Consider the following 68,060-nt stretch of genomic DNA (forward strand, 5'->3'; position numbering starts at 1 on the left):
CTGTCTTAACACCAGACATTTATAGAGATCATCCCCTATTCCTTAAATTTTCTCCCTCCACATCTCTATCTATTTGAAATCCTTATCTTCTTCAAGTCTCAACTCAAGTACCACATCCTCTATGAAAATCTATGGTACACCACCCCCAACTAAAGTTAATATTATTATCTTCAAATTTTCTTTGCTTTGATCTCTCCTGGTCTTTATTACATTCTCCTTCACATGATACTGGTCTGTATATTTGTCATATCTCCCTTGTTAGCTTCTTGTGGGAAAAGACTGGGTTGTAAATTCCAGCTCAAGTGCCACTATCCTACCCTGTTCCTCAAGTTGCTCCCCAAATAACTTTGGATTCATTATATATTCATATGCACATACATATATAAGAAATATATATAAAAATATATTTAAAATCTGCTTATCTGGGCCTATGCTATTTCCTCCTAATAGAATGTATGTTCCTTGATAGAAGGTACTGTTCCTTCTTTGGTTTTGTATCCTCACCACCTAGTACAGTTCCTGGAACAAAGTAGGCATTTACTAAATGTCAATTGAATGAATGAGCCATTTTTCTGTTATCTATTGGCTTTATACTTTAAAAAGTTAGGGAAAATGGTAAATATAGACCCAGAAATTTCAACCTTCATCCAATTATAAAACAGTGGTGATCCTGTAATTTTTAAAGAATGATATGCTTGGTGTTCTGAATTCTTGCAGGTGACAAGAGAAAATAAATGGAAGGAGTGAATCACACCACCTACGTTACAAGATTTGTTCTCCTAGGACTTTCTGCCCATCCAAAGCTTGAGAAAAGTTTCTTTGTGCTAATCTTAGTTATGTACTTGGTAATCCTTCTGGGCAATGGTATCCTTATCATAGTAACTATCTATGACACCCACCTGCACACACCCATGTACTTCTTGCTTGGCAACCTCTCCTTCCTGGACGTTTGCTACACATCCTCTTCTGTCCCTGTAATTCTCGACAGTTTCCTCACCCCACAGAAAACCATTTCCTTCTCTGGCTGTACAATGCAAATGTTTCTGTCCTTCGCTATGGGAGCAACTGAGTGCGTCCTCCTGAGCATGATGGCATTTGACTGCTATGTGGCCATCTGCAACCCCCTGAGATATCCCATCATCATGAGCAAGGCTGCCTATGTGCCAATGGCAATGGGATCTTGGATAGCAGGAGCTGTCAATTCAGTTGTGCAGACGTCTCTCGCTATGCAATTTCCTTTTTGTGGGGACAATGTCATCAATCATTTCACTTGTGAAATTCTAGCTGTCCTCAAACTGGCCTGTGCAGATATCATAATCAATGTGATTAACATGGTGGTGGCAAATATGATTTTTCTAGTTATGCCAGTTCTGTTCATTTTTGTTTCCTATGTTTTCATTATTTCCACCATTTTGAGGATCCCTTCGGCAAAGCAAAATGCAAAACTTTCTCGCCAAGTCTTACAATGAGAAGGAAAACACTACTTCTTGATTTAGTCAATTCCACTTTTGCACAGCTCTAATTAAGACTTAAAAGGGATGCACCCCACCACCACAACCACTCTGCCTTTCATTACAACCTGGCCCCAACCTATCCTTCCAGCCTGACTAAACATGACTCTTTTCCTGCACTCTGTAGTTCAGCTAAGCTGACTTTCTCGCTTTTCCTCACATACAATACTCCATCTTCCACCTTTTGCTCTGGCAGTCCTACCCACTTGAAATGAATTCTTTCATTATTTCTATCTCAGAGTCCCTTTCTTCTTTAAAGATGCCACCCAAGTACCAACTTCTACATGAATCCTTTCCTGATTCTTCCCAACTACTAGTGCCTTCCTTCCCAAACTATCTTGTTTTTAAACTGCTTTGGATACACTTGTTTTTACACACTTTATATTTGGGAACAAGCAATAGAAGGATACTCTTAAGACCTTCCTGAAAAACTTTAGTATCAATTGTGAGACTGGCACAGAGTCTAGTATGGCATGCCTATGTCAAGGAAGGTACTGTGCTCTATAAGCAAAACAGAATCACAGTAGCACAGTAGTAGTAGAGTTTAAATCTGGCCTCAGATACTTACTATTTGTGTGACCCCAGGCAAGTTGCTTAACCCTGTTTGCCTCAGTGTCCTCACTTATAAAATAAGGTGAAGAAGGAAACCACTTCAGTATCTTTGCCAGGAAAACTCCAAATGGGTTCACAAATAGTCAGATACAACAGAAATGATGAACAATAACAAACTTGGATAGGTAACAGCCTCTCTGACCCTCAGTTTCTTCATCTGTAAAATGAAGGGGTTGGACTAGACCACCTCCAAGGTTTCTTTCAGTGGTAGAGCTATAATCCTAGGACTGTCAGTCTGAGTGGAACATAAGCATATATAGGGGGAGTAGTATGCAATGAGGTAGAACATGTAGAGAGGTAAGAAAACTGGGGGAGAGGGTGCAGAAGGGACTTTTAGAAGGGTGTGTGGATTGAGATGGGGAGGGTGGAGGGGCTGGGGGACACTTGGAGGGGTGAGTGAAGTGGGATGTGGGAGGGTGGGGGCAGAAGATAAGGTAAAAGGGATAGAGTAAAAAGAAAGACTGAGAAAGAGAATAGTGAGTAGAAATAAGATGCAGCAAAATTCAGAAATAATTATGACTTTGAATGTGAATGGGATGTTTATAGCAGTTCTCTTTGTGGTGGCAAAGAACTGGAGATTGCAAGGATCCCCATCAATTGAAGAATGACTGAATAAGTTGTGGTGTCTGGTATGATGGAATTCCACTGTGCTATGAGAAATGATGAGTTCATTGATTTTAGAAAGGCATGGAAGGACTTGCATAAAATGAAATGATGAACAGTGAAGTGAACAGGAACTAGAGAACATTATATACAGTAACAGCGATATCGTCTTAAGAAGGACTTTGAGGAAATGTTATTTTAACTATTGTATATACCCAAATTAACTACAAAGGGCATATGAAGAAAGATGCTATCTGCATCCAGAGAAAGAATGTATAAATAGAAGTATGTATAGAATAACATGTGTGTATGTGTTTGTGTCTAATGGTAGCCATCTCTGGGATTGGGGGGGAAAATAAAGGAAAAAAATACATGATAACTTTGTTGTATATTTGGAGGTAATAGCAAATTATACAGGGTAGATTTTCAGTTTCATGTACAATCATCTTTTTTATTGTACTGTGTTATGAATATGTTTGTTTGAATTGAAAATACTATAAGATTTTTTTTTTAAAAAAGAGACAGTTTGGAGAAATGATTCTCTACGGATCATGATAACTTAATTGAAGGGACAATGTGAAAATCATGTGATCATATATATTACTATTAGGCATTGTTGTTGTTGTTGTTGTTATTGTCAATATTCATAACAATTATTATTAGAGCTACCAGAAATGAATTGAGCTGCCTCAATGGCTAGTGCATTCCCCATCATCAGAGGCTTAAAGTAGAGGTTAATTGACCACTTATTCAAGAATGTTGTAGAAGGGATTAATTTTTTTTGAATTGAGACTCAATGATGTTCTTTAAAAAAAAAAAAGGCTTGAATCCAGATTCTTACCTCAATTTCTAAGCTACTCAGGACCAGAGACAGCTACTGCAATCTTCAAGATAAAATAAAAGCATTTGTAGTTGTCTGGAAGAGCTGCTTCCATTCACATTGGCTTAGCCTAAAGAGAAAAAATAAGAGAATGTGTTTATTGAGGGTTCCAATTGTTGGATTAAAAATGCAATCAAGCTGATTAGCAAGCACTTATGTACTCACAGGCCTAGGGTCCACCAGAAACTAGGATAATTCCTGAATGGACAAACAGGGATGGTAGATTTAGTAACCACTATGAGTGAACATGACCTAGGGTTGCATAATGTTGCTATTACATACAACATTTCTAGGACAAATAATAGCCATGGAATAGGTTGATATCCAATTTTGAAGCTGCTTGGATCAAATGAAGATCTCATTAAGGGTATTTTTTCCTTCCCTCTTTGAGCCAATGAGAGTGAGGTTCAAGCATTGCCCGCTAACTTCACTTCTCCTCTACTGTAAAAGTGTATCCTTTGCACCACTTTTCCTTGAGAAAATTTTCTCATTTCTATCATCTCTCCTTTCCTCTTTCTCTGAGTAGATCTCTCTTTCTCCTCTTTCATTTTTGGAGACCATTTTAACATAATTTACTCATACCCACACCTCTGTCTATGTAAAATCTTTTAACTGCCCTAATAATGATAGAGTTCTTAGGAGTTAGATGATTCATCTTCCCATATAGGAATGTAAACACTTTAACATTATTGAATCCCTTAAGATTTTTTATGCTTTTTATGCTTCTCTTAATTCTTGTGTTTTGTGTCAGATTTTCTGTTCAGCTCTGGTTTTCTCATCAGGAATGCTTGAAAGTCCTTTGCTTCATTAATTATTCATTTATTCCCCTGAAGAATTATATTCAGTTTTGCTGGGTAGGTGATTCTTGCTTGCAATTCTAGTTTCTTTGCCTTCTTGAATACCATATTACAAGACTTACACTCCTTTAAAGTGGAAGCTACTAAATTTTGTGTGATCCTGACTGTGGCTCTACAGTATTTGAATTTTTTCTTTCTGACTGCTTGCAATATTTTCTCTTTGGTCTGGGAGCTCTGAAATTTGGTTATAATATTCATGGGAGTTTTCATTTTGAGATCTCTTTTAGGAAGTGATTGGTGGGTTCATTCAATTTCCATTTTACTCTCTGGACCTAAGATATTAGGGCACTTTCCCCTTACAATTTATTGAAATATGATGTTTTTCAGCCAGGGATTTCTTGTAGTCCAATAATTCTTAAATTATCTCTTTCCTATCTATTTTCACAGTCAGTTGTTTTTACAATGAGGTGTTTCACATTTTATTCTTTTTTTATTTTTAACTATGCTTTGTTATGTCATGATGTCTCACAGAAGTCATCAGTTTCCACTTACCCAATTTTAATTTTTTTTTGGTGAGGTAATTGGGGTTAAGTGACTTGCCCAGGGTCACACAGCTAGTGAGTGTTATGTGTCTGAGGCTGGATTTGAACTCAGGTCCTCCTGACTCCAAGGTCAGTGCTCTATCCACTGTACCTAGCTGTTTCCCAATTCTGATTTTTAAAGAATTATTTTCTTCAATGAGATTTTGTATCTCTTTTTCCACTCGGTCAATTTTCTAAAAAGGAGTTTTTTTCCTCAGTAATTTTTGTGCATCTTTTACCAATTTGTTAATTTTCTTTTTATAATTTTTTTTGCATCACTTTAATTTATTTTTCTGATTTTTTCCTCTACCATTCATCTTTTCCTTTAAGTCTTCGAGGAATTCTTTTTGTCTTGGGTCCAAATAGCATTTTTCTTTTAAGTTTTGTTTGTTGTGGTTTTTGCATTATTGTCTTCTTCTGAGTTTGTGTCTTGGTCTTGCTTGCCACCAAAGTAGCTTTTTTTCAGTTCAGTTCTTTTTTTGTTGTTTTTTGTTGTTGTTGTTGTTTGCTCACTTTTCCAGCCTATTTCTTGACTTTCTATGGTATGTTAGAGTTCTGCTCACCTAGGAAAGGGGAGGCACTGTCTCAAACTTCAGCCTTTTTTGTGCTGCTGTTTTCACAGCTATTTTGAGGGGTCTGCAGGTTTTCAGAACTTCCAAGGTGATATGATCTGGGGAATGGTATTGCCCTGATCTCCTGGTCTACACCCTGGTCTTTACCCAGGAAGAGTCTTTGCTTCCCTAAAGCTGCAAGCATTAGCAATCCTATTGGCCCTGCACTGTGACCAGGGGCCCTGCTCCCTTGTGACCAACCACAAGCATTCTTCTCCTCCCTGGAAACGCAGCCTAGAACTATGTATGAGCAATAGAGTTGCTAATCAGTGCCAGCTGTACCAAGTGCCAGCAATGGGCTCACTGTAATATCTTTCTGGCCAGTTTTCTGACCCCCTTACTGCCTCTGGGCTGAGAACTACCAAAGTTGTTGCTGCTGCAGCCACACTGTGTGTGTCACATCTGCACCTGCTTACACTCAGGTGTCACAGACTTTTCTTTCATACCTCCTGAGTTTCCTTAGGTCAGAGAAATGTCTTACCCTGACCATTTGTTGGCTATGGCACTCCAAAATTTGATTTGAGGTATTATTTTAAAGTTGTTTGGAGGTGAATGTTGAGAGAGGTCATCTGGGTTGCTGCCTCTAATCCACCATCTTGGCTCTGCCCCTAAAAGATTAATTCTTTATCTTTTACCTTCAAAGCATTGCTATTACTAGCAGGATGGTTAGATTTTATTAATGTACATGGAAGAGTGCTAATATCCTTCTGTTTTGTGCTTTTTGTATTATGGTCCCAGAGCAGACATCAATCGGTCAACAAGCATTTATTGAGTGCTTAAATATGCCAAGAACAATGTTAAGTCTTAGGGACAAAAAAGAAAGGCAAAAACATACTCTCTCCTATCAAGGAGCTCACATTCTAATGGGGGAAGACAACATGCAATTTGCTGTAGATACATAAGATATACACAGTGTAAGCAGAAGATAATCTCATAGTGAAAGCTCTACCAGTGAGCTAGGAAAAAGAAACAAAATTTGAAGGGAGAACACTTATAACTAGGAGGACCAGGAAGGGCTTCACAAGTGGCATACAACCTAAGCCTTGAAGGATGTAAGGGATTCTAAGAAGCAGAGATGAGAAGGAAGAAAAGAAGATTAACCTATTTAGAGACATGGAGGCAAGAGATGGGACTCCAAGAAGCATCAGGTTAAGGAATGAGAAGCTCTTGAGCAGCAGATTACCACAAGGAGACTCTACCATGAAGGAGCACAGAACTGTTTGTTATGTGATAGCAATGGGGAAGCAGTCGAGACTCTGAAGATAAGGGTCATCATCAGTGCACAAATGCTTTATCCTATCTCTGCAGTCACCCGCATCTGGTTGGAGAGTCTTATTGTTCAGAACAAAGAAATTATTGTTTTTGTTGCTGATTTGCTTTTTAGAGTTCAGAATTTGGTCTGTGCTAATCTAGAAAACTTCATGAGATTTTGTTGTGTTAGTCATTTAGCCTGATGGGCTTTGAATCTTCCTCTTGGGGAGAGTTCTCAAATCTCTAAATATCAATCAATCCCTAAGTCATGCATTCTTTCTCAGTGAGCCAAAGTCTATCTCAACATTGCAGTCCCATTGAATCAAAAAATTAATGAATTCATAGAAACTGCCACTTTCTGTGCTCTAATATGTCTCAGATGCAATGAGTAATATTCTGAAATGAAACTGAGAATATTTAAATAAACTATTACCTTTGCATGGGTGCTATGCCTGTGAAAAGCGAAACCTTGTAATAACAATAACTAGCATTTATGTAAGACTCTAAGGTTTGCACAGCACTTTACAAATATTATCTCATTTTATCCTTGTAACAATCTTGGGAGTTGGGTGCTATTATTTCCCTCTTTTACAGATGAGGAAACTGAAGCTGAAATATTAATTTGTTCAGAGTCTCAAAACTAGGAAATGTCTGTTGTGGGATTTGAACTTATATCTTACTTTGTCCAGGTCTAGCCCTCTAGTCACTGCATTGTATAGCTATCTAATTAGTTCAGATTGTGTAATGATTTGATCTAGTTTACCTCCTAGAACTTGAGCTAGTGAAGTGGCTTGAACTATGACTGATTCCAAGGTCAGGACTCTATGTACTGCCTCAAGTTCTTTGAGAATAGGGCTTGTGTTATATTTATCTTTACATTTCTAGAGGATAGTATATTGCCTAACATTAGTAGGTACTTAAGTGTTTGTTGAATTGAATCTGTTGAGTTCTTTGAAAACACATTTTGTTGTCTTGGTCACTTAACTTGATAGGCTTTGAATCTAGTGATGAAAAGACTAGTGTGCATAGAAGGAATCAGTGCAGCTGGGAGCATCACTTTCAGGTATTCCTTTTTTTCTGGAGAATTGGGTTTTATCCCAGTGAAAAACTCCTTCATGGGCAGAAGTACAGGAGTCAGACATATTTTGAGATTTAAAGGTAACAGTTGAAGAGTCTGAAGGGCACATACTCCCAAGATATTAAAAAATTAGGAAGTTTTCAATCCACTGTGTAAACATTCTATATTGTACTTTGGTTAAAACATGGAAAAGAATCAATCAGTGAGCATTTAGTAAGCACTTCCATGTACCAATTAATGTACTAGGTTCTAGGGATAAAATTACTAAAGATCCCTAATCAAAATGAATTAGCTATCTATTATAAAGAATCTTTCTAAAGATCCTAAGCATTCTGTTTAATGAATAACACAGGGCAAGGGAGATAGCATGGTGGGGCTGGAATGGACATGGATGGAGGGATAGATATCAACACTGATTATAATTATAGTGTGTATTGGAAGTGTGAAGTAGAGAACAATGGCTTATGCTTCATAGTCTATTAAAGATCATCACCTTTTTCACTGCTGCCTTCACCTCCTTGTTTCTCAGACTGTAGATAATGGGATTCAACATGGATGTCACTGCACCATAGAATAAAGCAATCAGTTTGTCTGAATCTGGATCCTTTGCCTTGGGTTTCAAGTACATGAAGAGTATAGTTCCAAAAAATATGATGACCACAGCCAGGTGTGCTGAACAGGTGGAGAAGGCTTTCTTCCTTCCTTCAGCTGAGTTGAGTCTCAGAATGGTGGCAAGGATAAACACATATGAGATGAGAATGAACAGCCCTGGAGTCAATGTGACCAGTGCAGCTGCTACCATTATGACAAAAGCATTGAAGGAAATGTCCACACAGGCCAGTTTCAGGACAGCCAGGATTTCACAAAAAAAATGATCAATATTATTTCCACAGAAGGAAAGCCTCAAAGCAAGGATTGTTTGCAGTAATGAATTTACACTCCCAACTATCCAGCTCAGGGCTGCCAACTGCACACAGACTCTCATATTCATGATGATTGTATATCTCAGGGGATTGCAGATGGCCACATACCGGTCAAAAGCCATCATGGCCAGCAGCACACACTCTGTTGTTCCCAGGGCAAGAGTTAGGTACATTTGTAATGCACATCCTGGGAAAGATATGGTTTTTCTGACTGATAGGAAATTGACCAACATGAAGGGAACAAAGGAGGATGTACCAAAGATGTCCATGAAGGAGAGGTTACTAAGGAAGAAATACATGGGGGTATGAAGGTTGGAATCCAGAATACTCAATGTGATGAGAGAGGAGTTCCCTAGTAAGATGACCAAATATATCCCCAAGCATAACACAAAGAGAACAATCTCAACATTGGGATGCTTAGAAAGCCCTAGCAGAAAGAATTCCAGCACAATAGTCTGATTTGCGCCATTCATTCTCTTATCCCTCTCATATTTTTAGCATTATGAACTCAGAGAAAGACCCAGGACATTCACATACACAATATTCTTTATGGTATGGGTGAAGTGTCCAAAATAGGGTTAGATCTGATTGCATTTTGTATCCTCATCTTGAGCTACACAGATTTGTGTCAGTACTTAAATTAAGAGTTCTAGTGTATAATTCATGACTGCAAAGTCATTCTTATGCTAGACCTAATTTCTCCCTAGTCAAAAATACTATCACTTCTATGGATCTGGGCAAATAAAGAAACACAAATACCCAAATAGGAAATGCAAAAAGATCAGCTAACATGAGTTTCTTCATTGTATCTTATAGTTCACTTGCTTAGGTATGGGACAGGGCAGTTGCTATACGTTATATATACACTGTACATTATGTGAGAAAAGGGGAGAAAGATATTTTTTAAGCCCTTGTAATGTGATTTTAGAAATTCCTGACTTAAACCTGGCACTCATGAAAGTTTACATCTCTTTCTGCTGCAGATGCTTTTATATCCATGAAATAATCCAGGAGCAGAATACTTCAATTTTTCAGTCTCTTCATAAATGCCATTTGATAATTCCAGTCATGTGAGTGTTGAGAATCGTTGACACAACATTATTTCTGTAATGAGAAAAGAGGAGCAATGATTGGGTTAGTTGTTTGGTATTTACTATCTTCATCACCTCCAACATTATTGTATTGAAAAGAAGTATAATTGGCTAAGGTAACCACCATAAGACACACCTAGGACAAATATCAAGAAATATGCCATTAAATTAACTTTTAAAGGACAAAATAATTTAAAAATAGGTAAGAACTTAAACCTTGGAATGCCATGTCTGTTCAGGGAGATCAAGACCATGGGACAATGAGTAGCCATGGCTTGAAAGGACATTACTGAGTGATGAAGCAGGGTAGGTTTGGGGAAGAATTCACTTGGGTTACTCTCAGGGAGATGAGGAGAAGGAAAGAGACAAGAAAACAATATGTGGTAGTTTTCTATTTTAAGGAATTTTTGTAGTTAGCTAGCTCACTAGATGTGAAGTTCAGTTGTGTCTACCTACTGAAGTAGCATGAGCTCTGGCAGTCTTCTCTAAATTTTAGGAAACTAGAGCAAAGCATTGACTACCCAAGCCTAGTTACTGGGCCTGAAAAACTCTTGATTCACAGATTTCAGTGTTTGTATCCTACATGAATACCATTCCCAATCTATGCTCTACTTGTTAGGGCACATATTTTGTGTTAGATTCAACCATTTTATAGGGAACTTTGCATTTTGAAATCACATTTATTTCTTTTCCCAATCTCCCAACTCTCTACCCATATTCTGATATTTATATAAAACTTTAAAATTTTCAGACAACTTGAAATACAGTGTCTAATTTGAACATCACAGACATACTGTAAAATAGGTACTACAGGTACTATTATTACTATTAAAAACCCCAATAATGAAACTGAGACTCAGAGAAGTTAAATTACTTGCCTATGGATATACAGCTACTAAGTGTGGAAACCAGTATTTGGAGGCAGGTCTTTCTGACTACAAGTCCAATGCTATTCATGAAACCATGCTTCTTCCCCTTTAGTGGTACTCCATTGCTTCCTGATTAAAGTCAGATATTCATGATTGTCAACAACATGGACCTAACCCTATCTTTCTGCTTTCATCCTTCACTACTCATTCTCATATTCCCAAAGCTTTAGCCCAACCAAAATACCATCATCCCGGGTTTCAGGGAACATGCCCTATGCCTTTCTGCCTTTCTGCTTTTCTGCACCCTTTCCCCTCCTCCTCCAGTTATTCCTCTACTTCTCTCTGGCATCAACCAACACTGTATCATCTTTGCCTTCTAAATAATTTGAGTATCAGTCTACTAAGTGATATAGCCTCAATTCAGATGCTCCTCACTTTGTGAAGTCTTCCTTGATCCACTTAGCCTCCTATAGGACTTGATTTTTATTTTCCCTTTTTGATAATACATTCTATTTTCCATTATTATTATGTGTATGCATTTGTATTTTCACGTACTAGAATATAAGTGCCTCAATATTGCATTCTTCCTTCTATCCTTAATGCCTTGGTCAATGACCATTGGGTGAATGAATGAGAAGTGGTGTAGTGCTGTGGAAAAAGGCAAGGTCTTATAGCAAGAAGACCCAGGTTCAAGTCATTTTCTCCACCAACTCACTAGTTACATGATTGTGAGCAAATCATTTTTATTTTCTGAGACTGCTCCTTCATCTATTAAATGGGAATTATGCTTTTTTATTAGCTACCTCATATTTTATGAGGAGAGAACTTTGTAAGCCTTATAGCACTATGCAGATGTGATTTATTATCATAACTGTAGTCATCAGTGAAACTTTTCAGTAATAAACACAAATATGACTTGACATAAAGTCTTAGCCCCACCGCTCACTAGCTATGTGTTTTTGATAAAACTATCTGGGTCTCACTTTCATCCTTTATAAAAAGAGGAGGTTGGATCAAATCAGATTTAGGAGTTTTTATGAAATGTCCAATTTTATTTTTTGAATTAATTACTTTTCTCCCCCTTACTCCTTTACATCAAAAAAGGGAAAAGATTAAGAAAAACAAAACCTTTGTAACTCAAATGAACAGTCAAGCAAACAAATTCCTACACTGGTCATGCCTCCAAATCTGTGTCTCTTTCTGCATATTTAGTTCGTCACCTCTGTATCTGCAGATGTCTGCAGATAGCATTCTCTACCAATGGTCCATAGAAATCATGTTGGTTTATTGAGGGTGTAGAATCTACATGTGTCTATGGTCCCTTCCAGCTTTAGCAATGAATGAGCTTATGAAATGCAGAGTTGACTTTCTTAGTTTTAGCAAGCATTTGGAAAGAACTTTTTTTATGTTTAACTTTACTATTACTCACTGTGTAAAATCTTAAGTAGAAAAAAAAAAACTGTAGTCCAGAGAGAGACCAGTGAATATCTTTTGAAATAGCAGAGGGAATTGGAAAATACTTGAACATAAGATTATTTTCATCCCCTGAACGATATTAGATATGGAAAAGAAGCAACTAGTGTCTAATCAGTTGACAGTTCTGAGGCTGATGTTTCTACTTTTTGGTTTGAACATTCAGGTTCTTTTTTGCCACTTCTTTTGTGGGAATCTTTGTGTCTCCAAAGCACTTACCCTGTTTATTTCTTCTCATTTGCTGAGAAGGGATGTCTTTGAATCAAATTCTGATGACTTCTAGTAAAAAATTTAGTCACACTCTTCTTCTAAAATAACTCATTAAACAGCACTTTACTAAGTATATATTCCTTACAAGATCTCTGTGAGGTAAATAGATAACTGGTATTGTCTTTTTATAGATGAGAAAACTGAGGTCCACAGAAGTAAAGTGATTTCTAAAATACTTTCCTCAAAACACTGTACAAATATAATCCCTACTTCACAGATGAGTAAACTCAGTCACCAAGAGATGAAATGATTTTTCCAAGGTCACACAGGTAGTAGATAAAGAGTCAGAATTAGAACTGAGGTCCTCTGACTCCAAGAACAGTACACTTTGCAACACAGCACAAAGCCTATTAATTCAAGGAAGCAAGCTTTTTTTCTTACTGCCACCTCCAAGATCAAATATAAAGGCCTGTGTTGGACTTTCAAAACTCTTCATAGTCTGTTACTGTTCCGCAGTCCCCAAAATACACCTTTTCTGTCTTCTTACATCTTAACCCCCTCTCTTCCATACTCTGCAATCCAGTGACACTGGTCTCATTGCTGATCCTTGATTAAGACATTCTGACTCCCGAACAAGGACATTTTCCCTGCTTGTCTCTCAAGACTAGAATGCTCTCCCACTTCATCTCTATCTTTTGGTTTCCTTGGCTTCTTTCAAGCCTCAGCTAAAATCTTAACCTTCTACAGAAAGCTTTACATGATCCTCCCTTAATTCTAGTGCCTTCCCTCTGTTGATTATTTCTAATATAGCCCATATGTATCTTGTTTGTACGTAATTGTTTGCTTGTTATCTCCTCCATTAGACTATAAGCAACTTGAGAACAGAGACTGTCTTTTGCCTTCTTTATATCCCTTGTGTTTAGCACAATGCCTGGCACATAGTGGGCAAGTTTATTGACTTTTCTAATTAGTGAAAAGTATGCTTCCTTTAAATCTTATTTCCCTTAGGCTCACTGGTGCATATTTTCAAGATGGAAGGCTAAAGTTCAGGGTACAGCCTGTGACCATGGAATAGAAAGTTTTTTTCTCTGTGCTGAGTTGGCTGAGACTGGTGGGACTCAAACCCACAGTGTGGATCTCAGCATATATCGTCCTTTAATGGACTGAGTCCAATTCATAAGTCATCCACGTAGCTCACATTTATGTAGTTCCTCACAGGTTTTAAAGAACTTACTCTTAGGGAAGACAAATGACCTATCTATGGATGTGTAATAAGTGCCAGAGGAAGGTCCTTAGTGAGAATCTGAAGAGTCTGTACTCAAAAAGGATTCTTTGTTGTGATTCATTCATTAACTTATTCATTCAGCAAACTTTTATTCAGGGCCTACCAAAATGCAAGACATAAGCACTAAGAAGTGTGGGAAACACAAAAATGAATAATGAATACATAAAAATATTTTTTCAAATTCTCATTTCAAACGAAATGAAAAAGAAAAATAAATAAGCCATGACCCTTGACCTCATGGAGCTCATGGTCTAATAAAAGTCATGTGGCAATTTGTTATTATGGAAAGAACACAGGCCCAGGAGTAAGAAAAGCTACAAGCATCTTCAATAGTAGTGACACCAACCAGCTGAGTGATCATGAGCAAGCTACTTCACTTTTCTTAGACTCAGTTTCCTCATATGTAATATGAAGGTATTAGACAGAAAATCTCTAAGGTAGCTTCCGGGTGTGAAATTATAGCATCAAATAAGAAGACGTAAAGCAGGAGAAATATAACTTCCATCTCAGAAGTGTCTCTACTAATTAACTCAAAGGATGGTTGAAAATTCTCCTTTCTGAATGCATAACTAAACAAGATTTCTAAGCTAGAGATCCAAAGTACTGATAACTTTCTCTCATGAACTTATTGTACTTATTCCCTGTGCTACTATTTGGTCACCTACTTTAAGAGAGAAAAGAACAAATGGGCTGATGATGATTGAGATACTTTGTCAGGTGTTCTGACTTCATCTTTCTTACCTTGAGAGATTCCCAAGTCATCAGAGACCAAGAACTACATTTTTAGGAAGAACCAATGTCTTCTATTTGTGGTCACAGCTGCTTTGCTTGATGAACTGGAATATGAGAAGACATTTACTGAGGATGATCCTGTCAGATAGCATAGCTATGCCTATTAAAACAAAGTCCATGAACTCACAGGTATAAAGTCCACAAGAAATAAGGCTGAGCCTAGAAATAACCAACCTCCAGAGAAGTAAATTTAGTAAAAATCAAAAATAAAGCCTATGGCATTACAGTATTTCCATCAGAGATGACATTACTTGAAGAATAATTGCTATGGGATAATATTTTTCCCTACCTGCTCAGATAAATCTAGAGGAATTATTTAAATATCTGAAAAGTCTCTGTGAATAGGAACTTTCCATAAAAATAAAATTGAAACATTAATATGAAAGAAATGATCTTAGAAAATAGTTCTGATTATTCTTAACCTACCTTCCTCGCCTTCAAATAAACCACTATCTTCTACCCTCTAAAATTACTTATTATTTATAACTTTTCAAGCATTTAGGGACTTTTTCAATCCCTGAACAATTTAGTGTTCTAAAGTTGTGGAAAGTAGCTTTTTGAAACCTCAGGGACAATGTCTCAGGTACCCAATTATATTTAAGATTTTTATTTGGGTCTTTTTTTCTTCATATCTATGTTCCTTTTGTAAAAATTTGGATAGGAAATTACTATTCTCAGATATTGGGTTAGTAGTGTATAAGGTATTTTGTCACATTAATTCAAGAACATTAAGGGGAAAAGTTATCTCCTTTTTTTTTTAGATTTTTTGATCCCTTTTTTTAAACACTGAAATATTTCCCAGTATAACTCCCATTTTCCATCAAATCTCACTGTAGTACTATACTTTATAACAAAGGCACTTAATCAAAAGTAACTGACAATATTATGAAACATTTATAATCTGTAGTCCCATTTCATCCTCTTATGAATACGTCATTGAAATTTCCTTTCCATTTATTTGAATATTTTGAATTTTCCAAAATTGAAATTTTCCCTTTGAAACTTTCCAAATTTGTTGTTTATCATTAAAATTGTTCAGTTTAACCATTGTGCATTTCAGAGTTCAAAGCAACACTTTTTTCCCCCATGGAGGTAATTTATGGATTTTCTGAACTGATGCTTTGTTATCTGTATTCAGAAGTTCTGGGAAGCTTTCTTATATCATTTTCTACAATATAGTAGTTAGGGTTTTCAATGTAAAAGAAATCACATGGTAACTATTATGTATTTAAAAGGAATAACAAGTTCTACATAATAGATTTGCAGTTTCATGAACAGTCATCTTTTTCTTTCTATTATACTACATTATGAAATGCTTTTTTATTTCTTAAGTTCAGAATAAGATAATTTTTTTAAAAAAGAAACTACAGGGAATCAGCTAAGAAACTAATTGAGACAAGTAGTAACATCAGGAAAACAGTAGGATGAAAATAAATCCACAAAATAATCACCATTTTGACATACTACTAAGAATAAATAAACAGAAGGAAATGGGAGAAAGATAAATTTCATTTAAAGTACTTCCAGTTATTTTAACAAGACACAGTAAGTAATTGTTTGAATGAAAAGTCACGTACTGTATCAAGCCAGACACTGTATTAAATTATGGGAGTAAAAATACTGAAAGGAGGATAGTCTCTGATCTCAAGACACATAATCTAAAACAGAAAGATAATCTATCTGTCTGTCTATCTATCTATCTATCTATCTATTTATGTATCTATGTATCTGGGAATGGTTGCCAGAGAGGAGTGTTTTGGTTTGGGAAGCCACAGGGATGATAAGTGGAGTAATAGGTGATTAATTAACATGCCTTTTCTGGGAATGATGGTATTTCTCGTACTATGACAAATAGTAATGAAGAGAGAATTATACTTGCTTTGCCACTATTCTCATTGAAAAAAGCTAGTATTCCTTCCTTGAGAATACTTCTAGGTCTTGATTTTAGATAAATGCTTTTGATCATACTAAAAAAAAAGTCTACTGATACACTTTTAAAGGATTTTTAACATAATTTATCACTTTATTTTAATACTGTCTTTTTCTTTTCCTATAGATATAATCATGTGATTATATATATATATATATATTATATACATATATAATTTAAATTATGTGGTTAGTTATGCTTGATACTTCTCTAAAGTTGAATCATTCTTATCCCAATAGAAATCTAACACAATCCTAATTACATCTACATACATACACACATATTCATATTTATATACTAAAATGTTGCTTATATAAATGTTGCATATGTATATATACACATATATAATGTAGTCTCTAAAGTTTTATTTAAATTTTGAATCGATAGTCATTAGCGAAATTAGTGTATAATTCTCTTACTCTAATTTTTTTTCTTCCTGATTTCTGTATCATGAACCTATTTTTATGTCTTACAAAAAGAATTTGATGGAATGTCTTCTTTCTCAGTTTTTGAATATTAATTACACTTTAAATATTTAAGATAAATCACATGTAAATCTACTTGGACAAGTTATTTTTTAAAAATTTACTAGTTCATTTAGAGCTTATTTAATTTCTTTTTTTTGAGTTTGGGTTTTTTATGCTCTCTTTGATCTCTAGTTCCTTTTTTTGTGGTTTATTTAAGTGTTTTGTAGAAAATTATTTATTCCCTTTAAATTTCCAATTTATATGGTTTGTAATTGTTTCTGATAATCAACTTTATTAACTTTCAGCTTACTGTGAATTTCACCTTAATCTTATTTGAGTTTTGCAATTTGATTTTTCTTTCCTGTAAAAACAAATCAGTTCATGGGTTGTTTCATAGGTAGGCAATGTGTAGGTTGGATTCATTAGCACACATGGCACAGAGTTTAAGCTTGCTATGATTTACCTATTTCATTAGTCTCTTGAGTTTATCTGTTTTATAGACTTTTGTTTTAAAATTTTTTATTACTCTTCTAATTTTCAAGATTTTTTAAATTCTGTGTTTTTAGGGTGTTATATTTATTTTCTAGTTTTATGATTATATTTAATTCATTATTTCTCTCTTTTAATTTGCTAGTTATTTTGTCAGGTAGATAAATTTTCCTCACAAGACGGCTTTATTTATATCCTGTGAATTTTATTATGTTGGTTTACTGTTATCATTCTCTTTAGCATAGTAATTATTTCTATGATTCATTATTTGACCCATTTATCTTTAAAAATGCCATTATTTTCTATTTTTAAGGTCAATATATTTTGCTTGTTTCCTATATTTATTTATTTGGGTTTCCATTTCAGTTTTTATTTTTAAAATGTATTATTTATTTTTAACATTCTTTTCTTTTTAAATTTTGAATTCCAAATTCTATCCCTTCTTCATTCACCTTACTGTGCTCAATGAAAAGACAAGCAATATGGTATCAATTGTATATGTGAAATCATGTAAAACATTTCCATATTAGCCATATTTTTAAAAAGCAAGAAAAGTAAAGTGAGAAAATTATACTTCAATTTGTACTCAGTGTTCATCAGGTCTCTCTCTCTATTCATTTATCAATTGGGGAAGGGCTCTTACTTTTGTAAACCTGTATCAGTTCTAAACTAGTGTATATTTGAGAAATGAGGCCTTTATCATAGAAACTTGGGAGAAAACAGAGGAAATTGATATAGAATGGGTATGTTAAGTGAGAGTCCAGAGATAACTGAGAGGCAAAAAATACAGTGAGAGAGTCTTGGTGTGACACAATAGGGTAAAGCCTTGGTATGAAGGGAGATAACCTTTTCACAGAACACAGATAGTAATAATTGGATACTCCAGTCACACTAGTTCAAGTTGATCAGTCATTTTAAGAGGTGAAGATCAAAATGAACATTGTACCAAGACTTGTTTTGTGCTGTTCTTTAAAGGATGGGGGAAAGGGAAAAATACCAAATTATTCAAAGGCAAATGCTAGTTTTGGAGTAAGAGAATCTGTGCTCAAATCTTGGCTCTGCCACATACTACTTTTGAGACCTCAGGCAAGTCACAACCCTTCTAGGCCTTGGTCTCTCATCCATAAGGTGAGAAGGGGGAGCTATATGAAATCTAGCTATTTATATCCTATCATCTCAATTAGGTAGTATACAACAATTAATCCAGTAACAACCTTCTGTCTCTTTTCAGAGTCAAATGATCAGACCATTCTCAGGGCTTGTCTGATATTGGACTTCATTGATACCCTACTCTCATTAAGAAGTAAAATATCATCTGAAGAATTATCCATTCCTGCTTCCTAACTTCTTCTTTCCTCTTGAGTACCTGTGTGTTGCTTTCTATCCTCATGTTTTATCAGGTGCCTCCATGGCAAAACCCTCAACAAGAGGTGTGGTTTTCTCCAAGTGGTACAAATCTTGTTATATGAGAACTGGTGTTTAGGAGAGAGGGAAGGAGAGAGAGAGAGAGATGGTATTGGAAGGTGGACATTACTGTCGTATTTCTAATTTCTTGTCATTAGTCTGAAATTCTCTTTTTATCCGTGTATATAATTCTTTCTCTTGATTTAAACATTTTTGTCAAAATTCTTATACCTTCCCTATAATATTCACATATTTCTGTGTTTGTCTGAAATACTGAAATATTTATTGCTTTATTCAATTCATGTAACAATCAGTGTCCTTTATTCTGTTTGAGGTTTTTGTTGTATGTTTTAAGTTATAATTTTCCATAGAATTATGTCCATATTGATTAACTCACATCACAAAGTGCCTAGACCAAAAACCCACCCACATCATTGTTTAATATTTGTAAATGATTAATGGTAGTGACAAATCAAGAGCTTTGTCACCTAAGGCAAGTCATTTAACCTCTTTGGGACTCAGTTTCATCCACTGTAAGATGAGGGGTTTGAACCAATTGACCTATATGGTCCCATCCAGCTCTGTAACTTTATTGAGAACAGCATTGTTCACCGGCATAAATATCTTATAGAAAGAGTGTGAAGAAATCCTGTGTGGTTGCAAACTTTGGGGAGTGAAATTATTGAAAAAAATTCTGTGATTTCTGACTTGTACCATACCAGAAGACTTTCAATTAGTAAAGATTATTCAGTAGACAGAGCAGGTCTCAAATCTTAGCTGATGGAATGATTTTCTTTAAGTTATTCAAGGTGTAAGACTATACCAGGAGTGGTGTGTCTTCCTATTCAGTGGCACAGTGTGGAGAAAACACAATGAATATGACCTTGTGGCCACAGGACCTATATTCAATGCCTAGCTCTGTGACTTACCACCCATGTGATTTTAGCCAGGTAACTTCAACTCTCTTAACCTCATTTTTTGACATCTCTGAAATAAGGGTGTTGAATTAGCTGACTTCCAAGCTCCACTTCAGCTCTAAATACTGTGATTCTAGGTAGCAGCACACAAGAGCTTCAGTATAACCTAGACTTTCCACGTGAAATGATGAAGACTCTCGCAAGATCACATAAATTCAGAATGTTAACCTGATATGTTTTATGGAAGCTTCTGTAGCTTATACAAGCAATTAAAGGCGGTTATTTCCATATGAGGTAGTATGGAATAATGGATAGAGATTTGGCTTCAGAGAGGGCTAGACCTGATGTATGAGCTGTGTGACCTTGGGTAAATCACTTAACCTCTTGGTTTTCAAGGCAACTCTCTTAAGACTGTAAGTTTCAGAGAAGACATTGACTTGTAAAGATAGAGGGAGTTATCTTATATGGAAATTTCCTATATCAGTGAAATAGCAGGTCCAATTCATACCCTTAGACCTATTTATGCAAGGATTCTTACTTTTACTTGACCAATCATTGAGTCAACAGAGTTCCCAAAAGGAAATTCACATTGAGAAGTAACTTTTCTTCAGGACTTTCTTGATAGCCTCTTTCACCTCTTTGTTCCTCAAACTGTAGATAATGGGGTTCAGCATAGGGGTAACCACAGCATACAAAACAGTGAGTAATTCATCTGAAATCTGAGTTTCTTTACTCTTGGGTTTCATGTACATGAAAATAATGGTCCCATAAAATATAATCACCACAGTTAGGTGGGCTGAGCAGGTGGAAATGGCTTTCTGTCTCCCTTCTGCTGAATTCATCCTCAGAATGGTGGAGAGGATGAAAATATAAGATATGAAAATCAACATCACTGGAATGGGCAGGAGAATTATGCTGCCCACCAGCATGATAATTTCATTGAGGGAGGTATCAACACATATGAGCTTCAAGATGGCCAAGATTTCACATGTGAAATGGCTGACCACCTTGTGTCCACAGAAAGGCATCTGCATTGCAATTACTGTCTCCATAATGGATTTCAGTAAAGATAAGATCCAGGAGAAAGCAGCCATCCCTAGGCACACTCTCTTGTTCATAATGATGGAATACCTCAAAGGGTGGCATATTGCAACATAGCGGTCATATGCCATCATGGCTAGGAGAATACATTCTGTCGATCCCATGGAAAGAGAGAGGCACATTTGCACAGCACAGCCAATGAAAGAAATTGTTTTTTCTTTAGACAGGAAGTTCACCAGCATTAAAGGGATAAAGGTTGATGTGTAACAGATGTCCAAGAAAGATAGGTTACTGAGAAAGAAGTACATGGGGGTGTGGAGGTGAGAATCCAGTATGCTGATGGCAATGATAATTCCGTTACCCACCAGGGTGATCAGGTACATCACCAGGCACAGCACAAACAGGAGGCTCTCCAATCTGGGGAAGCTGGAAAATCCTTTCAGAAAGAATTCGATGATAATGGTGTCATTGATTGTTTCCATTTCATTGTCCCCCCCTTGCCTGCAGAGATTTGGAGAAAGACACAACTTATTATGTTTTTTTTTTTAATGGCAGGAAATACTGGTGGAACTATTGAAATTTCCCCAGAATCTCTGGCCTAAGAATGTTGTCTGTTTTCTCAGGCCTGAGAAAATATTTTCACAAACCCTTAATTTTGCAAACCTGGGAAACCCACAAGGGAACATTAGAGAGGGAACTATAGGAGGGGGAGGGGAAGGGCTGCTCACTGGTCCGCAGTTCTTGCATTATTCCAGGTCTTTAAAGGGACAGGATCAGGGAGAGAGAGCACAGAACTGTAAAGTTAACCTAGATGTCTTTTTTGGAATGCAGATTTCTTTCAGAATTCTTTACATAAAGTGGAATTTGTATAATTTGAATTTATGTAAAGCAAGAACTCTCTGATATACACATACATACATGTTTACATACATACATTCTATCTGTGTAGCTACATATTATCTATCTAACAAATTCACAGTCTCTAGCTTAAGAATTTCTGATGTTGACCAAAGCATGATTAGGATAGGGTTGAAGGTGTGAATTGAGAGAAGCCAAATGAGCAGAAAGAAACTACTTTAGTGGAAGGCCATGTATTTAGGAAGACATCAACCAGTCTATTGATGTCTCCAAGTATGAGGGAAAGAGTAGGGTGGAGAGGAAGATTGTGATCCAAGCACTGAACTCTTTGTGTTTTTGTTTTTTGGCAATTGGAGTTAAGTGACTTGCCCAGGATCACACAACTAGTAAGTGTCAAGTGTTTGGTCTGAGGCCGGATTTGAACTCAGGTCCTCCTAACTTCAGGGTCTGTGCTGTATCCACTGCACCACCTAGCTCCCCCAGAACTCTTTGAAAAAGGAAAGAAACTCAGGGATAAGAAGGCCTTGGTTCAAATTTCACCTCAGAAAAGAATGAACAACATCATCAAGAGCAAGATACTTAACCTCTCTCAGCCTCAGTTTCCACATCTGTAAAATGGGGATAATAAGTCCTATTGTACTCACAGGGATATTGTGAGGATTATGTGAGATAATACATACATAAAAGAACTTGCAAAACATACAGATGCCAAACAATTTTAGTATTTGGATAGAGTGACGTATTTACTGAGTGGTGGTAGAGGAAGGTCTGGAAGTGCCAATGAAGAATAACAAGACTGCCTTCCCTGCAATAGGGTTTTAAGAGGCATGAAAGGAATGCCCTTCTTCTATAGGAAGCAACATTTCCCTTAGTGCAAAAAGATTGTAAGGTAAAAATGAACATTAGAAGAAGAAGCTTAAGACAAAAATTTTTTTTTTTGTTATAAGGGGTTTCTAGAGGACACAATGAAAGCAGCAGGGAGGGTAAGATAGGAGGGCGATGGCTATGTTAGTAAAAAAACTGAAGGGGGAGATGGTAGTAGAGGAAGGGTACTTTTGCCCAAATAGTCTTTTCCTCTGAATCATAGGAAATTGAAGAAGAGGAGAAAATAATTGGCTAGCCATAGGTTAGTAGGTTTTCTTATTCTTGCTTCTACCACTACATTTCTGTTATGATCCACTTATCTGAATTTTCCCTAGGTTCCACAATTCCTTGTTATGGTTCTGTATCCAAGTAATTATAGCTTTTTATACTTGGCTTTGAGAAGGGAGTAAAAGGTTGGAAAATGGCTTTCTATTTCCTTAAAGTGCTGAAGAAAAAAAAAACTTTCTAGCTTCCTTCCTTGTCTTTGGACTTGAGAGGGCATTATTACACATACCTTTGAGGTAATCTAGAAGATGCACCTTCTTGATTAATGAGATCAATACTGTCAGGGCACTGCCTACACATAGTTCCTGCATTATCTGGAGCAATGGTTGCCTATGTATAATCAGACCTTGGGAAATCCAAGGTTATTTGCCCAAAGAAGGAACACATACATAGAACTCTAGTTAATCTGTCTGATCCCTGAAGGAAAATACAGAGACCAAGCATCAGTAGAAAGAAATTAGCAAGGAGGAAGAAAAAGAAGGAGGTGAGACATTTCATCAATGAATATATTTAGAGGTAGTGTGGTCTGGTACAGGAGCCCAGTGGGAAAAAACGGATTTAGGAGATCTGGATTATAGTCCTGAATCTGACATTTCCTAATTAAGTGACCATGAGATAGTGATATAACCTAATAAGTCATAGTTTCTTCATTAATAAAATGGGAATAATAATATTTATACTATCTATATCAGGGAGTTGTGTGGGAAAAATACTGCATAAAACTTAAAGCATTATATAAAGGAATTATTATCATTATTATTATTTGTCCTCCTGAAATTAAACCAATATCCTTTGTTAACTGTAACTGTTGAAAACAGAAACTTGGTCTTTGTTTATTATAATTGAATTTCTCTTGTCATATTGTCACCAAAAATTAACTAGATATTTACTAAAGATTAATGAGAAAATAACTTTTCTGTTTACTTTCCTATTCTAACAAATGCTACCCACCTCAAGGATTAGGGTCCAGATGGCACACAGCATATGGAACTTGGAAACAAATGGGAACATATGGAAAGGGAAAAGATTGAGCATAGGCAATGGGGCTTAGTGGGGAAAGTTTGCTGACAATTGCAGAGGACTGTTTTCTGACACCAATTTCAAATGAACAGAGATAGCATGGTGTAGTGGGTAGAGTCCTACACTTGGATATAGGAAGAACTGGCTTCAAATTTTGCCTGAGACATTTAAAAGTTGTTTGACCATGGGCAAGTCACTTAACCTTTCAAAAGTCTGTTTTCTCATCTATAAAATGGGAGTAATAGTAGCATTAATAAACCCTCACAAGGCTATTACATAGAGACAATGCATATAAAGTGATTTGCACACCTTAAAGCACTATATTAATGTAACGTTTTAAAGCTTCATTCTCCTTTCCTAGTCTGCAAGAAATAGTTCATTCCAACCCCAGAGCCCCTCCATCCTCCATCTTCACCCATTTGCATTTGAGAAACTTACTTTCTTGCTCCAGCACTTTTTCTCTTGGCTGCCCTGAAAGACGAATGAGAAAAGGGATAAGTGAGTGTATAGGTGTCATCACATCACTACCCGAGGATACTCAATAGTACACAAAGTTGCTCTTTCTTCTCTCAGATCATCAGTTTTCACTCCCAAACAAGCCAAAGACACATATAGAGTGGTGCAGTTCTGCTCATCTTGTACAACTTTTCCTCTTCTCTGCAAAAACTTAAATATGTCTGTGTTTAGACAGCCACAAATGTATTGTGAATATCTCCCCACATTTACAGTTTATTTTTCCTGAAAGATTTTTGCCATCTTACTAAAAAAACATTTAAATTGCAAGTTTCAAAATGTTTAAATAATTTATTTTAACATTCTTTAATATCTAATAACTCCTGTGTCAAGGAAGATGAGGGAAAAAGTTAGTTATGTTTCTTGATCAATCAGTTAAGAAACATTTTTTAAAGCACATTCCATGTACCAGGCACTAGGGAAAGAAGTTTAACTCTGCAACTGGAAAAAATGTTGAAGGCAAACTGAACTTTAAATCTATAACTCATAGCACATGGTTATGATACCAAATTACAACTGACTACTGATTTACACCTGATCATTTTCCACTTAAAAAGAACTGACTTAATTGACAGACTCCTTCTTTCTCTTTCCCACTCCTCCCCTCTCTCTCTTTTCCCCTCACTCCTTTTCTTTTTCTTCTTCCCTCATTTTCTTTCTGTCTCTGTCCCTCCTCTCTCTCTATCTGCAAACTGATGCATAACAGCTAGAGGAGGAACCACTGCAGATATCTCACAAACACAGAAACACATGCACACACCATAGAACTCCAGAGTGTCGTGAGGTTCAAATGAGATAATGGACGTAAAGCTCTTTGCAAATCTTAAAACATTAGATAAATCCAAATTGTTATTATTATTACTATTATTATTATTTTTAAAGCCTCCAGCAATAAAGGAGTGTATTGCTAAATTTTAAGAAACAGGCTCTCTAGGGGGAAAAAAGTACATGTGCACACACTTTTAAGCTTAATTTGCAGTGCCATTTTCTTAAGTCTAGACCAGCACTTCTCAAACTGTGGGTCGCGACCCTCTATGGGGTCATGAAAAATTTGGCGAGAGTAAAAGGTTTCAAAATGCACAAGGACCAAAAGTAAATTCAAAATCAAATGCGTAATGAATCTGGGGTGTTTCTGGCAGCACTTGCCCATGTTGCATCCATCAAGTTCACTGTGGCCTTAGCTCTGAACACAAAGCATGAGCACTTTGCACTGCACATGCCTTCAGGCCATGCAATGCCAACAAAAGCTGCCAAAATGCAAAAAGGGGTCTTGAGTGGAAAAAGTTTAAGAATCCCTGATCTAGACCACAGGCAAACAAATAAATCAAGCCCCAATTTGTAGCAATTGCTGATCTGAGGTTTAAATACTCTCACTACAAATTTAATAATTGACTGTTACAGGTGGTTCTAGCTCAGCCCTCATTGAACTTACCCATTGTTATATGTCCTGGAAAGACCTCATACTGAGAACATAATAGATTGGTTGTTTTTTTTAAGTATTGAAGTTTACTTCTAAGAGGGGCAGGGGACCCCAAACATGTAGTTTATATACATAAAAGTGTGTATATTTATGTACCCAAGGGGACAGTAGAGTTTTGCCCCAACTCCATGCTGTCTAGGAATATTTTTCTGCTTTGAGGTGCCAATTAATATTTCAAAATAGTCTCTGTGTAATCATCTCAAAGATCCTCAAAGTTTCTAATACTTGCATATTTTAGCTTCCAGTGTTTACAACAGAGATAATTTAAATTCTATTCTAAACATGCCATGCCTTGAACCCAAATCACTCTGGCTCTTGGTCTCCCCACTTGGTCATTGTTTGGGACTTGATTGGCTCAGAGTGAATATAAATAGCAATGGTTTCTGTTTTGACCAGAAACCCTGAGAGTCTTCCCCTCCCAGATCAATTTTTTAACTGGGTTAAAGAGGCCATTCTCAGCCTCATTTCTTACCTATCCTTAATCACTGAATGGGTGTTGCCTCAGTCAAATTGACAACTGGGAAAGACCTTAGCTTAAAAAGGCCAAAGTCTCCCACTGCATCCTGGGCCATCTCCAGTTGTCCTGATCTATATCTTGTCAGTGGACCCAGATGGCTCTGGAGGAGAGAGTGAGGCTGGTGACTTTGCACAGACCTCCCTCACTTAAATCCAATTCACTTGAAAGTCATGGCATCAGCTTCCTGATGTCATGGTCCTCTTTGAGAATGAAAGGGGCATCTAGGTTGTGCAGTGGATAGAGCACCAGTCCTGAAGTCAGGAGGACCCGAGTTCAAATTTGGCTTCAGACACATAACACTTACTAGCTATGTGACTCTGGGCAAGTCACTTAACCCCAATTGCCTCGCCAAAAAAAAATGAAGGACAAACAAAAACAATACTTGGGGAATGACTCGTATTCTTAATAAATTTGACTCCATTCTCTATATATTTGAGATATGAGGCCTTTGTCTGAGAAACTGGCTACAGAATTTCCCCTGCCCCAATTTTCTGCTTTTCTTCTAATCTTGGCCACAATGGTTTCACTTACATAAAACCTTTTTAATTAATATAATAAAACTTATCTATTTTACATCCCACAATGCCCTCTCTTTCTTGTTTATTCATAAATTCTTCTCTTATCCATAAATCTGATAGGTTATATGTCCCATGCTCCTCTAATTTACTTATGATATCTCCCTTTATATCTAGATCATATATTCATTTTGACCTTATCTTAGTAGACAATGGAAGATATTGGTTTATACTTAGTTTCTACTGGATTGCTTTCCAGGTTTTCCAGCAATTTTCATCAAATAGTCAGTTCTTAGCCCAAAAGCTTATATCTTTGCATTTATCAAATACAGGGTTAACATAGTGTATATCTACTCTAGTCCACTGATTCACCTTCTGTTTCTTAGCTAATACTAGATAATTGTGATAATTACCACCTTATAGTACAGTTTAAGATCTGGTACTGCTGGACCTCCCAGTATATGTACTCTTAAAAGAAGGTTTCTTAACTTGGGGCACATAGACTTTCCAAGGAGTTGATAGATAGATTTCAGGGGATCTGTGGACTTGTATTCAAGTTTTCAACTCATATCTAAGTAGTACTTCACCAATCCTAATTTCCACTAACCTTTGTTTTCCTTTGTAATTCCTACATTTAAAAACAAAATTCTGAGAAAGGAATCCATAGGCTTCATCAGACGGCCAAGGATCGATGACATAAAAAAAGTTAAAGAACCTGTACTCTAACTGAAATTTCACATTTCCTTCAATTATTTTAAAAACATGGTTTTGAGAAGGGGTCTATAGGTTTCACCAGATTTCCAAAAGGGTCCCAGACACAAAAAAGTTGAAGGACTCTTGTTCACAAAGATTTCTTTCATTGAGTGGAAAGAGTTGCCACCTACATTTCCCAAGAAACAGCTAAACTATCCGGGAAGAAGGTACAGGTGACAATCCCACTACTAGTACACCAACCTGAAGACGATTCTACAGATGTGGCAGCAGGAGCAAGAGGTTTGTTTTCAGCTGATCTTCATATTTTAAAATACTAAAGAAGGCACCCCAAGAGTTGACTTGAGCAAGCCTTTTGAGCTACGTCATAAACCAGGAAGTTTATTGATAAAGGGAGAATATTCTATGTGAGCAGCAAAAACATTTCATTCCCTGGGCAGTTACTTAGTGGTTCTCTTTTAGGCTCCTCACAGTCTCCAGAGTTTCTGGACTGGTCTTAAACATGGAAGCCTTTCAAATCTCTTGTTGCTTTAAGGGACTTTGCTAGTCCGAGAGGCAACTTAAATTGGAAGCTGAAATGTGCAGAGCATAGAAACTTTGGGGGTGCTTCAGGGATATGTCTCAAAGACCCAATTACAAAGATTCAACTTTGAAAACTTAATTGGTACCCAAAAGAGGAGAAATATTATTGGAGAATATGGAGCTGAGGCAGAACTTCACTATCTCCATCCCATCCCAGAGCAGGGCAGATCCGTTTCTCACACAGGTCCCTTGAGGGCTCTGAGTCACTATTCCTGGTATCTTTAGAAAGTTGTGCTTCATTTGGAGGAATATTATTGTAAAAATACCTTTGCATTAACTTCCCTCAGTCAGCACAAAATATTTCAGCTTTTGGCAACTGTGAGAAAATGAGAGGGAGGTTGTTACCTTCTGTCTTGGTATTTTGATATTTTCTTTGCTATGTGTAAATCAATGGTAGACACTGGGGGTTTCACAAGTAAATAAGACAGAGTTCCTGTCTTCATATAGCCTATAATATAACAGGAGGAAATGAGCCAAATATATAAATGAATATAATAAAATATCAATGTTAAGTGCATAAGAGTGTTGTGAGATCAGATGAGGAAAATTAGTCTGAAAACTTCTCTGGGACTCAATTTCTTCTGTAAAATAAGAGGGTTTTGTTATATAAATAACACTTGGTTAGGAGTAAGGAGACTTGTGTTCTTGTCTTGGTTTTGGTATTAATGAATTGTATTTAATGAATTAAGAAACTCATTCAATTCCTTGGATCCTAGTTTCTTAATTTGTAAAATTAATAGTAATATTATCTCTAACAATATAATATAATTGCTAATAATAATAATTGCTTGCATTTCTCTTGCTCATAATTGTTAACAAAGTATTTTCCTCACAAGAGGAAAGGTAAACAATTAAAATATTATTATTCCCATTTTATGTATAAGGAAACTGAGGCTCCAAGAGCTAATTACTTTCCCAAGTCCAACCATTTGTTAAACACTTGCTATGTGGAAGTCAATGTAACAAAGGCCCAAATGATAATTCTCCCAGTGTTATTATAAGACTTTTAGAGAAAATGAAACAAAACAAAGAAAAAAGAAAAACAAAACAAAAAACCTCATGATAATCACCAAAGAACTGAAAAAGACTTTCGATATTTACAAATATTGTATGCAATCTCCCCTCTCCATGCCTTTGCAGAGGCAATCCCCCCTGCCTAGAATGAATTCCTCACTTCCTTCAAAACCCTGTTCAATCAATACATTCTATACAAAGTCTTTCTGCATCCCAATAGCTAGCATCTCATATCTACCTTATATTTATTTTCTTTTTATTTTCCATATGCTTATACATGTACATATTGTCTCATCTGTAAGCTCCTTGAGAATGAGGATAGTTCCACATTTTGTCTTTGTGTCTCCAGTGTCTAACACGTAAGGAAGTGATTAACAAATGCTTGCCAAATAATTGGTAGGAAATAGGGAACCACCAAAGATTTTTGAATAGAACACTGGCTGTGCACAGAAAGATTACATTAGAAAGATTATGTTAGTAGCTGTATGAAGGATGGATTGGAGATGGGAGATGTTGGAGGAAGGAAGGCACTGGACATGTCTGTAGCTAGCATATCTCTACCTATTTTATACAGTACTCAAAGAGGTGTATGGGGTATATGAGAACTAGCACCTTTGGGGTGAGGGCTTCCAAGTGCTTTTCAGGGATGCTCATCCACCTCTGTCTACGTGACACTCAACTCTCACCTGTACCTCTAAGAAGCTGTAGCATGTGCAGTCACAGTGGCTACACCCTGGTAAGCCATTTTGGCAGACAGGCTAACCCAGGTTGAGGGTAACCAAACCGGTTGGTGAGTTAAAGAGGTGTTTACCTGAAGCATGTGAAGACTTCCTCCCATGGAATGAACAGACGAGGAAAATTTGTTCCAATAGCCATGAAGGCAGCTGAAGCAGGTGCTGTGGAGTACTTAGAGCTTGGTCAGACATTGAAGACACTAAGGTCATCCACTGCAACCCAGGCCATCACCAATCATCTTTACTTTTGTCTTGCTACTGGACTTCAATGATTCTGAAAGAGAATGAGGCTGATGACTTTGTGCAACTCTACCTCACTTAAATTCAATTCTCACATGAGTGAAGACATTGACACCATTGGTCCTCTTTGAAAATGAAAGACAAACAACAGAATGGTGCTTATTGTAATAATCAGAAAATTTTCTGGTCAGAGTTATCCTTGTTATAGCTACCAAAGCATCTTGAATGAGCTTAACACATCCATGGATGACATCTTGTTGGAGGAGAGACTTTATGCCTCCATTTCTCTCTCTTATGTCTTTTTTTATAGTCAAGAAACAATAAAGACAGAAGCATATTGTATAGTTTGCATCCTTTAGTCAATTGTAAGACCATTAAATATGCTCTGTTGAAGAATACTATTTGGGAAACCAAGTGTGTTCCCTTCTCACATTTCCATGAAGAAACACCCCGATGTATCTATCTGTAGATTATTCTTATAAAGATTTCATAGGGATGGGAAAGAAGGCACATGAATCTGTAGCTACTGATGTACTTTAATTGTTCTTTTTTGCATCAGAAAAAAATGTCCATGATTCTTTTTAATCTTTTGATATCTTATTTGAGAATCAATTTTTCAGTGTTCCAAAATTAGCATCACATTCAGGACAGGCTTCTTCTTCTGCTTATACCTAATCAGTTCTAGCTGATCAAGTTCATCTCCTCTAATATAGATAAAGTAAGCATGCAGAAACAACAAAAAGCACCCCACCAAACTTCTTTTTGATCATTGCATTTGTAATCAGCCTCAGCTCTTACTAGGATTTAGTACTCCTGGTGATATATTTTTACAACATAACTTTTTACAAATTTATTCTCTATTAATGCACACTAATATCTTTCATAAGTCCTTTAAAACTTGAGTTGACTGATGCAGTCATTCCCTGTGCAGTCACATTACTCTCTTTTCCATACTCATTGGAATAATTTATGTTTTCATCTTCATAATTTCAACCTTGAGAACTTTTCAACTCCCTTTGACTGACTCTCACAGAATATTAGAACACTGAACTATACTTTTCTCTGAACCCTTTCAAATACATTTTCTTTGAATTTAGATTATACATCAGATTGTCACTGAATTTACTTTCCTTCTCTATCCTGGTATCTATGATAGAACAACCACTTTCTTCCCAATATTTCTGTCATTTCTAATTCATCAATTAGTTATTCCTTGTTAGAATTGGGCCCAGAATGCTATTTCTTGTTCTATCAACATTTTTTTTCCACCAAATGAATTTTATAATTATTTTGCATAGTTCTATAAAGTAATCACATGGTAGCTTGTCTGGTACGGTAATTTATAATTTAAGTCATCACAAAGCAACAAGACATAACATGAAGAACAAATGTTACTCTAAAGCTTTAAGCTGTCTCCCCTTTTTTCTTTATTTAATTTTTTAGTTCCAAATTCTCTCCCTCCCTTTAATCCCTTTCCCACTCAATGAGAAAGAAAAAAATACAATAGTTATTATAATAATGAAGTCACACAAAGTTTGTTTCTGAATTAGTCATGTTCCAAAAGAGAAAGAGAGAGACAGAGAAGAGACAGAGACAGACAGAGAAAGAGAGAGAGACAGAGAGACAGAGAGACAGAGAGAGAATATGGTTCAATCTGCTCTCTGAGTTCATTAGCCTCTATTTGGAGGCAGATTGCATTTTTCATCATAAATTCTCTAGAGTTGTGGTGGATTATTTTATTGATCAGAGTTACCAAGTCTTTCATAGTTGATTATCTTTACAATTTGCTACTGCTGTGTAAATCCCTGATTCTGCTCACTTTATTGTATAAAGTTTAAGTCTGCCTAAGTCTTTCTGAAACCATCCCCTTCATAATGTCTTATAGCACAACAGTATTCTATCACATTTATATACCATACTTTGTTCAATCCTTCCCCAGTTGATGGGCATCTTCTCAGTTTCCAATTCTTTGACACCAAAAAAAGGGCTGATGTATTTTGAACATATAGGTCCTTTTCTTTTTGATCTCAATAGGGAAGAGGCCTAGTAGTGATATTGAACCAAAGAGTATACAGAGTTTTATAGTGCTTTGGGCATTGTTCTAAATTATTCTCCAAAACATTTGGACTTGTTCACAGCTCCACCAACAATGCATTATTATATGGATTTTCCCATATTCCCTCCAGCATTTGTCATTTTCCATTTCTGTCATTTTAGTCAATCTGACAGGTATGAGGTTGTACTTCAGAGTTGTTTTAATTTGCATTTCTCTAATTTTTAGTGATTTAGAGCATTTTTTCATATGACTATTGATAACTTTGTTTTCTTCTGCTGAAAACTGCTTGTTCAAATCTTTTGATTATTTGTCAGTTGGGGAATGTCTCATTTTTACAAATTTGGTTCAATTTCCTATCTAGTTGAGATTTGAGAACTTCATCAGAGATGCTTACTAACTAACATTTCTCTGAACATTTCTCCCCAGTTTCCTGCATTTCTTCTAATTTTGGCTGCATTGGTTTTGTTTGTGCAAATCTTTTTAATTTATGTAATCAGAATCATTCATTTAACCTCCTGCGAACTTCTCTACCTCTTGTTTGGTCACAAATCTTTCCACTATCCATAAATCTGAAGGTAATTTCTTCCATGCTCAATTAACTTGCTTATGATATCACCAATAACATTTCTCCAATTACTAAGACCTGTATTTGTGTAAAGAATGTATTGTAATTGTGTTCATATAGTTCCTATTTGTGTCTTGGCAGGTAGACTCCCAAGAATTTTCTACCATCTGTAGTTACTTTAAATGGAGTTTCTCTTTCAATTTTTTTTTCTGCTGATTTTTGTTGGTAATATATAGAAATGCTGATGATTTGAGTGGGTTTGTTTTATATCCTGCAACTTTGCAGAAGGTGTTAATTGTTTGACAAGTTTTTTAGTTGACTCTCTAGGGTTCTCTAAGTATACCATCATATTCTCTGCATAAAGAGATAGTTTGGTTTCTTCATTGTCTGTGCTCGTTATGTCAATGTCTTTTTATTGTCTCATTGCTATAGCAAGAATTTTTAGTACAATGTTGAATAGTAATGCTGATAATACTTCTTCCTTCACCCTGATCTTATTATAAAGGCTTCAAGTTTATCCTCATTATAGATATGCTTGCTATTGATTTTAGATAGATATTTCTTATAATTTTAAAGAAAGTTCCATTTATTCCTATGCTTTCTAGTGAGTTTTTTTTTAAACAGGAACAGGTATTGTATTTTGTCAAAAGCTTTTTCTGAATTTATTGAAATGATCATAGGGTTTGTGTCCTTTCTGTTATTGATATGATCAGTTATGCTTATAGTTTTCCTAATATTGAACCAGTATTGCATTTCTGGTATAAATTCCACCTAATCATAGTATATGATCTTTGTAAGAAATGCTTGTAATCTCTTTATTAGTATTTTGTTTAAAATGCTTGCATCAATATTCATTAGGGAAATTGGTCTCTAATTTTCTTTTTCTGTTTTTTTCTCTCCTTGGATATTCATTATCTTAATTATTATTCTTAAGAATATCGTTAGATATTCTTAGGTACTTATTCATTTAAAAAATTAAATAAATATCTATTATGTGCCAAGCACTGTGTTAAGTTTTGGGCATACAAAAATAGGCAAAAGATAGTCCCTACTCTCAAGGAACTTACAACATGTAAATAAATATATGCAAAACAATCTATGTACAGGGAAAATAGTAAATAATTAAAATTGAGAAAGTGCTGGAATTAAGAGAGGTTGAGGAAGGCTTCCTATAGAATGTAGCATTTTAGTTGGGACCTAAGGGAAATGAGGGAGGTCAGTAGTTGGAGTGGAGGAGGGAGAACTTTCCAGGCACGTGGGCCAGTCAAATAAAATGCCCAGAGTGGAAAGATGGAGTATCTTGCTCTTGGAAAAGCCAGGAGGCCAGTGTCACCGGATCAAAAAGTGCACATTGGGTAGTATAGCGTAAGAAGACTGAAAACATAGTGGGGATGGAGGAAGGGCGCGAGGCTATGAAGGGCTTTGAATACCAAACAGAGAATTTTGTTTTTGTTCCTGAACGCTGTAGGAAGCCGATGTAGTTTATTGAGTAGGGGGGTGACATAATAAGACCTGTGTTTTAGGAAAATCATTTTAGTGGTTAAATGGAGAATGAATCGGAGTAAGGAGAGACTCGAAGGAGGCAGATCCACAAGCAGCCTATTGCAATATTTCAGGTGTAACGTAATGAGGTACTAGAGTGTTGGCAGTGTCAGAGGAGAGAAAGGGGTGTATCTGAGGGATGTTTCAACAGTAAAATAGGCAGGCTTTGGCAAAACTTGGAAGTGGGAAGTGAGAGATGGTGAGGAATCTAGGATGACTCCTCGGTTAGAAGCTTAAGGGATAGGGAGTATGGTGTTGCTTTCTTTTTTTTTTTTGTTTTTGTTTTTGGCTAGGCAATGGGGTTAAGTGACTTGCCCAGGATTACACAGCCAGTAAGTGTTATATGTGTGAGGCCAGATTTGAACTCAGGTCCTCCTGAATCCGGGGCTGGTGCTCTATCCACTACACCACCTAACTGCCCCTTGGTGTTGCTTTCTACTGTAATAGGGAAGTTAAGTATTAGGGAAGGTTTGGGGAAAAGATAATGAGTTTTGTTTTAGAAGTATTGATTTTAATATGCATACTGGACATCTAGTTCATGATGTCAGAAAAGCAGTTGGAGATGTGAGATTGGAGATCAACAGAGAGATTGGGGCAGAAAAGGTAGTTTTGATCATCATCAGCATAAAAATGGCAATTAAATCCATGGGAGCTGATTAGATTATCAAGAGAAGCAGTATAGAGGGAGAAGAGAAGAGAATCCAGGACAGAACCCTGGAAAGAATGAACTGGAGGGAGATCCAGCAAAGGAGGCAGAGGGGTGGTTACATCAGTAGGATGAAAACCAGGAGATAGCGGTGTCCTGAAAACTTAGAGAGAAGAAAGTATCAAGGAGGAGAGTTATCAACAGTGTCACAGGCTGCAAAGAGGTCAAGGAGAAGGAGGACTAAGAAAAGGCCATTGGATTTGGCAACTAGGAGAACACTAGTAACTTTTTGGAGAGATCAGTTTCAGTAGAATGATAAGGTTAGAAGCCAAATTAGAAAGAGGTAAGAAGAGAGTGAGAGTAGAGAAAGTGGAGGCATTTATTGTAGATTGTCTTTTGGAGGGCTTTAGCTACATTAAGAGTTTTACGGAATTCCTTAACCTATTTTTTTTTCAGTTTATGTAGCGTTGGAATAGATTCTTCTTTAAATGTTTGATAGAATTTGCTTATAAATCCATCTGGTTCTGGATTTTTATTTATGGCTTTTTAAATTTCTTTTTCTAATGCAGGGTTCTCTTCTGATAATCTGAACAATTTATATTTTTGTCAATATGCATCAATTTCATTTAGTTTGTCAACTTTATTGGAATATATTTGGACAAAATATCTCCCAGTAATTGCTTTTATTTCATCTTCATTGGTTGTGCATTTGTCCTTTTCATTCTAGATCCTGGAATTTTATTTTCTTCTTTATTTTTAAATCAAATCAACTAGTGGTTTATCTATTTTAGTTATCTTTTCAAAAAATCAACTCATTTTATTTATTTATTAGTTCAATGATTTTTATATTCCTTTTTATTAATCTCTCCTTGGATTTTCAGGATTTATATTTTGGTGTTTAATTGTTTTTTTTTTTAATTTGTTGTTTTTCTATTTTTTTTTTTTAGTTGCATGCCCAATTTGTTGATCTGTGCTTTCTTTTATTGATGTAATCATTTAGAGGTATAAATTTTTCCTTAAGTATTGCTTTGGCTGTATCCCACAAGTTTTGGTGTGTTGTCTCATTTTTTTCATTATCTTTAATGAAATCATTGATTGTTTCTATGGTTTGTTCTGTCGGTATTCTGCCCTCATTCCTTTTATAAAGAGTGTTTTCTCATTTCTCATTATCATTCTCTGCTCACCTTCTTGCAATGATGCTGCATTGAATCCTCCACTTCCAACATTGTTTTCCATATTCTAGTTGTATTTTCTTAACTGATCAACATTTGCTGTATCTAGTTAGCTCCAAAACCATCATGCTATACTCTAATTTTTCTTCCTTGTTGTCATGTATTCTCCACCTCTGCCCCATTTTGCCACTCTTTATCTGGGAATAGGAATTAAATCAACATTATCTTTCCTGCAAAAGGTTTGTCAATCTTATGAAAGCACTCATCATCCCTAAGGCTTGCCACTAAAGCACTCCTCTCTGTTGGCTAATATTCCCCCCCTCCCTCATCCTCTCCTCTCCCTATAGACAGATGTAGATATATAGATTTATAGATATAACATACATATATGACATTCATATAGATATATACTCACATATATATGCACATGCATATACATTATATATATATAATATATGGAGAGAGAGAGATAGACACACACATACATATACATGAAATACACATATGAAATCTTCCCCTTTAAAGATATAAGTATGTTTATCATTCTATTTCTAAGTGTGTTTTTGGTAAATTACTTGCAAATAATTTCAATAAAATTTGTCTTTCTACTTTTTTTTTGGTTAGTGGTATGTTAAAATGATGATTTTGTGGATTCATTTTACATCTTGCTGCTTTATTGAGGCTATTTTGTATCTTGATTGGGTTTTAACTAATTCTTTTGAGTAAATGATCATGACATCTATAAAATGAAAGGTTGACTTAGCTATAAATCTGCAATCCTATAATCTGCAAATAAGGTTGTTTGGTTATTTTTTTTGGCTTCCTTTTTGCTGTATATGTGTCTATTTCCTCTCTTGTTTTACTTCTTTAGCTAACATTTCTAGGACTATCTAAAATAACAACAAGAGAGATTTATCCTTCTTTTGCCACTGATCTCATTTGGAAATCTTCTAGTATTCCTTCATTGAAATATTACTAGCTCTTGATTTCAGAGAAATGTTTTAAATCACATTTAAAATAGACCTCTGATACCTATAGTTCTAAAAGTATTTTTATCATGATTTATTGCTTTATTCTAGTACAGTCTTTTTCTTTTCCTATGGCTACAATCATGTGAGTCTCTTTTATTTATATGATTAGTTAAGCTCACTATTCCCCTAAAGATAAATTAACCTTTTCTTCTTGACATAAATCTAACCAATTTGTGTGTGTATGTATGTATGTATACATATATTTATATCTGTGTGTGTTGTAGTCTCTAAAGATTTCATTAAAAATTTTTGAGACAATAGTCATTAGCAAAATTAGTCTACAATTTTCTTTCTCTAATTTTTCTTGCTGTGGTTTCCATATCATGATCCTACTTGTCACATAAAAAAAGAATTTGATAGAATGTATTCCTTTAATTACTTTTTAAACATTGAATAGAATTCACATATAAATCTACTTGGTCAAGTTTTTTTTTTTAATTTAGTAGTTCATTTAGGGCTTTTTAAATTTCTTTTTTATGAGTTTGGGTTTTTATGTTCTCTTTGGTCTCAATGTCCTTTTTTGGTGTTAATTTAAGGATTTTGTAGATAATTATCCATTTTCTTTAAATTCCCAATTTTGCTGGTTTTTAATGATAATTTCTGATAATTTTCTCTATTTCCTCTTGGTTTATTATGAATTTCATCTTACTCATATTTGAGTTTGGTCATTTGATTTTTCTTTCCTTTGAAAGTAAGATAGTTGATGGTTTATTTCATAGATAAGTAACATGTAGATTGAATTTACCATCAGACTTAGCACACAGTTCATGCTTGTCTATGGTTTACTGTTTCATTAGCCTCCTAATTTTGTCTGTTTCATAATCTTTTTATTTTCATTTTTTTCTATTACTATTCTAATTTTTATGATTTTTCTTTTGTGTTTGTTTTCAGGATGTTATTTGGCTTATTTTGTTTTCTAGTTTATTTAAACTTAGTTTCTTGTTCCTCTCTTTTTAAAATTTCTAAATATGTTTTTATGAAGATAGATTTTACTCATAGGACAACTTTAGCTGTATCCCATGAATTTTATTATGGTGTTTCATTGTTTTCATTCTCTTTAGCATAGTAATTATTTCTATGATTTCATATTTTGCTCATTTGTTATTTAGAATGCCATTATTTTTCATTTCTTTAAGTCAGTGTCTTTTGCTTATGTTTCTTATATTTAAAACTGTTTTCATTGTACTGTGGTATGAATGGGCTATGTTTCATGTTTCTGTATTTTTACATTTTGATTTATGATTTCTTTGTGATTTGTCACAGGATTAGTCATATAATACTCTTGATAGTGAGAATATATATACATATATATATACACACACATATATGTTTAATATCTAATTTAGAAGCTACCATGTCCATCAGACCTAATTATTCTAGCAATCTACTCAGCTCTATTTTTCCTTTCCATTTATCTTTAACTATGCAGCTCTGATAGGGTAAACATTGAAGTGTGCTATAATTATAGTATTAGTATCCATGTTTTTCTTATTTTTTTAAAATTTGGCTAGCTTGTGTTTTGAGAAATTAAATGCTATGCCATTTAATTCTTATCACTTAACAATGATATTTTTTGTTGTCTTTAAATGTAATTTAATTTCCCTGTTTAGCTCTATAGACACTGTGAATTTTTATTGTTGCATTATATGAAATCTTAATAGAAGCACTGTTTTTTTTTCAAATATCTGAAACATAATAAATTTCATTCCAGTCACTCATTTTCACTCCATATGTGCCTTTATGTTTTAAATATCTTTTGTATGCAGAAAATTCTTGGGTTTTGTTTTCTTATTCTTTTCACTGATCTCTTTTGTATTATTGTGGGGGTTAATAAATTCACATTTGAGTTTATAATTATGAAATATTTGTTGTCTTTCATTGAGTTGTTCTGTACTAATTTATACCATCCTACTTTTTTTCTCTTCTTTTAAGGGACAATTTGGCTGCATGGTACAATGGAAAGAACTATGGCTCAGGAGTCAGAGAACCTGGTTTCCTATCCTGCTTCTGATTCTTACTGTAGTTGTATGATGTTGAGCCAAATACTTCCTACGTTTTCCTCATTGGAAAAATAAAGAAGATGGACTGGATGGCTTCTTGTGTTCCTTCCAACTCTAGATCCTTGTCATTATTTTTTTTTTTGCTTACACTAATTTGATAAGAATCTTCCACAGATTTTCTGCCATGTTCTACCCCAATTTTCTTAGTCTACTTTTGTCCCTTCTTATTTCTTCCCCTTTATTCTCCTCTCTCCTTCTCCCTTGTCCTCTCCTCATTTGTTTTTTTCCTCTTTTTTCCTTCCCTCTCCTCAAAATCCTTGCTATTCTCCTCTCTCTGAACTTAAGTAATATTTATTTGTGCCACATTTTACCCAAGAAGTGTTAATTTGCTTCGCACTCATCCTTAATCCTTGTACTTTTTAGAATTTGTTGCAATCCAATGTCCTATTCATTAGCATTATAGTTCCATTTCTTTATTTTCATTGTATCCCTCATTCATGTTAGTATCACTTCTTTTGATATAACAGACTAGTTTCAAAACTCTAATAATCTGTAATTTCACTACAGTTTATTACCTCTACTGATGAAGATATTAAGTTCTTTGTGACTTAGTAAGTCTTATCAACATCTTACCCCTAGAAGAAACCAGAATTGCCTTTATATGATGATGCCCACATCAATTTAGGACTTCACTGGAAGATTATCTACCACCACACTAGGTGGTATCACAAATTAAGGTTAAAAAGTTACAAGTCTAAAACGGTAATATCTAAATTTCTAATCTAGCATTGTCCTGTTACTACAACAATTAGCCCAGGAGAATATCTTGTATCAAGGAAGGAAGGAATATGGAACAATCAAAGCCACAACTGTAAGTCTTTTAGAGAAGTACCTATGGCAGTTTTGATTAGGAATGTTCCCTCTTTCTAGAATTGCTTGAAAAATATCCAAGTTCACTCAGATTTTCACATATTACAGAAGGATCTGAGGCTCTTACCTAGTTAAAAAAAAATATCCAGATTAATTTTGGGGGACATCTTTCTTCTTCAGTTCATTGTTCCCACCAAGATGACTTGTGAGGATCAGTACCTAGCATTTCCTAACACTCTAAGTCATCTCTTCTTAAAGCCCATGGCCTTGTGAGACTTGAAAAATGAACAGTTTTATTTACAAGCTAATAGTAACAGAGAGGACTTTCATTCATACCGTAGAAAATACCTATTAGTGAGCAACTTTTCCCAGCTATGCTATACAGAGACATGTACAATCCTCCTGACTTACAGCGTTGACCTACATGCGGTTCTTTTTCAGAGGCAGCTGGGCTTGGTTCTCCTGCCTTCAAACTCTCCTCATCAACTATTCCATCTGTGCCCATTTGGGTTCACTCCTGTAACTTTTCTTCCTCCCAACAGTTAGTGGTGCTCTTGTCATCTCCATCTTCTATAGTTTATGGGTATGGCCACTTAACTCTATTAGGCTACTCTCTGTAGTTTCACTCTTTTCCAGCAGAGAGTGCCTTATATCCATCTACTCAGGTCTGCAGTTCTGGTCTTTTTCAGCAGATAATATTCATACTTCCTTCCAGGTGACTAGCTCATGTACCTGGTCTTAATTGGCTAGCCCAGGGATAGGGAACCTGTGGCCTCGAGGCCACATGTGGCCCTGTAGGTCCTCAAGTGTGGCCCTTTGACTGAATCCAAACTTCACAGAACAAATCCCCTTGAAGTTTGGATTCAGTCAAAGGGCTGCACTTGAAGACGAGGGCCACATGTGGCCTCAAAGCTGCAGGTTCCCCATTCTGGGCTAGCCCATGAGAATTATTTTATTAAAAAAACAAGACTGAACTTCCATTACTTTTCTCTTAACAAACATTTTAAAAAGCAAGCTTTATGGATATCTCTGTTCATATAATGCTTGAATTTACCCAGGAATCCTTCCCCTTCCCCTGCCAGACAACCATAGCAAATAATTTTTAAAAAACGAAAAATGAAAAAGAGGAAGGAGTCACACTTTTGCTGTGACTTACTGTCATTGATGAGTCCTCCCTTTATTTCTCCCAATCCTCTATGGGAGAAGATTGTTCTCAGGCAAACTGGTCACTATTCTCATTTCTGTGTCCAAGGCTAAATGGTGGCAAATGGAAGATCTCCTACCACTCAAGAGTTGGGCACCATAAATAAACTTCTTTAGGGCTTCCAACAATGAAGTATCAACCCACTACCTCTGGATTTAGCGTTTCTCTTAAGCGAGAATGTCCTGAAATCTACTTAATTTTCCCATGTGGCAGTCAAGCTCAATTTCCTTTTAATCTGAGTTTTGACCTAGATCAACTTTGGATGGGCCATCTCCTAGTGCATGTTGGGCACTAGATTGGAAGAGACTCTATGGGGCCTGATTCCTCAACTCTCCTATATCTATCTTTTGTGTCATCAGGGAGTCCAACTAATTGTACAACAGACAAGAAGTAGTTGTAATGTTTTACATCGTTAGAGCTTCAACCTTCACTGGAGCCAAGCTATATACTGGTAGATTGTTTAACATCTTAGCTACTTGGCATGGGTTGGCAACTGATCAATCTCTTATCTTGTATTTTCAATGGGCACTGAGATTTCATTGCAGGACTCTGCTGGTCCATTCCACCACCTTGGCTGGTGTTACTAATAGCAGACTAAAAGATTATTCTGCCACCTACTCTTTTTTTTTTGACCTTTTGGGCTGAGAACATAGCTAGGTGGCAAGTTTCTCTTGGTCGATTTCTCAGTTGGGTGCTAGTCATGAGTCTCTAGAGATCTTCCATCTTTTAAAACCTTAAAGCTCAAACCACTGGACATAATATAGGTGCTTTTCAATGGATTATAGAATTACAGATTTAGTACTAACAGGGACCTCTGAGACTACTGGGTCTAATCCCATCATTCTACAGATGAGGAAACTGAGGCAGGGAGACATTAAGTATTTTGCCCAGATCCACAAAGTTAGTAAGTGGTTCAGGCAGCGAGGTGGTTCAGTGGATAGAGTGCTGGGCTTGGAGTCAAGAAAACCTGAGTTCAAATCAGGCCTCAGACAGTTACTAGCTATGTGACCCTGGGGAAGTCACTCAACCTCTGTTTGCCTTAATCCACCAGAGAAGAAAATGGCAAACCACTCCAGTATCTTTGCCAAGAAAACCCCATGGATAGCACTGGTGTGCTGTGGTCCATGGGATTAAGAGGAGTCAGACACAACTGAACTACTGAATAATGACAGATTGATTTTTCTCTACGTGCTTTCCCCATACTCATTAACCCATAGACATCCCTTGCACAAGTCCTGTCCTGTTCTCCCTCACTTGCCCAATTTTACTTTTACTTTTTATTTTTTAGGCAATTGAGGTTAAGTGACTTACCCAGGGTCACACAGCTAGTAAGTGTCAAGTGTTTGGTCTGAGGCTGAATTTTAAATCAGGACCTCCTGACTTCGAGGTTGGTTCTCTATCCACTGCACCACCTAGCTGCCCCTACTTGACCAATTTTAACTGGAATCTCCCATTTCCTTGTCAACTAGCAGTTGGGAGAAGGATAACTATTTCAAGATCCCTGGCAGTCAAAAACCAACTCACTCATTCACTACTGGTTTTGTTCAAGGGATTAAGGAAACTCAGGCTTCAGACAGTCATTTCATCTGATAGAGTGGTTATGAGAGTTCCAAGGAGCTAAAGAAGCTTAGGAATCAGACACTATCTTTTTCAGAGATATGTAGGATTTAGGCCCTGACCCACCTCTGTCATACAGGTCTAATCTCCAGTGGAGAATGACCACCTCAGACTCAGGATGACTCAAAGATAATGCCAACCATGATCTACTATTCAACACACCAGGGTAATTTGTACATAAAGTCTTATGAATATCTGCAGAATGGACCAAATGAAGGCTACTGGACCAAAGGGACAGAGATTGATTTTTCATGGATTTGAAGTGGTCCCCAGTACTGGTCCCACCGACACCAGCCTTATTTACTTTAAGTCCCAGAAAAACAACAACGGAGTCTCCTCACATGTGCATCCAAAATGTATGTGCCTAATGGGGATCACAGAATAATAGCCCTAAGGCTGGAAAAGACCTTAGAAGTCATATAGTATAACTCCTTTATTTTATAAGTGAGAAAACAGAGAAGTAAAGTGATTTGCCCAAAGTGGTAGAGATGGGCTATGAATCCAGATTGTCCTACTCCAAATGTAGCATTTTTGTCACTGCACAATGTTGTCTCCTTGTCCATAGATGTGGCAAAATAACATCTGGCTTCTTTGTATATATTCTTATAGTGAAGCTAGCTTCCTTGACCCCTGAACCTGAGCTTCCTTCATCTTTAATCAACCAATCAATTAACAAGCATTTATTAAGTACTTACTATGTGCCAGATGCTGTGCTAAGCACTGGGGATACAAAGAAAGGCAAAAAACATAGCCCCTGTCAGCTAGATGGCACAGTGGATAAAGCACCAGCCCTGGATTCAGGAGGACCTGAGTTCAAATCCAGCCTCAGACACATAACACTTACTAGCTGTGTGACCCTGGGCAAGTCACTTAACCTCATTGCATACACAAAAATAGCAAAACAAAACCAAAAAACAGGGCCCCTGCCCTTAAGAATCTCACATTTTAATGAGACAACATTCAAATAGTCATGTATGTATATGTTTATGTATATACTATAAAATATATGCATATATGTGTATTCTCTCTTCCAGAGTCATCCAAATCCAGTGGCAAGACAAAAGTCGAGAGAACTGGCATTGGACCATGATGCAGTGGGTAACCTTGGTCTTTCTAAATTAAGGTCTTTCCCAAGTCTCAGTTTGTCTGAGGCCATGCCCATTTAATGACTAAGGGGTAGGCAAGAACTGAGACAAAAGACGGGCCAATTTGCTGTCACAAAGATATTAATCTTGGAGGGGAAGACCCTCAAGAGTTTCCAGCTAGAATAGAAAACAATTGCTATTTACACTCATTCTAAGCCACCAAAACCTAAACAATAAGCCACAGAGACTTGGGTTGTGACCATTATTGGCCATTCAATGCAAGCCATAGTGACATGGTCAAGATAGGAAGACAAAAGTGAAGGCATTTGCAATGATCAAGACATGAAATAATGAAACCCTAAACTAAGGTGGTGGTTGTATGAGTAGAGAGAAGTGGACATGTTGGAGAGATATTGTGTAGATAGAAATAATAAGACTTGGAAGCAGATTGGATGTCTCAGTTGAGTGGGAAAAAAAAGTCAAGGAAGACATCAAGGTTTTGAGTGTGGATGACTGGGAGAATGGGGGAACATAATTGTGAAGGTGGGAAAAGGAAGGGTTTGGTGGTAGTGGTGGGAGAAATAATGAGTTCTCTTTTGGGTCACATTGAGTTTGGGAAGTCTATGGGAAATCTAGTTCAAGATGTCCAATAGGCAGTTGGTGACAAGAAACTGGAGGTCAGGAGAAATGTTAAGGCTGGATAAGTAGATCTGGGAATCTTCTGCATAGAGATGATAATTAACCCCATGGGAGCTAATTAGATCACCAAACTAAAGAGGGAAATTGGAAAAACAATCCAAAAAGCTGTAGCCAGGATACAAACTACTTCAGTGGAGGCTGCCTGGTCTTGGCTAATCTGTTTTGCTATTGTTTATCCATACCCAAGTGGATGTGTCAGAGATTTTCATGGTGTCACTCCATTTTTTAATCCATGTACCTCAACTCTTCCTCCCTGATCGCCCAATCAGATGTAGTGAATATTAGGCTGATCCCATCATTCAGGAAGTCATAAGAGCCAAAATAGTGTTTTGTCATCTGCAATCTTCCTAAGTCCTTGGGCCAGCGCTTCACAGCCACCACCTTTTTTATCTCTACTTCCTCTAGTAGTCTCTTTAGCTTCTTTGTAAAGTTTTCCTCTTGGGAGGCAATAAAGAATTTATGTAAATGCCTTGTGTGATCTCAGTACCCACCAAAGCCATACAGTACCTCAAACATTCAAATAAGTCAACATCTTTAAGGTACACAGAACATCAAAGGAAGGTCCTCTGAAGCTCTGCAGAACACTTTGATTTGATTTGATTTTTTTAATTAACAAACATTTATTTCCCTCCCACCCCACCCATAAAAACAAACATATATATGTATATATAGTCAAGAAAACAAATTTGGTTGAGCCCCAAAGTGTACATTTTATTCTGTTACCTGAGTCTGTCATCTCACTTGCAGGAGGTGGATAGCAATCATCATCATATATCCTCTGAAATCTTGCTTGGTCATTGCATTGATAAGAGTTACCAAGTCTTTCAAAGTTGTTTATTTACAATATTGTTGTTATTGTATATTGTGTGCATTGTATATTGTTCTTTTGGTTCTGCTCACTTCACAGATGGCCCCTCTTTTTTCAATAAAGTATGAAATCAGGTCTTCTGCTGAGAGAGAGAGAGAGAGAAATGGTCTGGAACAGGGGTGGGGAACTTGTGGCCTTAAGGCAACATGTGACCTTTTAGGTCCTTAAGTGTGGCCTTTTGACTGAATCCCAATTTTACAGAACATATAGTTTTATTTTGTTTGTTTTTTTGGGGGGGAGGCAATTGGAGTTCAGTGACTTGCCCAAGGTCACACAGCTAGTAAGTGTCAAGTGTTTGGTCTGAGGCCGGATTTGAACTCAGGTCCTCCTGACTTCAGGGCCAGTGCTCTATCCACTGTGCCACCTAGCTGCCTCCCATATCCTTTTATTTTTATTAATACATTTTTGTTTGTCTTTTATGTTTTTATTTTATTTTTAAAAGGAATGTATTTAAAATTCCAAAGAAGAAAATAAGTTTCAATGAAATAATCCTCACAGATTGACCAGCACAATTAGAACATTAGTAAGCCATAAGGGCTAAATTGATGGCTGCTACACTCACTGTTTAGGTCTAACTTCCCCCACCTGACTGGTGCCACTGCTGCACAAGGCTGGTTGGTGAGAATTTGTGGGGGCTGAGTACACTAGTCTGTTTTCAGCTTTTGATAACTGTGCACTGTGTTTCTGTTTGAAGTGGATTTTGTGAATAGTTACACAGTTCTACAGTATTTTTTAATTCTGTCTAACAGCTTATCATGTCAAAAAAGACCAAGAGAATGTTGAAAGAAGAAAACAGATTTTTTAATCAGGATTGAGAATTGCAATGTTATCTTGTTTCTGCTAAAGATAAGATGACTTGCTTGTTTTGTGATACTGCAATATCAACATTAAAAGAAATTCAATGCTCATCCTAAGAACCACAAATATTTTAAATTAGAGGAAAAGGCATGAAAAATTGTATTGCAAAAATTAAAAGATGAAAAGCAAAAGCAAAGACAATTCTTTCAAGCAGCAATAAAATCTGGAAATAATGCCACTGAAGCAACTTATAAAGTAGCTTACAGATTCGGGGAAAAAAAGGAAGCCATTCAGTGATATAGAAATTGTGAAAAAATGAATTGTCAGAGTTGTAGGATGCTTAGACCCTGATAACATTTTAAAGTACAAACAACTGCCTCTTTCGAGGAGAACCATAACTGATTGGCAGCATGAATTAGCCTTCAACTTAAGAGAATATCTTCATGCAATACTTCAAAAGGAAAAAATATATTATTCAATCGCTTTGGATGAATCAGCTGATACTTTTATCGTTCATTCAGGTCATAATAGAAAATTTTCTTTGATATGAAGACTTACTTGCTTTGGGCACTCTTGCAAACAGAACACGTAGAATAGATATCTTCAACAACTTTCACGATAAATGTTGTGAAGTTGGACTGCATTTGGTAAATTTAGTGAGTGTAAGTACAGACGGTTCACCTCCCATAACAGGAAAACACGAAGGGTTTATTGCACAGATAAAAACAAGTATTAACAGATCCTGATGCTCTCATTTCTTTTCACCGTATCTTGCATCAGCAAAATCTCTGTGCTAAAGCTACAATTTTAAGTGACACTTTGCAGCAAGTTATAAGTATTGTTAGCTATATTCTTGCAAATGTAACATGGCATCATCAGTTTTGTAACATGCTAAAGTTGAATGATGAAATATTCAGTGTGGATTTGCTATATCATTCTGAAGTGCATTGACTATTGCAGGGACAGATGTCAGTCAAAATTTTATCTTTGTGAGAACAGATAGTTAAATTTTATGAAGAACAGAACCAGCAATGTCAATTATTGAAAAATTATTTCTATAGGAATGCTACATTTCTGTGTGATATCATGTCAAATAAAATGACTTCAAAATTTCTTTGCAAGGTAAAACTAAGTCTATATATGATATATGGGCAAAAAAATCTAAGCATTTTGAAAAAAGCTATCTTTTTTCAAAACACTTTTTCAAAAGGAAATTGCAGATGAACATTTTTCCCAGTTAGCAAAGGTCATTGATAAGCAGGACGATATATATGAATCATCTGAAGGATACACAACTGTTATAGACCTGTTAATTGGAGAATACAATAAAAGGTTAACTGACTTTGAGAATTATGACATCACACTCAAATTAACATTTCAGCCTCATCTAGTTGATATCACCAAGGCACCTAAAGAACTACAGATGGAATTGATTGAACTCTCAGTAGATGACATTTTAAAGTCATTGTCTGATGCTAAGAAAGATCCAATTGAAACAAGGAAAAATGCAGTAGAATACCCAAGCCTTCAGCAACATGCCTGAAAAATGATTTCTTGCTTTTCAACTACTTACTGCTTCAAATCTACATTCTCTTACTTAACTCAAATCAAGATGACCTTAGGGTCTCAAATGACTGATTCCCATCTAGAGGATCAACTGAAACTGTGGACCTCCATGCTGCAACCAAATATTTAAATGCTTTCCAACAAAAAGCAGATGCAACAACATTCATCATCAAAAGGTTTGTTAGCTTTAAAATGAACAAATAGTTTTCATTTTTTTGAAATTATTAAGTAAATAGTAGTTAGACTTTTACAAAATAATGTGCATTTTTAAGTATATCTAATTGAAGTTTTTTTGAATGTGGCCTTAGTTGATTACATCTAAATATTAATGCAGCCTTCCAACATGAAAAGTTTCCCCACCCCTGGTCTAGGAGGTCCTATGAGAGAAGAGAAAAATTTAGAATAGCCACTATGATGAGTATAATTGCTCGGGAAAGAAACAAAGGACTAGCGGTTAGTAATAAAGGGCCAGTAGAGATTAGATAACAAATGAGAAGCGAACTTTCTCAAAATTAAGCAGTTGAATGTTAACATACAATGTTGGAGTTATCAAGGCGTGACTGGGGCACCAGGAGCAAGAGGTTCAAAGCAAACTGCTAGTATATGGTTAAGTTGGCCAACCTTAGGGTCAAGACTGTGATGGGAGAGAAGGGAGACCAGAGCAGGGGTGATAGACTAGGAGGGCAGAGAGGGAAGGTAAGGATGGGAAGTAAGAAGTAAAAATGAAGAATGTGCTTAGGAGATGTAAGGCACTTGCAGAGATAGAAGGTTAGAGGTAATGGTCAGATAATAATTTTAGAGATTTGTAAAATGAAGGTTGAATAGTTATGAGTGATAGTCAGATAAAGTATGACCAATTCTGTTTGTAGTTGAGGTCAGTTGAAGTTGGAGATCATGAGAATTTAGGAGGATGATCTTACCCTGTAAGATCGGGGTGTGCAAAGTAATGTCACCATGCATGCTGTAGTTCCCATGTAGAAAGCAATGTATTGGGGTAAAGGAAAAGACTGTGATTTAGGTATTGAACTCCTTGAGAAAAGAGGACAAATGGCAGAGATGTTGATAAATGACTACAATAAGGAATTGAATTGGTTGATGAAGATGGAAGGAGTGAACCTCAAAAGAAGAAATACTGCTGAGTAATGGGGGCCAATGGAAAATTTAGAAGTGAGAGAGAGTCATATACTTATTCTTCCTCTTGGCCTAGTGTTGGCATTAGAGAAAGATCGTGCAACAACAGAGAAATGTTCAATGATATAGTATCTTCTGAAAAGAACCAGATTTCTCAGAGCCTAAGAAAATTAAAAAAACAAAAAAGGTAAAATGAAGGTGTCTAAGGTAAAAGGAAGTGGTTAACAAAGAGAAAGAATTCCAGGTGGTATAATGGAATGGGAGAGAGGAAGATGATATGGATTATATAGAGGTAGAGCTGAGATAGCCAGGGATAAGAAAATATGGAGGAAAAGGAAGGGTAGAATATTTTCATGTCAAAAGACATTGCCTGTTTTCATTGTCAAAAGACATGGGGATAAACGGGGCAGGAACTATCTTTTTCCCTGCCATAGGTTGGGGAAATGACTACTTGTACAGGGGTATCCACACTCTTGGGGCCTGTGGTTGCTAAGGTTGGAATCATTGCTTTGAAATCCCAGAAGACCAGGATGTCTTATAGTTATGAGATCTGGTAGTTAAGGAAGAGTAAAATTAGTAACTCGTTCTGGAGTGCAAAATAGCCTGGGAGGCACAGACAGGGTTTATCCTTTATGAGTACTCAGCTTCCATTCTTTAAGTACCTGGAAGCAAAGGTCCTCATGCTATATTGGGAGTCCTTAGGCTTGGGATTTGAGATAGTTTAGAGTCTCTTTAGAGGCATCTCTTGGACTGTCCTTAGTGCCTAGAGTCTGAGGCCTGAGACGAATTAGTCACAGACTTCAAAAAGAAGTTTCTATAGGAGCCTTCTGTGTACTGTGATTCTCAACTATTGACACCCAAGAAGTGTAGACTTGGTAGAGACCTCAGAAATTATTTAACCCAACCTACACATTTTATGGATAAGAAAACAGGTCATAGGATCATACATCAATTTAAAGCTAGAAGGAATCTTTGAGGTCATTTACTCCAATCCTTGTTTTACATTTGAGGAAACTGAGTCCCAGAAAGGTTAAGTGCCTTACCTAAGTCACGTAGGTGACACAGATTTGAGCCCAGGTCTGGTTTAAAATGGTTAAGAGACTCAAAGTCCATTCATGGCAGAGCTGGATCTAGTAGACAGATATCCTGGTTCTTAGTCTAATTTCCTTTCTATCATACCACACCACCTATACAAAGCCCTGTAGATCCCACACCCACCCTAAAAACAAGCATCAGTGAAGTGTTGAAATAAAAAAGATTCCTGAACTATTCCCCTTAGAATTAAGATCTCCTCCCTTACATGGCAGCGTTCCTCAAATTCACAACAATTCTTTAGCACAGCCAAGACCGTCCTCTCAAAATTCTTTCTTTCATTGCTATTTCCAACTATGTCTGTACATTCAGTCTCTGCAGGAAATGATCACTTTCCCTGGGAAAAGAGATTTGGGTGGAGCAGCTTTTTGTGTGTTTATTTCATCCCTGAAGCTGTAAGTGTTGGGCCTGAGCTTGCCAGTTCCTGGGGGGTGGGGGGTGGGGGAAAGAAAGGCAGATAAAGAGAGAGAGAGAGAGAGAGACACACACACACACACACACACACACACACACACACACAGACTGAGAATCCTGTCCACGCTGCTGGGTGGGATTCCTTCTACTGGGTAGGCCAAATTCTGTATCCCAAACTGTCTCTGAAATTTTCCTTTTCTATGTCTTTGCCATTTGCAGTGCCTAAAATATCCTCTCCTCAGTCTCTTTACCTGTTAGAACTTACCCACTCTTTTTTTTTTTTTGCCTTTTGGCTAGGTAATCAGGGTTAAATGACTTGCCCATGGTCACACAGCTAGTATGTCAAGTGTCTGAGGCTGGATTTGAACTCAGGTCCTCCTGACTCCAAGGCTGGAGATGCATCCACTGTGCCACCTAGCTGCACCCCCTACCCATTCTTTAAAGTAGGAACTCTTAACCTTGGGTCCATGGACTGCAAAGGGGTCTGGGGATGGATTTCAAGGGCTCTGTGAACATTGATGGGAAGATTTTATATATATATATATATATATATATATATATATATACACACACACACATATATGTGTGTGTGTGTGTATATGTATGTATGTGTATACATATATGTATATGTATATAAATATTTCATCATAATTGACTTCCTTTTTTATTCTATATATTTTATTTTATGCACTTAAAAACATGATTCTGATAGGTCCATAAGTTTCATCAGACTGCTAGAGTTGTCAATAATACAAAAAATGGTTAAGAAATCCTGCTTTTTAAAAGCCTAACTCAAATTCAACTTCTTCTTTGAAGTTTACCCTCCCCACTCCTACACCAGGTCTTTACGTAGCATTTTATTTTCTATAAAAGTACCCACGACTTAAGTAGCTCATAGTGAATTATTGGTATATATATAGATATCTATCTATCTATCTATCTATCTATCTATCTATCTATCTATCTATATATCTACATATGCTCTCCTTATTGAACTATAAGTTCTCTGAAGGCAGAAACTGTCTCTCATATTCAAACTCTGTATTGTCACCAAAACCCCAATACCGTTAGTGCTACCAGAGTTGGCATGTTATGTGCAATGAATTGAATTGATTCTTAGAGTGAAAATGTGCTTTGGAAATTTAGAATAGGGGAATGGAAGAATCAAGTCACTGAATGGTTAATTGTAGTGTGAATTTATTTGCACAAATTAACTTTAAGACAACCTGGACTTCACATGAGAAATGATTTTTAACCCTGTAGCCATGGAAGGGTAGTTACATGACAGAAATTACTTGAATTAATAAATGGGCTAGATGTTAATTGTTTGCCATTCTCTTGTTCATGACAGAAAAGGTGCCTACAGCAGGACTATAGATAATAATAGCTAACATTTATATAACACTTTAAGTCTTGCAAAGCACTATTACAAATATCTGATTTTATCCTCAAGGCAACCCTGGGAGGTAGATGCTATTATAACAATTTTACAGCTGAGGAAACTAAGGCTAAGTAACTTAATCCAAGATCACATAGCTAGTAAGTGTTTGAGACGGGATTTGAACTTAAGTTTTCCTGACTCCAAGTTCAACATTCAGTTGGTTGTGTCACATAGTTCTTTGGCATGGCCAAGTATCATTCATATACTTTTATAGGAAGAAAGGGAAAGAATAAGGAGTAGCAGAAACAGAAGAGAAGAAGGAAAAGGCAAAGAATAAGGAGAAGGAAAAGAAGCTCATAGTGCTTTCCTCATATCCACTCTTCTGGGGACAATAATAGAAATGTTTATTACTCCCATTTTATTTATGAATAAAGTGAGCATCACAGAGATTATGTGCCCTGCCTTGAGTCATACAGAAATTAAGTGGAAGGGATGCCTTGTGACTCTTTGGAGGCTGGTCAGGGAAACTAATTACCATTTATAAGATGCTTTCTATGGGAAAGTGCCTTCTGAGTTTCAGAAAATTGGCTTACAAATGAGCTTTTATAACAGGATCTCTTTGTAAGTTGGAGGCTTTGGGGACTGAGACTTCGTATGCCATCTTAGTCATGGTCCAAATTTAGCTCTGAATTCTGGGATTCATGCTAACAAATAGCAGGGCTCAGTTCTAAATATTTTGCAGCCCTCATCTGAAGCTACATCCATATAAATAAATTTCATGGAAAAACTATGAATTCTCTTTATAGATTATTCTACAAATGTAGATCACTTCACCATTGCTGAGACTGGTTCTATCACTGAATCGAATTTCGTTTCTTAGGTGCAACAAAAGTGAGGATCACTGAGTTGATACCACGTGAGTGATAGAATTCTCACACTTGGGTTGGCGCTTTGACTTGGTTCTTAAAAGGAATTTATTTCTTTTTATAAATTTTTAATAAAATTTTAAATTTATTTTTCTAGTTTTATATTTCAATAAAAATGTAAATAAATAATATTCACTGTTCCTCTGCTTGGTTACCTTTATAGCACGAAAGCTCCCCAAACATGAAATGGAAAGTTAGTATTCACAAAAAAATTGAAAATATAGACATAGAATATTTCATTAGAAAGATATGAAAAGACAAAACATGTAGTATTAAAAGTTAGTATTTTAGTTACCTTAAGCCCTTTTCACTTTAATAAAAATTGTGCATATTTAGCCAAAAAAAAAAAAAGGAAATGATGACCCACCTAGAGACAGGTGCTGGATAAAGAGACATGACAAAGAGGGGATGGCTCATCATAGAAGAGAGGTGGAGAGGTGCAGCTAAGGGAGATGAAACCCAAAGTGCCAGAAAGGTTCTCAGGAGGGCAAGGCCTGAGAAAAGAGACATGAGCAGGCCCAGAGATGCTTGGTTGCATGTAGGCCTGAAGAGAAGCCTGTTCATTCACATATCCTCTGTAGGTAGCTTGGGGTTGATGCTAAAAACACAGATGCAAAAATGAGAGAAAGAAAAGGGATTAGAAGCCTCAAAGAGAAAAGATGGGAGATGAGATGGAAATGCCTAACCTTGCTCATATCTAGAGGGAAGCTTATAGGTTCCACCATTGATATTATGCCAAATAGGAAGAAGGATTGGTCCAGCAAAGATCTACATTCACAGAAGAGCAACTTGTACCTATCCCAACTCTGGATCATGAGTTATGTAGAATGTATTGGTCCAAAGGGAAGATGGGACCCACCAGAGGAGAAAGTTGCTTGATGCCCTCCATAAAATAAACGAGAGTTTTCTTAACTTTCAAGTGGCTTGAATAGGAACTTGTTGGAGAAAACAAAACCTGTCTTAAATCCAATGTCTCATTAGCTCACCTCCTTGCATGGGAGCCAAGAGTCCCTAGAAAGACGTGAGTAAAATTCCGTTGTTCCTAGGAAAACCTTGGGGGTAGGGGGAACAATCCAGTGCTAATTCCTTCTCTCTAAGATGGTCTTCGATTTATTATCTTGTTTGTACATAGTTGTTTCTATGTTGTCTCCCATGATAAGATTGTGAGGTCCTTGAGATGAGGAACATTTTTTTTGGCCTTTCATTGTATCTCTAACACTTAATACAGTGCCTGGTACATAGTAGAGGCTTAAAAATGCTTGTTGACTCTACAACATACCTGAAAAATGATCATACAAACTTCGCTTCATTACCTCTAGGGAGGGTGTACTCATTACTTCCTAAAGCAGGCCATCCCACTATTAGATCTAATTGCTAGGAAGGCTAGTCCTTAAAGGGTCTTAATTTTCTAGTTCTAAGCAGTAAATTATAAAATGGTGTCTTTGGAGGAGATAAGTGATAGTGAGCTAGGCAATGCTGTTGCTACTGTTCTGACTAACATTACACATCAGATGATAAGACATTATTTTGTTGCTTTCTACAATTAAATTGATCCTATCAGAGGTCTAAGAGTCAGTATTCAATTAAGCCTCAAGGGGCATCTTTTGGTGATATGGGGTTTCCTCCTCCTTGGCAGAGGCAGTGTGCTCCTTTCCTTATTGCATTCCTGATTTCCTGAATAGGAAATAACTGTTCGTCATATCTTGACAACTCCCATAACAATTTTGTGAGAGTCCAATCTTCAAAATATTAAGACATTCATTTTCCTACTAGAAAATGCCAAAATTCCTTGGACATATTTAAAACCTGGGGGATGGCAGTGGGGACAGTCATTGCCTCTTTAGTTTTCAAAGATTTTTGTCTATACTTCTCTACACCTTGGAGATTCTCACAGATTCACAGAATGTAAGATCTGAAAAAGAGCTTATTGGGTAGATAATGTTAGAACTGGAAAGAACCTGAGAGGTCATCTAGTCCAAATGCCTGTTTTTAAAAAAAATTGCTAAGATATTTAGGAAGTTGGTAAAATTTCCTTTTTAATATTTTATTAATGAAGATGGAGTTTTTAGACTACAATTTATTCCTATCCACAGCACAGTACCCTGAACTATAGCAACAGCAACAGGAATAGATGAGCAAAACCACTGAGTATAGTAATGAAGTCCAACAAACTATGTAACATTCCACACCTGTAGTACACCCCTCTGTCAAGAGAAAAGAGATGTGCTTCCACATCAGCCATCTGGAACCAATATTGATGATAGCCTTTGATTTATCTTTGATGGCCTTGTTATCTTTTAATGTTACATTCCATGGCCTTTCTGTAGACATTGTATACAATGTTCTCTTGGTTCTACATAACTTACTTTGCATCAGGTCATATAAGTACTTATATTTTCCTTTAAATTCCTTATATTCTCTGATCCTTGTTGTATAATAACTTCCATTGCATTCAAATATCACAATTTGTTTAGCCGTTTTCCAATTGCTGGACACCTGCTTTGTTCCCAGTTTTTTGTTACTGCAAAAAATGTTGCTATGAATATTTGGATGTATCTGAACCTGTCTATATAGTGAAATCAATATCCATCTATCTAATCTATCCTATCTATCATCTTTCTTATTCTTTCTTTCTGTTACCTTTGTTTCTTTCTATTATTGATTTTTTTTTCAGTTGTATATTCCTTGAAGTGGAATTACTGGGTCAAAATGTATGATCTGCTTAGTATCTTGTCTTACATAATTCCAAACTGATCTCCAGAACTGTTTTATCTTAATTTACAATTCCACCAGAATTTTATTAGTATGCATGTTTTGCTACAACTACTCCAACAATTAGAGAAGGAAGACATGAAGCTTTGCTCCAGGGTGCTGACATTTAGAGGTCATTGGTAGCACTTAAACTTCTGCTGCTGCATAGAAAAACCTGAATTTGGCCCCTAGTTAGCAGGATTATTAAAAACAGAAATGTACTTTTCTCATTATGACTCTACCCAAAGGAGGTCCTCTGGAACATCCTACCCCAGTAGCAGATAGCTGCCTCATCCCAGAAGTGGGCCTGCATTTTTCCTGGTCATCTAATTTAACTGAATTGCCTTGTTGTAAAAACTGCTAGGTGTAACTCTAATATTTATATTATTGCTTATGATTTAGACCGTGTTTTTATATGGTTTTTTTTATAGATTTAATCTCTTCACTTGGAAACCATCCATGTACTTTGACCACTTAACTATTAAGAAACAGCTCTTAGTTATATAAATTTATCAATTCTTTGTATATCTTGGATATTAGATGAATCAGAGATGTTTGAGGAGTAGCTTTTGCTACCAATTAATAGCATCTCTTCATGTTCTAGTTACATTTTTTAGATTAATCAAAATGCTTAAATTTTATATAACAGTCTATTTTTTGGGGGGTATGATTCACTTTATCTTTTTATGTATAGTTGCCATCACCATAGGTATCTTCTTTCATTCTCTCTCTCTCTTTCTCTGTGCATGTCTCTGTGTCTCTGTCTCTCTCATATCCTTTCATATTTAGGTCACGTAGCCATTTGGAACTCATTTTGGTGTATGGTATAGCACAGTGCTTTGCATCAGCTGTCTAACAAATGGCATTAATTAATTAACTAGTTCATAAGATGTTGGCCAAAACCTATTTCTATCAAATTGCATTCTGGCTTTCCTAGAAGTTTTTGTCAAATAGGGAGTCCTTCCCCTATAGTTGTTGTTTTAGAATTTGTTGAACATAGGAGTACTTTGTTTACTTGTTTCTAGGCCTTGCTTACTAGTCTCTTCCACTCATCTACCTTTCTCTAGTTTAATCAATAATAATACCAATAATAATGATGATTATTAGCATTTAAGTAGCACTATAAGATTTGCAAAGTGCTACACATATGTTATCTAACTGGATCTACCCCATTAGGTAGGTGCTATTATTATCCTCATTTTATGGATAAGGAAAGTGAGGCTGAGAGAAGTGATTTACCCAGAATCACATGGATCTGGGGTGGGATTTAAACTAAATAGTCCTTATGATCTCTGTTTTGTAATATTTAGATAGAGATCTAGTACTGCCAGGCTTCCTTTATTTTTTCATTTTTTTCATAATTTCCTGTGAAATTCCTGACCTTTTGTTCCTTCAAATGGATTGTGTTATTATTTTGTCTATAACTTTTCCTAGATAAGGAAATTTTCCCAACTGAACATTTAATTGGTATGTAAAGTCATGACAGGGCTGTGTATCAACCAGATGTATTGCATATGGCCCTTGGCAGGGACTGGGGTGTCATCAGGGTATTGGGAAGTATAGTCCCTAGAATTCGGGGCTAGTAGTCAGAAAGATCTAGATTTGAACCACACTTTGGACACTTATTACCTGTGTAATTTGGGCATATAAATTAACCTTACCATCTACAAAATGAGGATGATTATAATCCTTACATTATATGGTTGTAATGAGTATAAATGAGATGATACATATAAAGTGCTTTGCAAACCTTAAAGCTCTTTGTAATGGTCAGCTATCAAGTTATACAACCCTCCTAAATGTGAGAAGAAGGTCTTGAAAAATCATGTTCACAGATGTGAAAGGTTGTGAATGTGGTTTAGAGCTCAAATAACATCACATAGACAAGTCATGCCTGAAATAATTTCGTATTCGTTCTAAGACAAATGGCAACTAGGTGGTGCGGTGGATAAAGCACTGGACCTGAATTTAAACGCAGCCTCAGACACTTACTAGCTGTGTGACCCAAGGCAAACCACTTGATGTTTGTCTCAGTTTCCTCATCTGTAAGATGAGCTGGAGAAGGAAATGGCAAACCACTCCAGTATCTTTGCCAAGAAAACCCTAAATGGGGTCATGAACAGTTGGACATGACTGAAATGACTGAACAATAACAACAATTAGGATAAATAGTTACAGGATCATAGGTGGCAAGCTGAAAGCACCCTCAATAATCACTTAGTTCGACCCATACATATTTTTTTTCTGAGGCAGTTGGGCTTAAGTGACTTGCTCAGAGTCACAAAGCCAGTAAGTGTGATGTGTCTGAGGCTGGATTTGAACTCAGGTCCTCCTGACTCCAGGGCCAATGCTCTATCCACCCTTACATTTTACAGATGAGGAAACAGGTCCAGATTGGTCAGGTGACTTACCTGAGTTCACATACATAGTTAATAGGTTGCCTATCAGATCAAGCACAACTTGGTAAAAATGGAAACAAAATGCCATTGGTTTAGGAAATAGGATAAGAGCATACTGGGCATAGAACAATAATTTCATTAACAGCTTAGTAGTCATGAAAGCTATTCCTTCTTTCATAAAAACCTCCGTTGCCTCTGCTGGAAATGTGAATGCTTGGATGAACTTCCCTCAGAGATTATTGGCCAGGGATTCTTTAAGGCACTGGGTCTCCAGACCAAATGGGGAGTGTAGTCATATTATTGAGATTGCATGGCATGGAATCATATTAAAGGCTCAGTACTGAAACCTGTCACTGGACACTGAAAGCAAAATCATGGGAATAATTGGAAATGCAGGTTCAACTGGTGATGGAGTATGATGATTGACCACTATGTGGACAGGTAGGTATCATAGTGGATAAAGCATTGAATTTGTAGTCAAGAGGATCTAAGCTTATTATTGCCTTAGGCACTTTCTAATTAGCTGTGTAAACCTATGCGTCACACAATTTTTCTCAGTCTCAGTCTCATCATCTTTAAAATGTTGATAATAAATAGCAGCTACCTTTTATCTTAAGATTTGATCTCAGGATCAAATGAGAATATGTGTGTGTGTGTGTGTGTGTGTGTGTGTGTGTGTGTATGCCTGTAGGTATATATGTATGTATGTGTGTATGTGTGTGTATATATACTTTGTAAACCTTAAGCTATATAAATGTTAACTATTATTACTTCTTCACTTATGAAGGCAGTATTCTGAGCTGAAGGTAATTCACTTGGCACTTCAAATGATCAGCAATAGCAGAACCAAAAATTGGGAAGAACTGCTAAGGCATAGGTTTAGATTTTCACAACAGTCATTTGTCCCAGTATACAGCAGAGAGTTGTCCTGAGTGATGGGGCCCAAGTGGAAAAAGTGCCCTTTGATTACTTCTACTCTTATGAGGGAGACTTCAACCAAGCAAAATAGAGCAGGGGACCTATAGCTAGCTTAATCTTCAAGATGTGTTAGGGATACACTGGGTTACAGTGGTCAAACCTTATAACAACAGGATGTGACACTCATGGGACCATAGGTTTAGAGATGAGAGAAACCTTAGGAGGCATTGATCCCAGTCCCCTCATTTAATAGATGAAGAAATTGAGACTTAAGTCTTTTTCCCTATGCTGCAGCACTGGTAGGTATCTAAAGTGGGTTAAAGCAAGATCTTCCTTACTTCAAGTCCAGCACTCTATCCATTATTCCATGCTGCCTCTTTGTCTCAAGATGATAGTGTCAAGTCTCTAATATCACCTTCCTGGCCAAGCAATCTTTCTCCAAGAGAATGTAGTGAAATCCTACTGGCAGAAGTTTGTGGGAGAAGATTGGGAGGTTTGGTGGGAGGAAGATTGAGACTTGCCAAATCTTTGAACTGACAGAGATAGGTGTATTATTGGGTAGAAGGCTTGCCTTGGAATCAAGTCTTACTCACTTGTTAGCTGTATGACTCTGGAAAAGTCACTTACCTCTTTTGATCTCCGTTTCCTTGCCTATAAGATGGAGACACAATAGCATCTTACAGAGTTGTGAGGATCAAATGAGATTACATGTAAAGCACTTTGCAAACCTTAAAGAAATACCTGTTATTGTAATTATGATATAAAGATAGACTAATAGATACATAGCAAGTATCCATTTTACCACTTTTTAAAAACTGTTTTCACCCAGTAGTCCAAGGGCAAATCCTGAAAAGCTGATAGACAGCTATCATATCGACTTACCTGGACCCAGACATGAACTTCTTGCTGCCTCCAGTAAACACATGGTTTCTCCAGACCCTATTCACTATTATATCCCAAGTGCTACTGGAAATCAGAGGAAACTCTTGAAATCCAGAAGCATTGTTTGGGTTGTCTAGCCCCATGAGTCTTTGAGGGGAAGGGCTCATGTGTCCTTGGATTTAACCTCAGGAGCTACCTGTCTATTGTCACTTCCGTCAATGGGCTGGCAATTGTTTCTGTTTTGGCCAGAAATCCCGGATCGATGTTTTTTATTAGGTGAAGTGACCATTCTCTACCTCATTTCTTAATAAGTCTTAAACACTGAATAGGTATTGCCTCAGTCAAACTGAGACCTGTTAAAGACCTTAGCTTGAAAAAGCCAAGGTCCCCCACTACATCGTGGGCCATCTCCACTCATCCTGATCTATATCTGGCCACTAGTTCTAGATGACTCTGGAGGAGAAAGGGAGGCTGATGACTTCACAGCCCTCCTTCACTTAAATCCAATTTGCTTGCATGTCATGGCAGCACCTCTCTGATGTCAAGGTCCTCATCAAGAACAAAGCACAAACAACAACAATGGGCTGGACTAGAGGGAAATCGGGACCCCTCTCAGTGAATGAGGTCAAGGTCTATGAGATTGTTCAAAGAATGTCTGCCTCTGGGAGACTTGTTATTCAGGAAGTCTGGGCTCTGTGGTGATGAATGGACGTCCAAGGGAGTTAATGACTGAGAGGAAGCATGGGAGTGAAGGTGTCTCCAGCAGCTGCTGTTTTTCCTCTGAACTTGTACCTTTTCCCAAGAAGCCCTATGCTAGGTAGCTTATTAACAACACCAAAAACAATAATAATCATCATTTATATAATGCTTTAAGGCAGGCCCACAAAACATACAGCCCGTGTGCTGCTTGTGGCCCACATACTGCTTACAATTCACCAAAGGATTTCAGTTGGCTCATAAAAAATGTAGAAGATGTAAATACAGGCCGTACAACATACTGCCCACGGGCTGCTTTGGTGGGCAGCAAGCCTCCCACAAGTGGTATGTTGTACAGGCCTGCTTTAAGGTTTGCAAAGCAATTTGCACATATTGTTTCATTTGTTCTTCATAAGAACCCTGGGAAGTAGGGGCTATTATTATCCTAATTTTGCACATGAGTAAACTGAGGCACTAAGTAGGTAAGTGTCTAGGCCATGGTCACACAACTTGTAAATGTGTGAGGCAAGATTTGAACTCAAGTCTTTTTGACTCCAAGTCCATTTATTTATCCACTGAGCTAATCTAGATGCCTAGCTGACTTGTAAAGTCCCAGTTTCTCTCAGGAGACCCTTGGTCTCCCTTTAAGTTACCTATCTCACTCAGAAGAGATCAAGGTGGGGCAGTGGGTAGAGACGTGTTAATTCAGGGTTGGTCCCTGCCTACCTCCATCAGTTTTGACTACATTACATAGGAAAGGCATAAAGGGGCTACTTCAGTCTAAAACTAATGGCTTCCTTACCACCACTAAGAGAGCTGCTGTAAACATTTTAGAACATATAGGATCTTTTCCTTTTTCCCTAATTATTTTTGGAAATAGACCTAGTAGTGGTATTTCTGGGTCAAAGGGTAGAGGCAGTTTAATAGTAACTCTTTGGGCATAATTCTATTCCACACAAATTAAAAATAAATAAATAGAAGCTAATGACTTCCTTATCTTCAGGTACATTGGCAAACTATCTTTTGGATAGTAAGGGGCATCTGAGTTGGGGTCGGTTTGTCCTGAATTCTATCTGGATTGAAATGGCCAAAACCCAGTACCATTCTGAACTTCTTTCTACTTCCTCATCAGCAGCTTTCCCATGCCACTCATTCTCACACACATTCTCTTGATTGATAAGTCCTTAGTCCAGGCCACTATTTCATGAAGAACCCCAGCCATTCTCACTTCATTCTTGACTCCTTTTCTAGACTTCCTCTCCACCCCTTCAACACAGCAGCCTAGACAGTGGATACCCTTCTCCTTCCTTTTTAGCTCCCCTTTACGTGTTTTCTTTCCCCACTAGAATGTAAGCTCCTTGAATATTGGGGCTGACTTATTTGCTTGTATTTGTATCGCCAGTGCTTAGCACAGTGCCTGACACAGAGTAATACATTCTCACTCTCCCTCTTCCTCTATCTCCTTCTCCCTTTCCTCCTTCTTTTCTCTTTACTTCTCTGTCTCAAAAATATCTAGGTTTGGTTTAAGATAGACCCTGTCGCTCTAGTTTAAAATATAGTTATACCTGCAAATAGCCCATAAACATCCGTAAGGCCCTCATGTATTTGATGGGGCTGGGAGCCCTTGGTCTACTTGTTCTTGCTTTTTTCAAAAATTATTCAAAAGAGGAATGGGTTGCCTTGGGAGGTAGCCCCGTTTTCCCTACTGGGTGGTCATCATGCAGTATCTCAGTGACCATTTGACAGGTATGTTATAGAGTGGATTCTTTTTCAAGTACACGGTTATCCTAAGTGTCCACTGAATTCTCTTCTAACTCTGTGATTCTGGCCTTGAGTCTGACTTCTGGTAGCTATCTCAGAGTTAAAACAGTTTGCTGTTTATTTCTATTTTCCTGGACTCCAAGCCAAAAGAGGCTGTTCTCAGATTCTCTGGAGAATCTCCAGATTGTAGGAGTTGAGAGAACAAAATGTGCAGCACTTTCAGCTGGGAAGAGCCACAGCAGGCAGGAGGATAGAGCTAGCAGGCTGTAAAGAGACCAAAGAAGGAGGGGTATGCCACTGGCTGTTGTGTTGCTGTGGGAAGCAGATGATCAACTCCTTTTCATTGGCAGAGGTATCAGTGGTAAACAGTATTGCAAATTAGGATTCTTGCAATCTCTCCCATTTCAAAGATGCTCAGTCTCTTGGGTGGCATCAACCCACTGATCCTAGTCACTGGAGTTGCTTTGGCAATCCTTTTTCTGCTGCTGGTAGCTATGTGCATTCACCACAATGGACCTGGAGCACATGAGCCTGACATAGAGAGGAACTACAGGGCCGTGGGTAGAAATCGTGTAAGGTGGGTCCATCCTTGGCCAGCACGTGTTGGTGGTCCCCTTGGACGCCTTCATCATAACCACCGAAACCTCCAAGCAGGCCACCATCACCATCATCTTCACCATCATCACCATCCTCATCATCATCACCAGGCTCACCGGGCTCACCGCTGATGACTTTGATTAAGAAAAGCATCTATCTCCATTCACTTCCCAGTTTGAGGAATCCTGCCTTCCTCTGAAAATGAGACATTTCTAAAGGACAGTTTGATGCATGATCCATGGATTGTTTTTCAGAAGAAAAGGACATTTTGAACTGTTCGATATAATAGGGTTATCTGTTAATACTATATAGACTGTATAGCTATAGTGTCTATCTTTCTATGTGTCTCTATGTCTTTGATCATCTAGGTATCTGTTTCTTCTTTCTTTTTTTCTTTTCTCTTATCTTCACTTTTTTTCTCTCCTCTCCTCTTTTCCTCTCCTCTTCATCTCTATCATTATTTCTATCCAGATATATACCAAGATCTCTTCCAGCTTTAATCTTATACTTCTGTGTTCTAAAGTCTCTTCTAGTCCTAATATTCTCTCTTCTGTGGTTCTTTACAACTCTAATATTTTTTTTCTAAAATCTCTCTTAACATACATACACACATACACACAAATATACTTTCCCTATAATCTGTTTTTTTCTTTGCTCTCTGAAAAATCAGTGTAGTAGATTTAGAAATGATAATGCTAATATGGTATTGCTTATATCTGGACAGCAATAAGGATCATAAATCTTAAGTTGCAGTAAAATTTTAAACAATAAACAGTGCCTTGTAGGGTGGTGAAGATCTGCCTTTCCATTCACTTTGGGGGTTTTCATAAAGACAACCAAAAACGCTTTGTAGCTTTTAATCTCTGAGATGGTTTAACTTTGCTCTGCATTTCTTTGTGTTGAAATAGAAAGGCTTTTGGTGATGACATTTAATGACTGGTCAACTGAAAAGAAGAAGTGGGTGGAAAAGGTTTTTGTAATCCTGTAAGAAAATGACGAATATGTATGTAAAAAGAGAAATCTTTGGGTGAACGAATTTGCTATAGGGAAACTTTTAATACTCAACTTGAAAAGTTATCAGTGGTCTGGTCAAACAGTGTTAGGTAGGTGTCATGGCATTTATTGAGAGTAAAGAGGAAGAATTCTTCAAAAAGATCCCTTTTACCTTGTTGTTGTTATTGTTCAGTCATTTCTGTCATGTCTGACTCTTTGTGACCCCACATGTGGTTTTCTTGGCAAAGATAATGGAGTGGTTTGCCATTTCCTTCTCCAGCACATTTTACAAATGAGGAACCTGAGGCAATCAGGGTTAAGTGACTTGCCCAGGATGACATAGCTAGTAAGTGTCTGAGGCCAGATTCAAATTCGTAATGAAAAGTCTTCCTAACTCCAGGCCCAGCATTCTATCCACTATACCACATAGCTGCCCCCTTTCCCCTTACCTAGGAATTTTCTTTTGGGGTACAGTCATTTTGGAATTGTCATTTTGGAAAAAAAATTAGTTGTAGTAAGGTGAGGAAATTGTCTGCCACAGAAATCAGTTTGACTGAGGGTGCAGTTATTCTAGGAGACATTTATCAGAGGTTGAAGAAGGGGGTTGGTACCCAAGGGTTGGGGGCTGTTGTCCAAGGTGATTGCTCTGCATAGTAGAAAGGTCCAGTAAAGAATATTGAGGCAAAACATAAAGATTATCTCAGAAAGCCCCTGTTTCTAGGCACCCTGGAGAAAAACCTTTTTCACTTCATGCTAGTTATGACTCTGGTCCAATTTTTAGTCTCTTGAAATTTAGGAATTATCTGGATAGCATTTATATTAGTCGGTGGGGGTAGGGGTGGGGGGGGAAGGGACAAACTGACAGCTACAGTTCTGCCATTAGCCCTCTTTGAACCTTGGACAAGTAACTTCATCTCCCTGAGTCAGCATTTATTCATCCCCCAAATGAGAGGATTGGACCCTAAGGTACCTTCCAGTTCTAAAATTCTATGGTCTACACTGTATCCCTTGCCCTTACTCTAGGCTAATCTCCATTGCCTTTGGCCTCTCCCATATACATAGAGTCACATAAATAATCAGCTGATAAGTCAGATAAGGGGAAATTGTGGCATAGTAAATGGAGCAGTGGAGTGGAATTCTAGTGGGAGCCGAAAGATGTGGGTTCTAGACCAGGCTGTCATGAGAGAATTGTGTGGCCTTCCTTGAACCTCTTCCTCAGTAAAATGAGGAGGTTGGTCTAGTTCTGGAGTTCTTAATCTTTTTTGTGTCACAGATCCCTTCGGGAGTCTAGTGAAGTCTATGGACTCCTTCACTGAATAATATTTTTAAATGGATTACAAGGAAAATTATATTGAAATATGGTTATCAATTTATATTAAAAAACAAACAAGTCCACAGACTCCATACTAAGAACCCTTTATCTAGAGGATCTCTAGAGTTTCTTTCAGCTCTAAGTTCTATGATCAGGGTCATAATTAGGAATTTTACCAACTGGGGCAAATGAAATTGAGAGGGTTGAGTTATGGCCCCAGGGATCACTTCCCATGCTATTACTTGACCCGTGGCTGCCATCTAGCTGTGCTATACCTTTGTGGGCTAAATGTAGAATGGGGGCTCATTCCCCTGCCTAATACTCTGCTCCTTCTTCCTTGTAGGCCCAAAGCCCTGGACTGCCTCTGCTCATGGGAAGAAGTTATTTTAGTGAGAGAAGTGATTATTTCTCTCTTGTATTAATAACTAATTATTGAATCAGGACCAACGATTTTCCCCTTTTCTACTTCCTTATCCAGAAATCAACCAGTGTGGGCAATCTCTCCAAAGATTTAATCCAGATTAAAGATCTAAATCAAAAACAGTAAAAGATTCTAAATCTAGGCTAATGGGTGGATTCCTGCTCATTGTATTTACTCAGACAGGTCTGAGAAAATGTGGATTCTCCCTTTTGTCTGACAGGTGGTATGGAAATTGATAAATCTCTTTGACCAAGATGTAAGTGATCCAAGTCACTTACCTCAAAGACCCTCATTTTAATATAGCCTATCTCCCATTATAAAATTCATTCTCTCTTATTATTTGTTGACCAATCACAATTGATTTTCACCCTCGGGTCCACCCCTTTTTCAAAAGACTTTATAAATACTGAAGGTTCAACAGGTTTGGTCTCTTGGCTTCCAAGGGGACAATGAGTCTGTTTTTGTTGATTGCTTTCTGGATATAGTCAATAAAACCAATTTTAATTTGCCCAGAAACTGTCTCTCAGAACTTTTAAAATGTCACAGTTGGGAACTGATAGCCAGCTTGATGGCTATCCATAGGCCATTCAGGAGTTATGGTGCCCTTTCTCCCCATCTAGAATGTGAGAAGAAGTAAACCCCCAGGGGCAGGTAGGTGGCGCAGTGGAAAGAGCACCGGCCCTGGAGTCAGGAGGACATGAGTTCAAATTTGGCCTCAGACACATAACGCTTACTAGCTATGTGACCGTGGGCAAGTCACTTAACCCCAATTGCCAAAAAAAAAAAAAAAGAGAGAGAGAGAGAAGTAAACCCCCTTCCTCTAGGCATTCGCAACCTGTTCCTGGAAATCCTGGAGGCCCAAAGAGGTGCTCTCTGTAATTGGATTGTAGTTGAAGGGATGTGTCCTTGTACTTCTACTTCCTAGGTCCTTTGCTGTTCCTCTGCCTGGGGCTGTACCATGTACTCTGAAGGAGTAGCATCTCTCTAGTGGACCTAGTTCTCACCTATTTCTTAACCTAGGATTGACCTATCAGGAACATGGAGTCTCTTTCTTCTTTCCTTCTGTGGGCAGAATGTCACCATGGGCGGGGAAAAACTGCCCTCTCCCACTCCTTGAAACCTCCATGAGGCAAAGCATAGGTGGTCCCACCTTAGTCTTTTTTTTTTTCTCCATCATGCTTATTAGGAGAAAAGAGAGTAGAGAGCTTTTATAACAATGCACAAGCAGGCTTATAATACAAATTATTCGTTCTTATTTACTCAATTAATTGAAGTGTTATGGATCAGGTTATCTGTAATTTTTATAATCGAATAGCTTTATAACAGGACTGAAACTATGACATTGGTGAAATAGGTAGATAATAATATTTGATGGTGTGAATATGGTATGGGAATCATGTACATTGTTTTCCTATGTACTAGAAAAATGCTCATTTTTATTCTTTGGAGGCAGTGTGATCTAGTGGAAAGAACCCTTGATTCGAAGTCTGAAGACATGGGTTCAAATCCCTGTTCTGCTGTTTCCCACATGTGTTACTTTGGCAGTCATTTCAGCTCTCTAGGCCACAGGTTCCCTAGGGACTTAAAATGCAGGGACTTAAAGCCCCTTTCAGGTCTAAATCTATGATTCTTTGATTACTTATTGTAGCATTCATGGTTTATAGAAAAGGAGGAGGCAATTCAATAATTTAGCTCAAGACCCTGTGCTCCTCCCCACCCCCTGGCCTGGCCACCACGGATTTCTTTCCCCAGGATGGATTTTTCTTATTCTGTTTCTTTCATGAATGTCTCAGATTTAATAGAAAGTTTACAAAACTTCCTCCCCTTGCCACTGAGATCTTGATTTCATCACTAACCCCAAATATAAGCCTTATGTCTCCAATCAACTTTTCCCCAGTCTTTCTTTGAAGGGGGCCCATTGTATTAAAGCAGGTTGGAATGTAGGGGAAAGAGCAAGGCACCAGAAGGCAGGCATTCTCCATTCTAACTCTTCATCTAGCTGTTGGACCTTAGATAAGCCTCTCTCTGCCTTCCTGGTTACACCCAAAAAGGGAGGATTACAAATCCTTGTGGACCTGAAGGCAGTAGGCTGGAACAAATGATCTTTTGAAATCAGTAGCAGCTGGGTATCTATAGTACAAAGTCTTCATAATGTTCTCTAAAAGAACGACTGTTGGTTTTTGTTTTTTCACTACTAAAGTTATTTTTCATTTTCACATTTCTGGCTGGAAAGAAGGAAATTCTCAATCTGTCTTAGATTGTCAGCTGAATCACTTATTTACTGCTATTCGAGAAGTTTTGGTTTGTAGGACAGCACAATCTAAGTGGAACAGTGAGACATTAGTAGCAGGCCAGAATGAGAAATGAAAAACTTTCATGCTGCAATGACTCATAGGAATAGAATGTTTTCACTTAGTTTTTCCTGTTCTTCCTTCCTTTCTTTCTTTCTTTCTTTCTTTCTTTCTTTCTTTCTTTCTTTCTTTCTTTCTTTCTTTCTTTCTTTCTTTCTTTCTTTCTTT

The 68,060-nt window shown here is 37.0% G+C and overlaps 3 protein-coding genes across 3 annotated transcripts; 1 reads left to right on the plus strand and 2 right to left on the minus strand.

Annotated features, from left to right (window-relative positions):
• Positions 1-734: 734 nt before the first annotated feature.
• Positions 735-1,469, plus strand: LOC114041280 (putative olfactory receptor 13C6). Its single transcript, XM_027859662.1, has one exon. It carries the CDS (start codon positions 735-737, stop codon positions 1,467-1,469), a length of 735 nt encoding a protein of 244 aa, XP_027715463.1.
• A 2,122-nt stretch (positions 1,470-3,591) lies between these two features.
• LOC114041313 (olfactory receptor 13C2-like) lies at positions 3,592-9,323 on the minus strand. The gene is made up of 2 exons (XM_027859702.1): positions 8,418-9,323; positions 3,592-3,676 (listed from the first exon to the last, which is right to left on the minus strand). Exons 1-2 carry the CDS (start codon positions 9,318-9,320, stop codon positions 3,662-3,664), a joined length of 918 nt encoding a protein of 305 aa, XP_027715503.1. The 5' UTR covers positions 9,321-9,323; the 3' UTR covers positions 3,592-3,661.
• An 11,035-nt stretch (positions 9,324-20,358) lies between these two features.
• On the minus strand, positions 20,359-30,023 carry LOC114041281 (putative olfactory receptor 13C6). The gene is made up of 4 exons (XM_027859664.1): positions 29,986-30,023; positions 24,281-24,313; positions 20,763-21,316; positions 20,359-20,570 (listed from the first exon to the last, which is right to left on the minus strand). The coding sequence occupies exons 3-4, from the start codon at positions 21,295-21,297 to the stop codon at positions 20,359-20,361; spliced, it is 747 nt and encodes a 248-aa protein (XP_027715465.1). The 5' UTR covers positions 21,298-21,316; positions 24,281-24,313; positions 29,986-30,023.
• Between the last annotated feature and the right edge of the window lie 38,037 nt (positions 30,024-68,060).

This window comes from Vombatus ursinus, unplaced genomic scaffold, assembly GCF_900497805.2.
Source record: "Vombatus ursinus unplaced genomic scaffold, bare-nosed wombat genome assembly UNPS02014171.1, whole genome shotgun sequence".
NCBI lineage: Eukaryota > Metazoa > Chordata > Mammalia > Diprotodontia > Vombatidae > Vombatus > Vombatus ursinus.

Bases quoted from the DNA above. Each gene is read 5' to 3' on its own strand.
- LOC114041280 (XM_027859662.1), top strand. From the start codon at position 735: ATGGAAGGAGTGAATCACACCACCTACGTTACAAGATTTGTTCTCCTA.
- LOC114041313 (XM_027859702.1), bottom strand. From the start codon at position 9,320: ATGAATGGCGCAAATCAGACTATTGTGCTGGAATTCTTTCTGCTAGGG.
- LOC114041281 (XM_027859664.1), bottom strand. From the start codon at position 21,297: ATGGAAACAATCAATGACACCATTATCATCGAATTCTTTCTGAAAGGA. The intron at 20,571-20,762 runs GTGAAATCTTGG...CCACCTGCTCAG, and splicing joins GGTGGTCAGCCATTTCACAT to CCCACCTAACTGTGGTGATT.